At 26.2% G+C, this 72,089-nt stretch overlaps 1 protein-coding gene across 1 annotated transcript; it reads left to right on the forward strand.

The window, feature by feature from the left end:
* Positions 1–70,449: 70,449 nt before the first annotated feature.
* On the forward strand, positions 70,450–71,598 carry LOC129618882 (uncharacterized). Its single transcript, XM_055533908.1, has one exon. The coding sequence runs from the start codon at positions 70,450–70,452 to the stop codon at positions 71,596–71,598; it is 1,149 nt and encodes a 382-aa protein (XP_055389883.1).
* The last annotated feature ends 491 nt before the right edge of the window (positions 71,599–72,089 follow it).

Below are 72,089 nucleotides of genomic sequence, written 5' to 3' on the forward strand. Positions count from 1 at the left end.
TAATAATAATAAAATGACTGGTGATATGACAGATAGAGATGAAGACATGATAATGCTCGAAAATGTATAAAATTATTCGTTGAAAAGTGAAAAATGAATGAAAATATAGGTGGATAAAATGGCACTATAAAATATATGGGTAAGATAATAATAATATTGATAACCTCATGTATGAAAGTTAAAAAAAAAAAAATTTAATTGTATTGAACAACAATAAAAATTTGGAAAAAAAAATATTACGAAAGCACGAGTTACAATAGAAAAATATTTGACTGTCTAGACGGTATTGTTAAACGCGCGAACATTTTAGAAATTAAAATGGAGAAGAGTATTGAAAAATGTCATTTTTGTTATTTTTGTGTTTTAAAGAAAACTTTTATAAATTCACTGGTTTTTGATATTTTGATCTTTAAGACTCTTGTGTTTTTGGTTTGCTTAAAAAAATTTTCATGAACTATGTTCATTGAGTTGCACAATAAAATTAAAAACGTATTTAAATTTTTTTAAAATTAAAGAGAAAATTTCAAAATTTTAATATAAAATTTTTTTTTGTGTTTCTGATCTAATATTGTATTCTATTAAAATTTCAAATACAAATAGCTACCTAACCAAACTATTATTTACATATGTATATGTAGTTAATTTAACATAATAGAAAAGGATTTATTTGTTTTGTTGAATTTTCGGAAATAATCATACAAAGTTATTTCCGATTATTGCGTACATTTTTATGCAAATGAATAATCTTTGAAATATCTATTTTACATATGTACAGATAAACACGCTTAATAAGAACCCTATTTTAATATCACAACTCGCTTATAATCACAACATTTTTGAGAAGAAAAATCTTCTTTTACACATATTCCAACACGGTTAATAGAAAACTCGTTTAACAGAAACTCTCTTAAAATCACGTAATTTTCGACATCCAAATGTATAAAATTTCATTAAATTTCGCTCGCTCAAAATCACATAATCAAAATTTACCAAAAAAGAAAATACCAACAAAAATCCAGAGGAACAAATCTTAGTTTGTAAAACAAAAAGTTAAAATCTGCTTGCTTGCGGCATCTGTTGTTAATTTTATTGAATGTGAGCTCATATTTTTCTTAGAATATACCCGTTTAAGAGCTGTCAATTACGACTTATAGTAAGCAGTCATTGTTGTTCAGTTTTTCTACCTGTTTTCAACTATTTTAAAAACGTTTTCAACTATTTTCAAAGTAATTACATAAAAATATTTTGTAAGCTCGCTTAATTTCACATAATGTAAATTTATCCAAGCATCGTTTAATTTCCCAATTCGAGTAAAATCACGTATTCTTGAACATTTTTCTATGTGATATTAAAAGTGTTCGACTGTACCTATATCATGTATGTAAATGTAATTTTGTTAAAGGAAATTACTAAAGGAAGTCTTTAAAATCGAATTTTCTATTTATAAAATAATATTTTGTATTTAATATTTTTCAATGCCATATGATAGAATTTGAAATTCTAAATACAAAAAGAATTTGGCATCTCGAGAAATTAAAAGAACATAAAATTTTAAAGAAAACCGTCAATAACAGAAACAAAAATATTATAATTGCATAGATTTAAGTTTTCACTTATCCTAAAAGTATGCAATATTTTTAAAAGAAAAAAATTTTTAATTTGTAATATGAAAAAATAGGTCAAAAATAAAAAGTTGAAAATAACAAAGTTAGAAAAAAAGTATTTTTTTGAAATTTAAGAATTAAGTTTGAAAAAAAAAAATAAAATAAAATCAACTAATCAAATAATTAAAATTTAAAGAAAATTAAGGGAAAGATAGAATAAAATTGAAAAATATGTTAATGGAATTGATTTTGTGTTTCAATCTTTAGGCTTTTATTAATAAAGAAAAATTTTTAAATGAATGATTTAATTTATTTTAACAAAATTTAATCCACTTCATTTATCACAATATATTTAATTGGGAATCTATAATTACTGGAATTCTGTACTAATTATATTAAGTCAATTAACATCGAATAATATTAATGAAGATTATAATTACTTTATTAAAATGCTAGTCCTCGTACAAGGTTATTTACACATCTTCCCTCTTGAAATTTTGTAGGGGATCGACTCTGACTTCGACTGTACTTATGATTCTTTGCGTAACTCCCATTTGAATGATGACTACATTTTTTCGGCCCTCTTATAGTTACTTCAAATCTGGTCTTTGTATAATGCAAATTGGAAAAAATTACAAATCTTTAAATTTCTATTCAAAATATTTTGAACTTTATGATGGGGCATGATCCTTCTTCAGCTGAGCCAATCATTTGTAGCATTATTTCGACGATTTAACTATTTTTATGTTTTCGTGTTCGACGCTTAAATATTACATTTAAAAATGCACATATTACTCTGTAGAAAATTCAAAAACTTATGGAAAAGTACAATAATTTCAAATTTAATTCAAGAAAGAAAATAGTTGCGGACCAAATTAACTTGAAATACCTCTGGGATGACATTCAATTATGAATTTCATTAAGATTTAGGTTTTATTCCGAGTTGTTCCGCCGGTTTAACAAATCTTGTTCCGATTTATTTAATAATATTTTGTACATATCCACAGCTAGAGAATGAGTTTTCCTTACACAAACCTTAATTCATTTTTATTATTTCTGTTTCTCAACTTTTAAAGTTCTCACATGCAGCGTTTTATGTTGGATGAAAAGTTCATTTTTGTTGTTACAGTAATTTTATATTTTAGTTTTTAACACACTAAATTTAAAATTTTTCCCATAAATCATTTCTCTCAAGTTAAGTATTTCTTTCTTTACTAACTTTAAATTTCCACACTTTAATACTATCGCAAATGCTTTGTCAAACTTTATTTTGTATGTCCTTTTTAAAAAAGCTGCTTTCTCGATTATCGAAAGATTACATTTTATACTTAATACAATCGAAATATTTTTTTTTTATTTTAATTTTTTTGTTATACTGTTATAATATATATGTATGCATGTATAACATATATTATTGTATATGTACGCGTAATTTACTTGAATTTCTGGATAGGTCATCTAACTTAATAAAAGAAAAAAAAAAGGAAAAAACAAAAATACATGAATAACTGATAATATTTGTCAGGACATTAATCAAAGAGATGCATGCAGGCAGGCAAATTTTAATATAATAAAAAAGAAAAACAAAAAAACAAACTGTATCCTTGAATCCATGAATCCTTTAACTCTTTTTTTTTTGTTATTTTTTTTCTTGGTTTTCTTTGTCTCATCTTTACACAAGAATGATCTTTTTCATACTCTACAAAATAGAAATTTGTGGAAAAAAACTTTTCACATAATTGTTTGTCCTGAGTATATAAACATATCAGTATTAATCTTAACATACATTATTATATAGATATATAGAAGTGAATATACAAATATGAAATAAAGTTATATTTTGATATACGAATATTATTTTTGATATTTGCATTTTATACCAGAGTTTTAGTCACATGTGTGGGTATTTTTTGTGCAAATGATATGAAAAGATTTTTTTCAGTTAATATTTTTGTTTTGTTCGTCAAACTCTTTAGTTTTAATCAAATAAATGAGTATTATAATACAAAAGTTACGGTCAACATTCGAATGTAATGAATGAATTGTAAAGTGGCTTAGAAAATGCCTGTTTTCCTGTGGTAAGGCTTTTAGAATTTTATATTTTAAAAGAGGTTTCATGCGCATCAGCACAGTTTTCGATTGTAGCAGATTGATAATAGTTTTCGATTTGTAGCGTTCTTTTACGTTCATATATGTATGTAGATTAAATCAAACACGAAACTTAAAACAAAATTGCCTTTCTATCGCAATTTCCGTCTAAAAACTAAAACGATTTTACTGAAAATCTATGTTAACTTTATTAACAATTTTCATTTTAATTTGTACAAAACGCAACCTCAATTTTTTCTCCACATTCTTCCTTTATAATGTGAACTTAAATAAAATGATCGAATATTAAAAATATTACCTTTAAATTTTAAGTTTAAAGCAATTAAGAACAGTAATGTAACTGTTATACTTATTTTCTTATATTTATCTGAAATAACTACGAATTGTTATTTTGAGTATTTAAGAATATTTTTACAAAAACTTGAATATGTGAGTCAAATGGTCATCTAAATCGCCATTTTGAATTTTCAAACACAAGAACGAATCATTGTTGCAATGCAATAGTTTTAAGGTTACAAGTGCAAAATTTCAAAACGTCTCCACGTTTAGGTATTTTACGTTAAGGTACTAAAATTTTGCAGTTACACTTTGAGAATTTCATTTTGAAAAAGCCCTATTTTTAAATCATTGAAAGGTTATGTAGTTAATATCCAAATTTACTTTTGATTACGGAAGTTGGGTGTAACAAATTATAATATATGAATGGGCGTAATGTAATTTGATTTTTCAAAAATGAATTTTTTCTTGTATTTTTTTTTATATTTTCTTTTTCTTGTGGTTGTGATAAAAAGGACAATCAATTTATATTTTTTGATCTTCTTCTTTTATTTTTTTTTTGTTCTTGTTTTTTCTGCAATGGATGCTTTAAGTAGATTAGAAATTATAAGCCCACATTTCAAATGTTTGCCTTGTTTTTCAAATTTTTCTTATTCTGAAAAAAAAAAAAACAAATTTTCAGAATTCTAAAAATACTTTATAAATTTTATGACTTTGAATATATGCACACCATAGTCATAACTGTTATACATTAAGTAATAAGGTATAACATATGAAATGATTTCATTTTATACAAAAGAAATTTTTGAAAGAAAAAAAAAAACAAAGCTAGACCCTAGAACTGAAAATATTGAGATAAAAATTCACAAAATAATTGTATTCTCCGTTAATTTATTTAAGAAAAAAAAAAAAAAATTTAAGAGTATCCGCTCCGGATAGTTATGATTTGTTCCACTTTAGTTCAATTTTCAAATTAAATATTGAATAATGAATGAAGTGGTATAACAAAGCTATATGAGAACAGTGATTGAAACTAATTATTATGAATTTAAAAGGATTATAATGAAAAAGAAATCCTTTTGTACTTTTCTCATGAATATTAAGCAAAAAATTCTAGCTTTTTAGTTTTCTTTTTCTTCTAAGTAAAACAAAACTTTTGGTATTTTCAAAAAAATTTTAATTATATTTTAAGAATAAATTATGATAGCTGGGTTTGACCATTATGATTGTTTTTCATTTGAAAATTTTGCAAATTATTGTGCCAAAGAAAACATTTAAAATTTTGTTTTGAATTTGTATGTGAAGTTTGAACCCATTCTTTTCCAATATACCCATACCAAAGTCTAATACTAATACACACTGAAAGAAAATGGATTGATATTACCTATTATTGATATTACCTAATACACACTGAAAGAAAATGGATTGATATTACCTATTTTTTCCTTAAACTTATTCGGTAACTTTATAGTGAACCGACTTAGGTATTTTTTTATTACAAAACTTGTTTCAAATATTTATCTACCAAGTTTGTAACATATTTTAAACGATTTCTTTATGCAACGATTCGGAATCGCCTTCATCTGCCAAATTGATTTAAGACGAAAATATCTATCAAAAATTTCTAAATAACAGTAATATTTATCATTACATAAGGTCACATTGATATTTTTATCTCAGCTATATCGTGAATAATGAATTGAATCCAAAAAATTAGACTATTTGAGTTGAGTTAAAATTCTTTAACGGAATTGAGTTGAAAACATAATTATCTACTGAGCATAATTGAGTAGAATGCGTGTTGAATTTAGAACATATACAAGAAATAGTCCACAAAGTATTCTACAAAAACTTTTATAATGTGATTAGAGCTCCAACTACAAATTCAATACAACGAAATTAAATACAATGTGAATTGACTTACTTTAGATAGCAACATTTTATAATATTGAAATATTCAGCTCTGTGTTAAGTTACAGGCGTGTCCCAGAAAGTTGGCTATGGTCATATAAATTGAGTTCTGATTAAGTTTAGGCTTGTGAAAATATTGTGCCTCTCTTATTTGTGTACTTCCTTTGCTCACACACAATCATATTTTGGTAATTCAATAATATTATTTTTCATATAAGCTATATTGCTGCTTCCTTCCCCTAATGAAAGCTGATTCTAGTTAAATTAAATTAGGTATAATCTTTTAGTTAAATTAAAAAAAAATCTTAAGTAAGATATTTCCGTTTTTCGGACTTCACTATTATTAAATTTTAAATTTTTGTATGTGTTTTATGTTGTATTAAAACTTCTTGTACTAAAAACATACTTGAAATTCCAAAAATATCCACAATAATAGGATGCAATCTGCTTAAATATAATAATTGAATATTTTTTCTTATCCTTCAATTTTATTGACATTTTAATTGAATCCGAAAACGTAATTTAAATGAAAACAACGCACCCAAAGTCGATCATTCATTAAGGATTCAAATACATGAAAATTCGATTTTGCTGTTGTTGTTTTTTTTTACGGCTGAAATTCAACTCAGAATTTTGTGAATCTGAAAACTGAATATTTATGTTTGACTTTTATAAAGCAAATTAGTTTGTTAAAAGAGAGATAAAATAAAAAAATTTTAATTTATCATTTCAAGCCTTCTTAGACTATGGTAGAGGACTTGTTTTTTGTTTTTCATGTTCCTTTAAATTTTCATATTTTTCTGTTTTCCAGACCTTCAATTATAGTCTCGACTTAACAGGTGAAAACAATTTTTTTATACTTATAAATGAAAAATGAAAAATTTTCTTTTGTTTCTTCTGATGCCCTACTTCCTATTTTTATTATTCATAACAATTTGAAATTGAGAAAAAATACTATAAATTTTCTCTATATTTTTATGTTATTAAACTTGATACACTATTGTGGAGCTGGTTTTGGAAAGCATCTGTTTAATTAATTGTTTTTCCTTTAAGAAAATGTGCCTATACATAAATATATTTAAAGGGATCAATGATATCGAATACCGAGTACGGTATAAATTTTCCATTAAAGAATGTGTACTTGTATTGTTATGAGAAATATTTGTATAAAGTGTACGAATTTATTCAATTGATATTTTATTTATTAAGGATTTCAATTAAAAACGGAATTTTCTTTTAATTGTTACTTGAAAATTAATTGATCTTTTCGAATAAAAAATTCACAAAACCGCAATAATGTTGATTATAGTGTACCTTTTGGGGTGCTATAAGTAAAAAAGAAAATTAAGAAAAACATATTTGAAAATGTTCAATTAGCAGAATGGCATACAATTTTTAATAAATTTTTGGAAAAGATATCATTGAATTCGGGTATGCGGTATTTTAAAGGTCTTGGGCTTGAATGAATATGAAAACAACACAGTGTTTCTTTAAAATTTTCTTATAATTAAGTTTTTTTTTCAAATAAACATGTAATGTAATTAGACTCCTATTAACCTATTCAGACTCATATTGACGTATGCTATCAAAACAACAGCGGGCACTTCTAAAACAAAACACAAACTGAGAACAACAGAAATGAAAACGCTAAGGCAAATATGTGGCTAAACGTTGAGAGATAAAAAACGTAGCAACGATATTAGAAATACTTATTAGTCAAAATAGACGAAGATACTGGAGAGATCATGTGAATAGAATGGAAGAAGATCGATTGGCGAAGGTGACAATGAATGGCCAAATCAATTCGAAACGTCAACCAGGAAGAACTCCAAAAAGGTGGTACGAATGCTGGACGTCTTCATCGCAAAATTAATAACGAGGACAGTAATTGTTGAAAAAAACAGGCAATTACGAGTATTGCTAATTCAAGAAGAAGAAAAAGAAGATGTAATATAATCCAGTTACCGTTTTAATTGAGTTTCTGATAAAAATTATGGAACTTTCAATTTTAAATACAAAACGCAATAAGTAAGCTTTTCAAAATTTTTAATATCATGTTAATCAAGCGTGATAAATTCATGGAAAATTTTTATTTTTATTGAAATTGAATCGTATTTTAGGTGTTAGAATGTTTAACTTAACATGTGAAATGAGGAAAATTTCTGTCTTATTATAGTTACTGCTATATTAATTAAATTAATAGAAGAGCAGAGCTTTTCAACAGCAAAATTCAGTTAAAATAATAAAACAAGATCTTTATAATATTTAACAGTTTCATATCGTGTGCATTAATGTTAAAAATTCTAAAGATTTCGGACTATTAATATTTTTGTTCGATGAATCTAACCATCCTACAATTCTAATTTAAGTTGAAAACAGAAAGTTGTTTTTTCACGACGAAATGTCAAAATTCATATATAATACACATAATTAAATGGAACTGCCTTAAGGAATCCATTGAAATTACCGCCGCGAATTCAACCAACGAAGGTGAGATAGCCTAAATTCCTTCTAAATTTTAACATTAATTGATCTTTGTATGAAATTTTATGTAAAATATTGTACAGTTAACAGTGTGTTCTGAGTTAACAACAAAAATCGTTTGCTGTTGTCGCTTCTCGCTTTGGTTGTGTTTTTACAATTACGCCTTAATTTCGCAGGAACTGATTGAATTTAAATACGAGAGCTATATTATTAAAAGCGATAATTTATATCATTCAATTTAAGTGTAAAAACAAACTAAATTTCTAATAAAACAAGGCATTATATAACTAGGTTCACCTTTCAAAAAAATAAAATAAAGTGCCAATAGATATTTTTCCTTTAAAGGTATATTTTCAGCTTATAATATCTCAAAATAGCCTTTCTTTATCTAACAATACAATAGAAGAGGTAAAAACTTTTTATAATTAATTTATGAGTATCTACAATTCTTTAATCTGACATATTCCTAAGTATATTTCGTTACTACAATACTCATAAAATATAATACTTTTGTCGCGCTCGAAATATTTGATAAAAACTTCTTGAAACTAAGTACATTTAAATTTTAAAATAATTGTAATTAAGGTTGTCTTTAACATAAATTTTGTTTTTTAAATAGTTAGTCCTTAAAAATACTTTTTATTATTTCCAAAACATAAAATCATATTTTTAAGAAAACACTTTAATTATTTGAATGAGCGACCGTGTATGAAAAACCGTGTTTTATAAGTGTTAAACCTACAAAAATTTGTGTTGGCAAATAACATCACTTTTATTAGACAAACTTTCAAGGATATAATATGAATTGAAGTTATTATTGTTTGAACCCATTATTTTTATTACATAATATAGAATACAAACAAAATGGAATATTAGGGCTGGAAAAAACAAATATACATTGGAAATTAGAAAACCATTATATAATTTGTATGAATAGTGGTGATAATTTTTCTTTCCGTAATCGATTTTAAGCACGTGTTAACTCATTTTCATTTCCTTTTCAAATTCTAAATGACTTTAACTGAAGATCAAATAAAAGCGAGAATTCTATATATATACAAGACCATTTCTTCAAATTTAATACATACTTAATTTTTTATAGAAAAATATACATATACAACATAGTATATACATATAAAATGCCTAATAGACAAATATTTTGTCATACGCAAATTATTATTATTGCTTTATACATTTTGTTATGTTATAAGGATTTTAGATATAAAAATTAAAATAGACTGTCATTAAAAGACAAGTTAAACACTTATTCCTCTTAACAAAATACATGGTGACTCTTTCAATATAATGTGCAAATATTCTTTTAGATTTTGTAACTAGGCTTTGGAGAATAACGCAGAACTACAAAATAATAAAGGAATGAAATGTCTAGCTATGGCTAAATTAATCGTGGACGATTTTAGTTACTGAATTTTTAGAAAACTCTAACCACAACAACAGAATAACAAACGATAGAAATGCAAGCAATATGTAAATTTAATCAGCCAAAAGATAGTCATTGGTTTGAAAATCGTGTTAAATAATTATAAATTTAAGCTTCATTGATTTAGCTGTCGAATTTGTACCATAAATCAATGCTTTAATAATCATTTTATAATTGCTTGAATAACCGGATTATCTTTGTATGTCGAATTACTTGTTAACTTTTGAATGATTCGAACTTTTTTAAGAATTTCTTCAACAAAAACAAATCATTAAAATTATTATTTTTTTATTTCAATAGAAGAATCTCAATTTTAAAAATCGTTCTCAATATTTTTGTTAAAAATCATTCTATACACCAACACTTTTTCAACACATTTATGTAAATAAATTATACGATTTTTATATAACACCCAGTACCAAAAAAAAAACCGGTAATGATAATAATAAATTTATTATAAATATATAAAATAAAAAAGAAAAATAAAATCAAATAGGAAAAGAAGTCAAGCTGATTTTTATCCTTTGGGAAACGAAAAATTTGTTTGGCATTTCCGCCATCATAAGTCTTTAATTGCCTAACAGAGTGTGAGCATTTTTCACACAATATTCCACAAGAACACAACAACAAAAAAATTAATATAATATAAGTATAGAGATGGCATGCCTCACGCGAACATCATAATTCATAAATACGCGAAAAATAAAAATAAAAAAATGTTCACTTTATTGGTTAAATATTACACACTGAAAAAAAAAAGAATAGAAGAAGAAAACACAAAAACGGGTAAAGGGAATAAGGAAAAGGAAAGTGAAAGCACACTTTCTTTTACAGTTTTCATATTCAAACGAACCTGGTATGTTCGATGAAATTATAAACCTAGCATTTTGTTTATGACACTAAAAAGTCCAAAATAGACAGTATTGATAACTAATGAAACTTGAAATTGTTAATTTTCAATTTTTTTAATTGTAATTTATTACATTTACAACAATTAATTTATTTATCTAAAATTTCGAATACATATATAATATTGGATTAACAAAATTTTCATGGGTTAAACCAAAACCTATTAAAGAAAAAAGTTGCTTAAGCTCAGACTTTTGAAAGAAAATGAGCACTCTGCTCTCACAGAGCATTACAGTGGTGAGAAAAGAAAACTACTTAAAAATCACTTATAAAAAGCAAAAGCTATTCTGCAGAAATGATTTCGAATGCAAAAAATTGGAGAGAAAAAGCAGAAATGTGAAGTTCGAAAAATATGAAAAATATCAAAAGAAAACCTTCATATAGTGATGTGCTACTAAAAAGACTAAAATTAAACTAAGAAGAAGAAACAACAACTGTCAAACGATGGTTAACGGAAACACAGATGTTCAATAGATCACCAAGAGTATACCTGAAAAGCTCTATTTCGTTGAAGAAGATGCAAACAGTCTATAAGAAACCCTGGAACTGCTAAATATAACCGAAAGTACGTGATAGTCCTCAAACATAGAGGTGCAAAAGTCAATTACATTTGGAGTTGCTTTTCGTATAGCAATATTGGCCCAATTTTTTGTATTTAAAATACAAAGGCATATAAAAAATGCTATTCAAATATAATTAGGTTAAAAAAGTCGCCCTATGCTGAATGGAACAGAACAATACACAGACTTTATCGACAGGATAGGAGAAAATTAGCGGAAAAATTATTTCCTACAAACGAGGTTACATTTACAAGTTGACTTGCTTTCTCTCCCACTTGAACGCAATAGAAAATATATTTCGCCAAGGAGTTAGTAGCTGAAGAAAATCCAAAAAATGTCAGTGGATTGCGGTGTGCAGTTCAATCAGAATGGAACGCAATTCCTGTTGTGCAGGAGGTTTGTGATCTCAATGAAAAAGAGGTGTTCTACTGTAATTGTCCACAAGGGCTGCTGGACCAAGTATTGATATTTATTGTTAAAAAATATTTATAATTTTTTGTTTAGTTAAGGTAAAATATTTTTTAAAAGTTTTTGTTTACTGCTATTTTTTTGCACCATGAATTTTTGGATTTTGACAATTATGTTGAATTTTTATCAAACTACCGTTGTAATAGTGATATATTTTGAGTTCTTTTTTACTATTTGTTGTTTTGAAATGAGGTACTATAAAAACAAAAATTTATACTGCTACGTTAAATATGTATTTTTAGTTAAATTAAAATTTTCTTTAAAAAAGCCAATCAAAATATACATATGTAATATGTATATATTGTATAAAAAATTAACAAATGTTGCAAAATAATGTAAAAACAATAAGAGTAAATAAAGGAGGTTTGATGTAAGATACATATTTAAAAACTAAGAATAAAAATCATATGTATGACTAACGGGGTTCTTGCCTGATCTTACAATTTCCTTCAAGCATTCTTTGGCCTTCACTTGGAAGAAAATCTTTGGAATAACAAAGCGTTAGAGAGTTTCTAGTAGCCCAATCACCCTTCTTTCATTCTGTCCTTTGTTTACCGCGAACAGTATGTTGCCCAATTTCATATACGGTCTGCGATAACACAAAAAAAAACAATACGTTAGTTTGCTCATTCCACTTAATCAAACTGAGTTAAGCTGCTGAAAATAATTTAGAAAACCCAATGGAAGAAATGTAGGTGAAATTAAAAAATTGTATTATTATATACCCGGTTTTGTCCCGTACCTTTTCAAATCACCCTGTATAATTTAGAACATGAGTACGTATGCAATAATCTTAAGTGTTATAAATCTATTAATTAAATATTTATTTGTAAGTAATAGGTTTAGGAGAAGATGGAATTTGTCACAGCCAACCTACCAAGTAGTCTTTCGCATATAAGTGAAGAAGATTGTGGTGAAGAGGATAATACTCCAATTGTTAGTAAGTATTACTCTGAAAAGAAATTTAATTTTTAAGAAAATAAGTGGGCAAACGGGTTGACTAACATTTTGACGAAAATCGAGCTTTCCTCTTCCATTTTTTAGAAATAAAGAATTTTTTGTAACAATTGTCGTTTTTCCAAATTGTTGCCATTTAAATTTTTTTTTTTAACCATACAATTTTAAAGTTGCTGGTTTAAATAAGTACACACATATTTTTAAATGTGTGCAATATTATGTATATGTACATACACTTAATGTAGGTATACTTAAAACATAAATTGTATGGTTACCGGAAGCAGGTTTTTATCTAAATTTGTTTATACGGCGATAACAAAATAAAAGTTAAAATAAATCCTGCTTTCAATATTGGCTGCTTTTTTTTTGCTTTGTTTCTTTTGTAAGTAACTTGTGTCATTCCCTCTTTTTTTTTTTTTTTTTTTTTTTGATTTTCATAACATTGTTACTACCGCTTTCCCGTAAGCGCTTACCTCAATATCATACATACATATATTCAAAATAATAAATAAGAATAAAAAAAGTTAAAAAAAAAAAATGGAAAATCGTTTTTTATAGTGTAATTTCAAAATTTAGTTATTTCCGTGCCATGCACAGTTAAAAGGTGCTAAAAATCAAAGCCTAAGGTATACATTAAGCTTATTTTATAATATCGTTCAATTCTTGCGTTGCTTGTATGTTATTGGTGTAGATTGTTTGTTTTGTTTTATGTCTTAAGGTGGTACAAACATTACGATTGAAAGAAATCACATTCTTCTTACGTTTTTTTTAGTTATTCTTTACCATAGTCTATGTTACCCTATATATAGTGTATGTATATATATATTTATAGGAATGAACCATATTTTAATATTTTATATAATAGTTACTCCTTTTAATTTTTTTTATTTTGATTTGATTTTATTCTGTTGTCATTACCAGTTCCGTAATTTTATTTAAGTTATTTGGTTTGAATATTTAAGTCCTAAACCCCAGAAAAACTCAGGTGAGTGAAGAAATTTTAATTTTAAATATAACTTTAATCAAATATAACTACCGACATAAAGACTAGGCGAAACATTATCCTATCCTATTCTACAAATACTCTGCATTGAATACTTTTTGCATTCCATATTGTTCGTAAGCGTTCTTTTAACCAAATAGTTCAAATTTAAATTAGGAGTATTTATATAATTGCATATATCAAGGATTCTATTGGATCAATTAAAATTCTCATTTTTCGACTTGACGTATCTTCTATAATAACTTTTAGACTTCTTGTTCTTTAAATTATCAATCATTCCCGCCTATAATTATTTTGTTGCAAATCATATAATAGAATTTATAACTATGTTCTAAGAAGTAAATGATTCAAGTATAATCTATAATTATCTTGATCTATCTATAGTTGATTTTTAAAGTTGGTTAGCGCAATAATAAAGATCAGTAAATTCGACTGCAATGCTATACTTTTGTATTCTGATCTTATATAAAATTTAAAATGTATTTACTTCTCTATTGTATATAATGTAAATTATTAGCTGTACCTACATAGTCGTAGTATATAAGTAATATGAATAAATAAAATATAATCTGTGCAAGCGATTTACAATAATTTTTGAATGACTGTATTCCATATGATAAGGAAGGTATCATAATCGTACCGAATGCCACAGGTCCAAATATTGATTTTATAATGAAAATAGACTTCATCGTTTAAAAGAAACGTGATCAGGCAAGTGTCTGTTTCTGCATTTATATTTAATTTCGATCAGAGCGATTTTAACGAAATTTTGAACATATGTGTATAACACTTTCTTCTATACTAAATAATTAAATCTATATTTTCTATACTAAATAATTAAATAATGGTTCATCAATCTCGAAATTTAACAATAACTTTACATAAAATATTTTTATTCTTTCACGTTACTTTCCCCTTCGAAGACTTACATTTTTCATATTTTATCATTTTATATCGTATAAAATATAAATTTATTAGTGCACGTGGTATGTAATCCATACATGGTACGTATAAATATTAAGTAAGATACAATCCCTGTACCGTGCAAATCATTTTTATATGTTACACTTACAATTATTGTTCTTATGTACCTGTGTCGTGTTAAAAATATTAGTCGGAAGCTTTTACTTAAAATATATTATACCAAAGTATAAAAAAAAATTTCCACCAAAAATATTGCGTTATGGTAATTTTTATTGTTATAATGTCAACTTCGAAGACAAATATATATTTTATCGAAAATGACAATAAGCAAGTAAAAAACCGAAATGCTATTTAGATATCACGGCATTGCAATGAAAAATATAGCAAATATACAAAGTGTGTCGATTTCCAGCAGAAAATTGCATGGAATGTATTTTTCGCATGTTTTTTAAACACACTTAACACGTTCAACTGGCAAAACTATAAGAGATAGAAGAAAACTTTATATGGGTTAACCTTTGGATCTCATATGTAGTGCATCCAAAAAAAAAAAAACAAAAATTAATAACAAAACTTCACGACTCTATCTATAAAACTCTGGCTCCGATCAAATTAATGGTAAGACCGGAAATAAAGAGCAATCAATTGCCTGTAAAGCAAGTCGCCAATGGTACCCTATGTCACGTGATTTCGAAGTTAAAATTCCGTTTATTTATATGCAGAAAAAATCTGATACCTTTTTTAACAAGCTGCAGCTCGAAAATGAGTATATCTGTACCTCTCCCCACCAGTACAATTTTTTTTTGGAAATTGATCAAAGAATCATCCATGAAATTATGTTATTTGCCACCTTGTGCTAACTTACCTTGTATACCATTATACAAAATTTAAAAGTTTGTATTTAAATTCAAATATTTGCTTAACAAAATGCATTTAAACACACATATAGATATAAACAAACAATATTGAACAGCTTTGAGTCATCCGACTATGTATACCAATTGAATAGCTTTGAGTCATTATATGTATACCGTTTCTTTATACTAATACTGCTATATACGATCATTTAAATCGTATTGGATTTTTGAACAGAAACTTTCATTCTTTTATTTTTCGCTATGGTTTTGTATAACACTTTCCCTTCTTTCACGAAATTTAAGAATTATTTTATTGCATTGCTTAAGGGGCACTTGTTTATCGCATTTATTATATAATATGCATGTATATAGAAGATTTAAAATTATCATTTTAATGACTTTCGAACGATGTACATTTAAAATATAATTTGTGATTATGTGTTGCATAATTCAAAAAAGTATGGAATTTTACAAAATGTTTTTTCATGTCTTCAATTTAATGTCATATTGAAGCCGTGTTGATTTTTATTGTTTTAATTTGATAATAAACTAGTATGTTACACAATGAATTAATTCAATTTATCTGAAAACTAAGGGTACTAAAGGACCTTTGACTTATGATTACTTGAAAAACAATATCTGTGTGATACAGTAATGATTTAAGACTAATTTTAAAAAAGTCATCTAAAAGTTGATTTTTGCTATTACATTCGATTAATAATTAAAAAATTATGAGCACATTTTGTTAAAGATGGCGCTTGTAAAATATTTATGTTGAGAATCATCACTTAGAACAGCGCTACTTAACATTTGTAATTATTGAAAAAATAATGTGACGCCTATATGAATGACGCCACATTTTTGCATGTGGTGTAAATGTTCTGAATTATTAGAGTTTATTATAGTGACATTGAAAATTTTATCAAACGCCACTCTGATGGCATAATTACTTTAGAAAATAACTACATTTTTGGGTATGTAGTAATAAAAATTTCCATATTACTGTCTGGGCACTAAACCACTTAACACATTGTGTTGTTATAAATGTATAACTGATATACAAAATCAATAATTTTTAACTCCAATACAAACATTTCAAAATTTGAATCGGTTACAATTGTCACGTAGTAAGTTTGAGACTGATATGAATTTTAGTATAGGAATCAAATTTTTTGACGGAATGGGATTTTTCGGACGATGTTAACGCAAGTCTGAGTCTCAAACAAAACAGAAAAGGGTTTGACCCACCACAATTATAAATACATGAACCTTTAAGAACAGTTACCCAGATATTATTCAATTCCAACAACTCTTACTTTAAACATTTTGAAGATTTTTGCATTTTATAAATATCGCGTTTATTTGGGAGCTCCAATACTTAACCATATCTCGAAACAAAACCTTGAACACGAATAAAGATTAAAGACTATATGGTCGAGTCGTCAAATTTAATTGGAATGTATAATACATTTAAAATTTAGAAATATCTAGGTTGTTTAATGTATTAGAAAATATTTTGCTAAAAAACCAAAAGTCATACAGGAACGAGATATAAAAGGTTTTGAAATTTTTCGAGTTTTATGAGAGCTGAATTTTATATTTCAAGTTAAAGAAATTCGAGATAAAGAAAGAATAATTTTTATGAATAAAATTATGTTAATATTCAAGGAAGCTCATAAATGTTAGTTGAAGGCAGCTCAACTAACTGAGTTTAAGAAATGTCTAATTTGTATAGTTTAGAGATATGGAGACTTCACTGTACAAAAACGCAAAAAATACCCGTTTTTTTTATTTATTTAATTGTGATTATGAAAATTATCTTTTCTCCTTTTTCTTACATTAAAGAATGCTTTAACGAAAATTTTATAAGAGTCAATTATTTTTTAAGGTTTTCATGGAAATACTTTTAAAACTATTTTTTATTACAATACTCCGTAGTTCTTAAGGGAAATTTTCATACAATTTTTAAAAGAATTGAAATTAAAGTTCTTAAATGGTAACTATACAATATAAAACTATCCAGACCTATTGCATATGCAAACAATTTTCATTCATTATTTTCACTTCTTCTATAATGTTGTTAAGAAAATTTTTTTAATATTAGATACTCTTAAATTTTCACCCTCAATTCACAATAAAAATTATAAAAGAACAAACAATAGGGAAATCAAAAAAACAGAAAAAAAAATTAAATTTTCTTTTATTTTTTTTTTTGTTTTTGTATTTTCCGACCATTAATGTACAAAACATCACAGACTTTCTTTTAAAAATAAGCGACATTCTTTTTTAAGTGCGAATCGTTTCAATATAGGTTTTAGTGGTTTTCATTTTATCCTTAATATTATACACGACAACGTCATTGTATTATTATTTATGCTTATATGTAGAGTATGAATGGATCTTATATAAAACATAACTAGTATAAATGCAACAATAAAACAAAAACAAAAAAACATTTATTAAACAAAATATTTTAAGTCCCTTATACTCTATATACTTAGCATGTACACAATATAAAAGTAGAAGGTGCGATTGTGTGTGAATGGAAGGGGTGAGTGAATGAGTGGCTTTTTTTTTTGCTCAAGTACTGATAAAATTCAATAATATCGAGAAGGTGTTATATAAAGAGTATAAAAAGAAAATATTTTTAATTCAGGATATGAGAGAAAATAATGCCAACCAAACAGTTAACCAGCCAACCATCTATAACCACTTTTATGACCAAAAAAAGTTCATGGACTTTTCTCAACAATTCAATCATCGTCGTATATTGAAAAATAAAGAAAATGTCAAGTATAAAATAAAAGAAGAATACGAATGTATAACAAAAAGAAGCTAAATGAAGAGGAAATATAATGTTTATTCTTTATATATGTATATAATAGATATGTGCGGTATTATTTTCGGACCTTTTTGTTCTTGTTTATACATAATATATGTATGTATATGTGAAAATTATTTATCATCGTAGTAAATATTGGCGTCACAATATATCAAGGAATCTTATATGTACACACAATTTTCTTCATTCTTTTCTATTATACAAAATTTATGTAAGTATGTATACACATTATGTAAAAGGTTCAGAAATATTACAGTATTTCCATATTATATAAGTACTCGTATGCATGTGTATATTTAAAACGAATAGCTCTATATTTGAAATTAAAATATGTATGTGTGTGAATACATTGTATGGCATTAAAGGCGGGCGGCGACACTCTTTGTCATATCATTTTCATTTCATGTATAAATAATGACTATATAACGTTTACTAATACCATACATACATGATGTACCTATCGATGAGCAGAATATGTTTATACTCTTTGGTATTTTACTTAAGGAAAACAAAGAAAAGGTGGGGTCGGTCCCTCAATCAATATAAAAATAATAATGTTTATGTATTTGAAAATAATGTATACAAAAATTCTATTTTAACAACGGCGTTGGTTAACTTATAAATTTTATATATGTAGAAAACTTTTAGACCCCAAGTTCCTCAAATAATCTTATCACATCTATAATAGTTGTTGAATTTTACTAAATTATAATATAAAAAAACAGGAAGCAGTAAATACTGGTGAGGTTGAATGTCACGTCTTTCGACTATTAATTGAATTCAATAAATATTATAAATATTGAAATATTCTTTACATACAAGCATATGAGGATATTTAAAAGAAATAAAAACGACAATATATGTGAAGTTAATTGAATTGATAAAAAATTTTGATATATGTGAAGTAATTTATCAGTTTGTTTTCAAAAAAAAAAAATGGTGAGGATAGAAAAACAAACTATAATAAATTTGGAAAAAAACGATGATTTGTAGAAAAGCACATTTCCTAAGTAAATATTTTTTTTTCTTCTAAAAAATAATGTTTTTTGTATTTATGATTGCGGGTGCAACATACATTATTCTCTTAATATCATATTAATGTAAAATATTCTTTGCATACTTTTAGGGAGAAAGATCAAAATTAAAAATGGCTGTAAATAATATAATAAATAGTTAAAATTTAATCACGTTTTCTATAAAATAAGAAAACAGAAATTTGACAATGGTTACTTAATATACAGAGACGATAACTCATGAGATGTGTCAAGTAAGGAAAAAATTTCTTTTAATAAGTAATTTCTTACTGTATTAAATTATATGCTTCTAGAGGTTGCCAGTACCAGAAAAAAACCATTATGCTTCCACAGAAAAGCCTACTTTTCCCTGCCTTTGTAGAACTTAAAAAATGTTTTTGTTGTTAGGTCACAATAAATGGGTAAAAAGCTTTAAAAGAAATTTGTTTTAGCATTAGCTTTTCGTGCCCTCAAAATTTTCTTAAATAACAGTTAAAACAAAAATTTTCCACTTTTAGAAAGAAACATAGAATCCACTTATGTATAAAATTTCAGGTTTCTATCTTGGTTGATATGGCCGGTGCAGGCGGTTTCAATTAGCCCTAATTAGCATAAATGTTACGTTTTACTATCAATACCCCATAATCACCAGGCCCTTATTGAATTTTTATCTTAATGAATATAAAAGTTTTGTAAATAATCGAACGGACGGGTAGACGAATATATTCAAACGAATAATCACATTTTCTTTTAATTTTGTATAGGAAATATTCTAAAAGCAGTTGCTCACGATAGTATTTTTTTCTTTTTTACTTTTGTGCGGAAAATTTCATTCTACTACAAAACTACTTAGCCCAAAAGTGTTGAATTTGTTTTGGCCCAGCCGATGAAACGTTTAAGGGATCTACACTTGTTTCCCCCTTCGGTTTGTTTTTTTTTATACAACAAAATAATATTTTTTGTATATGTAGAATATTATTTTATAATACATATTGATAAAAGAAATTTTTTCAAGGATAACTTAAATAAAATTCATATTTTATTAAGATTTTTTTTAGTTTTCAATGTAATAAAAAATACTTAGGTTTTAGCTTCATTTTATGTTGAAAATTTCATAATGAATAAACTAATTATTTAATATTGCAACAAGGTTAAATGAGACTCTTATTGCATTTTAAAAAGTGCAATAATATGCCCACCTGTTGTTCTACTGACTATACCTTAAAATACCATCCACTTTATATTAAAAAAGGCCGAATTATTTTATGAATTCTTTCAAATTTTAGAATTGATTTTACATAGAAAATAATAAAATTTTGGAATAACTACCCATCAAGTGATGCTATTAACCGAATATGGGTGATAAATTAAGTAAGAATTTACCTATTTAACTTCGATATTTATTTTATTTTATTATTTTTATTACTTTCGATGACTTACATAACCTCATTGCATCACAGTTCGTCGAAAACAGCCTAATTTTTGACCAACTGAAAAATATATAATTATTAATAAATTCCCTTCTTCCTCAATTGAGACTATTGAAAGTTAAATTGGAAAGATGGAAAACTGTTGAATGAAAAAAGATTTGTTAATTCGAAAAATTTTAATATTTCTGAAAAAAAGCGTTCTGAAATGGTATCGTATTGATATAATCTCAAAATAAAATTCTGAAAAAGTTTTACAATATAAATAATTAAACTCAATTTAATTTCAAGTGAATTAGATCAAGCGGCTGCCCTTAAAAACTTTGAAAGAATTTCACTTTCAGGCTCAACATGAAAAGATATTCGTGATTGTATGAAAAGTTTTTCAGATTCTCGGCATAGCTCCCTTTTCGAAACATATTTTTAATACATATCTATATCTGCGGATGTCATTTAGCTCGTTGCAAAGATTTTGATTGTATGCGTAACATTAAATTCATACAAATAATCATAAAATTCTACATAAATTTTAAATAACAAATTATTTAATTTAAATCATGGAATATTTAAATATGCAAATTTTTATTCTTCACCAATGCAAAGCAACAAACATTATTATTATACATACACATAATATATTTGTATATTCTGATAAATTAATCAAAATTATACTGAGCTTTACTTATCAAATATTATCTTTAGATTTTGCATAATAATATTTTCTTTAAAATTTATTATAGCCCTCCATTTTTTTTTTTTTTTGAAAAAATAATTCTTATATCTAACAATGGCATAATTTTTATATTTATTTTATTATTGTTATTATTTTTATTATATATCAAAACATTTTATGTGTATTCAGTCACACTTCATTATAAAAGTTTACATTTCCCTTGTTCTCATTCCAAAATTTTCCCGAAAATTAACGTTGCCTTGCCAAGTACCATTAAATTCATCAGATTCTTTGAGTATTAATAGACAGTAAAATGCGTTTTTAATGTTGAAAATTTTATTGTTAACTGTGTATAAAAATAAGAATAAAATCCTTAACAACAAATTGAATTTATAAAAAAAAAAAAATTTAAAAATTATCATAGCAAATGATTAGAAAACATAAATAGAGGAAAACAGATAGGAAATTCTAAAATGAAACAAACGAACCAAAACTACAAGAAAAAAGTTGTTTTAGAACCCCACCACAAACAATGAATTCGATAATCACAAAAGTGTGCCAACAGTCATACTTCATCAACGAACATGACATCAAAACTGTATATATAAAAAAAAAAATTATATCGAGAATTCATCAAACGTAATAATATTGACATACATCATCCCGTACTACTGTTGCAACTGTTTCGGTTTGGTATAGTCATCGTTTATTTTCTTTGATTTCTTAATTCTGTTACATTTAGAATTGTAATCTTAGTTATGCCCACTTTCTATTATTATATGTTGGTGTACATAGTTGGAATTAGTATGAAAAATTTATATATGTAGCTATAGTTTCAATTTTTTCCCGTTTGGTTAAAATTATTTTGTGTAATTTACTGTCATGAAACAAGTGAGAGAAGCAATCATCGTTACAAGCAACAATTATTATTGGCATCAAGTCGAGCTTAGTAATTTTGAAATTTTATTCAAAATTTAAATTCTATGGGTTTAAATTTGCGTCTTGATGTTATGGGTTATAATGCAGAAGCTTGAACCCTTATTTCAAAAATGAAAGCATGCTAGTTTCGATAATTTGGCTAAATATTGTATGTAGTTGATTTATGCTTGTTTTTTTTTATAGTTTTATCAATTATATTCTGACAAATTCTGAACAATATACCCAATATAATTCCGACGTTATAAATATAAGACATCCCATCTATGGGAAATACTTGTGTTACTAAAATACATATTAAATAATTATTGAATAGATGTTGAAAATGTTTGACTTAACATAATTGCCTTGCTTTAGATCCATAGTCCGAATAAAAAAATAACATTTCATCAAAGATAAAAATTGGAACTTAGATAAATATTAGACTAATTCAAATATTAGAGAGAGAACAGTGCTACTAAATTTAATTTACTAAACAGAAAAATTTATTCCATACCAATACTTTTCAATTTAACAAAAAAAGTTAGAAAATCTGCATGAAAATTCTAAATGTATTTTTCCTAACACGAGTTATTATCGAGAAAATAGAAAAATAGAAAAACTATATCAGACAGAAATTATGAAAACTTGTCAAAAAATATCCTTGATGGGCGTAAAATATTATTCCTTCCTCATAAGTATAACAACAATGATAAGAAAGAAACAAAGAAAAAGTTATCCCCTCAAATTTCGCGTACATAATAAGAAAATCTAAGTTTACATACACGTCCTGTATTTCACATTATTATTATTATTGAAATGTAGAAATTTGTATTCTTGAATTAATGTTGCTAAATTACATTACTGAAAATCAAATCACAGTGAAAAAAATTACGTAAATAATAAATAAATAAATAAGGAATATGAAAAAAAGGAAGTAGTTGTGAAGACTTACATATAATTATTATATATGTAGTTGCTCGAAAAAATGTAGTTAACTTTAGTGTAAATTAAATAATTTTTTTGCCACCTTTGTTACTTTTATTTTAATTTACTAAATGAGTTTGCAAAACGGGCTTTTTTAATAAGTGCTATTTTATTAATAAACCCTGTACATATTTGAATAAAGAGGGTATATTACGGGGTAATTAAGCGCCTTAAAATATCCCATAATTTGGGAAAATGAACAAAATTTCGTATGGAACTAGGTATCAGATCTCTGCTATTTTCAAGATAAAATTTCTTATTGTTCAAAGTTTTCTGCTTTCTAAAAAAGTAGTAACATAAAACAAAATGCTTTGGAAAAGGGCTAAAATAGAGGTTCCCAAACTTTTTTTCTCTCGTAGACCCCTAGTTAGATTTAAATTTCTAGGAGTAGCAAGGTAAACCTATGTTGTGAGAAAATTGAATAAAAAACTTATTTAACTATTTTTTGTAGACCACTTTGGAAACCACTGGGCTAAGAAGAGTTTGAAAATAAAAAATTATCCTGTTTGACAATTAATGAGCAACATTAATATTTTAGAAAAATTTTAATTTATAAGTTATAGGATGTTCAAATGACTTTTATAGGTGACTGAAACCATTTAAACTTCAAGATTTTAGAAGTTTCATTAAAAAAATAAGCTCTTGTAATTGTCGCTCTTTTAATCTTTAGAGCTATAATTCGTAATTATTGTTAATCTGAGATTAAAATAGCCCTAATGTAAAGAAAATTGTGTTTTTAAGAATCGTCAATTTTATTGGATTTAAAACACCTTTAGGACGCTTTAGTTTGAAAAATATGAAATTGAAAATCGATTACCTAAGAAATATCTAATGGAAAATTTAGCATAATTTTCGTTGTACCAAGAATCGAAATTTTCTACTGCATGTATACTGCCCTTTCAAATGGAAACTTTATAATACTCTAACTTAATGGAAATTTTTTCAAGCAACTGTAGAACAGATGGATGACGTAATCAAAGGAACGAGTTAAAGGCAGAAAAATTAGAAGCCATCTACTACAATAGTAGATTGTATGTAGCAGTCAATGTAAACAAACAAATACTTAGTAATCATGTTGATTACAGTATAAAGCAATGTAGAGAACATTTCGTCGGCAATTTCTTCATGCCTCTGTAGCTCAGTTGGTAGAGCGTCCGCCTAGAAAGCGGTAGGTCACTGGTTCGAGTCCAGTTCGAGGAGAAAAATTTTTTAATTAATTTTTGTGCCTTTAGCTCGTTCCTTTGTTTACGTCATCCATCTGTTCTGCATTTGCATGAAGAGATTTCCATTAAGTTTAATTATTAGTGTAATAAGCACATTCTTATTAATTTTACAACTATGATGTTGTATTAGTAGAATTCATAATATTTATAATACTCCTTGTAACCATATGAATATTTTCAAAACCAAACCATGTACAGCTAAACTCGTCACTTTTTTCGGTTTCATTTTTATTTTTCTAAATTTGGTCTCATTGTATCGACAACGTATTACTAAAAAAAAAATAAATAAATATTATTTTAATGTATTTTTTATACGCATAAATTTTATAAAATTATATAAAAAATATGAAAATTATGTACTCACTTACGCGTTATTTATATATGCCAAAATTGTATTATATTAAGCGATCAACCCTACTTTTCAAATAAGACGCGTATACCATACATACACCAAATAAGAAACACAACAGCACAAAAACAACAACAAAAAAAAAAAGGCGAAGAGACAGGACAGGAGTAAAATTTAAATTTCGATTTATGTATATGAAAGAGGGTATTTAGACTGACTATATCCTCACATACATAATAATATATTAAGGAATCGGAACAGAAATATCAGAAAAAAATTCTGGTCACGTGTTTCTGTTATCCTTAAATGTATTTATTTTTATCCTTTATTCAACCAAAATATTACACAACATGTATATTAAAAAATAAAATAAACATATTTTTATAGGGTGTATACATGAATGTGTATGAATTTATGAAATGAATCGTATATGTTACAGTTATTTGTATATGCGTATTATGTGTGTATAATATTGTATGTGCAGAAGAAGTCCTCCGATATATTACATTAGCGATTTCTGTTACTTATACAATTTATTTATAATGCATGAAAGATGATATTCCGAAGAATGAAAATTTTCTTCTATTTTTCTAATATTTTTTTTTTTTTGTTAAATTTAAGGAGCGCTCCTTGTTAAATAATGATGCATTCAACAATATTCCAATAATAAGATCTTGTTTGTATTTATTATTTTTATATTATTTTTATAAGTTACATTTAAAAAGATTTTTGACATTTCTAGGGTAGGCCAATACAAATTAAAAAATCTATCAAAAAATTAGAGTATATAAAAGTTTTAGTATTAAATAATTATGGTTACCAAATAATTTAAGGGTTATGAGGGTTCATTAGCCCTGAGAATATACATGAAAATATTAAAATAATAGCAAAAAATGAGCGTCAATATTACAAAGGAAAAATATTTCTAATAATTGATAGATTTCTAAAATATCAGAACTCTGTCAGAGCTCTACAATTAGAAATTAAGGCATTAAAAAGTAACAGCTTTGGCAGAAACAATTATGAGAAATAATATGAAGGAGGATTTTTAATCGTTTTTATCTAGCTAGCACAGTAAAATTATCCTAGAAGGAAAAGAAAGCAACAAAATGGGTCATACATAAATGATTTAAAGTAAAAATAATTTGCAAACGCCTTTCACATAGCTCGGTTTCTCTAACTCTGCATTTTTATCTCTGCAGAACTAGGAGCCAAATCCTACAAATTTTGTTAATAATGATGATATTTTGATATGTGAAAAGCCAAAAATAAATGTCAAATTTATGTTCGACTGTAATTTGTAAAACAAAATTTGACATACAGATATTCTCAAGTTACGATTCATAGTTCGATTAAAAGAAATTCCGTAAAAAATGGTAAATTAGTCTAAATATCAATAGTTCTAAAAAATTTCTTTATAATCTAAAATAAGCATAATAGTGATAAATACATAAACCGAAATTACATATTATACTGGTACTGGTACTCGGGGAATTGTGCATAAGTCGCTTTTTTGTTGGCTCGTGCCTTAATATTTTAAAAAAATTTCAAAATGTGCTTATACACTAAAGAGGAACTCTTAGTCTGTGATTTTTTAAAGTAAAAGAATATTAGGTATTAAGTATAGATAAAAATTTTTCTAAATTTTCACATAAGTTTATTACGAAACATAAGTAAAAAATTTCATAAGCTCGCACAACCTATACTCTGCAATTTATAATAGAAAACCCGAAATCAATGTCATAATGCTATTTCCATAATTACAGCAGTTCTGTAAATCATATATAGAAATCGATAGAAAGTTATACAAATATAAAATGTTCTGTAATATTACAACATTCTTTTTTTTTCAAGAAAATTTTATTTAGTTCAATGACAATTAAATTTTCTTCTTAAATCTCTGCATTTTGCACAAAAAAAAAAGTGTACATAAATATTTTTCATAAAAAAATATTCACAATAATAATTTAATAACATTTACTGTACATTCGTCATGGTTTGGTTATATTTCATCTTAAAATAATTTTATTGGATTAGGTGCTGTAATTGATTGAAATTTCAGAATAAGAAAAAAACGGGGGAGAATAATATTTATTGAGTGAAATTGCAAAATGATTCACTACAAAATTTTTGCTTTAAAATTTTTTATTTGTGTGACTAAATTTAATTGAAATTTTTATTTTAAATATAAAACAATAATTTAAGGGAAAGGAAATAATATTTCAATAATATTTCGCCAGTTAGAATCAACAGAAATTGTTACTTTAAAAATTAATAACAAAAAATTTCTTATTCTCTAATACGAAATATTCTTAAATTTTACTGCTGCTTGAAAGCATCTTCAGTTACAATTTTCCAAATTTTATGATCACACGTACTATGGGCACAAAGTTGTGACAAGAATATGCCGTGGTATTGTAAATTTACACATAGGAATTAAATAAATTCTAATAAAATTTTTATGTTACATGGGCTCGTAGCAGAACTTGCTAGTATCAAATCAGCAGAGATCATTTCAAAGCGAATCGTTAGAGTACAGCTTTTTGGCAAATTTTCGATTTTTTATTACACAAATCAATTTTTCATTTAATAAATATTTTTTAAACCTTTTTCTCTTTTTTGAGTATTAAAATTTTTGGATTATTGAATAATAAAAATTTTATGTGAATTAGGGTTAAGTCCACAATAATATAAAGTTGTTAAATATTTAAGATTTGAATAGAGGTTTTATGTTATATAAAATCTGAAATAGAAATAATATTTGCCTTCCTATATGTATAGAGATGATATTGCGAATTTAATAAGTTCGTACTGACAATTAACCATTAATCAATGTCATATTGATTAATTAACCAAAACAATTGGGTTCTGAAACTTGAATTAACTGTGCTAATCCTAAAACTGAGTAAATTAAAATTAGAAAAATATTAATATTGTTGGAGCAAATTAATTCAGTTGCCGGGTTTACAAAGTCATTTTAGGAATATGAGTCAATTTTGGAATATGATGAGGTGAATTAAAAAAATTTGACGTGACCAATGGTGCAGTGGTTATTGCACTCGTCTTTTAACTGAAGGGTCTCGGGTTCAAAGCCAAGTCAGGTCACTATAAAAATTATATTCAATATTATATAGCTTCATGTATTACATATAAAAATAAAAAAATTAATATTAACTAATTGTCATATTTCAATAATATTCAATTACAAAAAAAAAAAAAAGGACTAGCATAAAAACAATAAATATATAATCCTTAAATATCTAATATTAAGAAAAAACTACGGAAGGTTCATACAATAATAACACACCAGCCCTGCGCTCCTCCAAGGAGCGAAGTAGAATAAAAAAAAAAAAATTTGGTTTAATCAAGTTGAAAAATGAAGTGTTTAACTTGATTATTTTCGCGCAAAATGCAACAAATCAAATTTGAGATAAATTTATTTTAATTGCTATAGAACTACTTAAAGATATGAATTTTTTTTTTATATTACAAGTAGCATTTTTTTTTTAATTACACCATTATTCGTGATACCACACTAAATTCGTTAAATACGCTTGTCGTTCACGCAACAACAACGCGATGAAAGTTATCTTTAAAATGTTGTGCATTCAAAAATTACAAATTAATTTTCAATATAGTTTTAAAGGCTCTACATACTTTCATTTGAAATTCACTCATAATTTAATGATGAATAATGAAAATAATTTTAATTGGGAATATTTTTGAATTTTCAAAGTCCTTTTACACTATATTGGTTTAAATTCCGAGATAGTGAGAATATTCATAAATAAATTTTAAAATAATATTAGTTATGCACACACAAAACCTATACTGTTTTTTAACAAGAGTAAAAAATATTCAATGTTTTATAAATTTTGAATTCGTTCTCTGTAAGCAAAATATTATGAAAACAGTCATTACAATTTAATAAGCCAAATATTTATAACATTGTTTCTTTAAGTGTAATAATTTATTTTAAATACTTTTATACTTACATACTATGCATATAGAGTTTTTTTGTGTGGGCTCATCTGAACAACATATTCATAATATTTATGTATCCTTTAGTAATTTTATTTAAATAACGAGTAGGTAGGTAAGGTGCACCTTTTTAACACTAAAATGAATATATGCAATTAAAATTATGACAGATAAATATTATAAACTAAAAACCTTTAAATTATTCTATGTGCAAGGCTTTATATTTACATGAACGGCTAATAGGAATCTGTATACATACACATTCATACTATTCGTACATAAAATTTTGTCTGGATGGATTTTAGAAATATTTCATATTGAACAAACTTATAAAAAACGACAAAAAATAAAATTTTATATTGTATTGATACGATCGCATTCTTTCTAAGCACAAAATAGTTATAATCCAAGTGCATATAGCCAATATATCGCATAAAAATATGTAATATCGTATAATATAATAAAAATGCTTATACATTTACATAATAAAGAGTCCGAGTAACATAGTGTTCGAATGAAATGAGCGCATATAACATAATAACATCTCAAGTTATATTATTGTCTCTTGTACCATAACACTACCGAAAAAGGGAAAATCTGGAAATAGGGAGGGAGAAAAGTTTATTGAGCTTAACTTATTTAAAAAAAAATAATAAAAAAGCACTGTTTCCCTTATTTTCTATACAAGCTCCCAACCCGTGCTCAATAAAAGCTCATATTTCGCAAGTTTCGTCGAAAATTGAGAAATTAAACTTGTTAAATAAAAAAATTTTCTGTTCTTTTTTTTCTGCAATTTCGTACACATTTTGGTTTTTTCAGGTTCTGTTTTCAAAGTTAATGAAAATCGAAGACGATAATATGTTCACAATAAAGAATAAGACGCCTTTTAAACTGAGTTCTGTAGAAACCTCCGAGAATTAAACCAAAATGAACTTGTTATATGAGAAATTTGAATACCGAATTGGATATGTAATGTAATTGCAACCAAATTCAAATTTTTGTCCAAACTCTTGCGTCACATTATCGGAAAGATAATGGACTTCATCACATTATCGGAAAGATTTTATGTAAACACTAACCACAAACTATTTCGTACGAAATAATAATAATTTTCGTCATGATAATAATTTTAGATTTTCTACACCATCAATACCACGTCACTTTAATCATTAGAATTCTTGAAATTCAACCAATTACAGGCACTTTAGGCTAATCGCAACTTAAAATATTTTTATTGCCCAATCAAACCAATTCATACAAACGATTCGTGTCTTATATGATAAAAATAATGCTGTCTAGTGAATACTTCACTGCTTACAACCATCAATACTTGGATAGAACTCGTGCATTATTTTCATATTGAATACGAAAAAAAAAAATTTTTCTTTTTAAATATTTTGAACTGTAAAATTATTCTTTACAAATATTGGAATTTTCTCATTTTTAGACTTCTCCATAGCACTATTTCAACTATTTCACTGTTCCTTTTTTGCTTTTATTTGGTTTTACAATATCAACAATTCAACACTATTACAGAGTGTTATGCCATTTTTGTTTTTTTTTTTTTTGCTCGTACGCTACAATTCCATTCCACAAATAATTTTCTGACGCAATTTAATTAATTTTTTAATTAAAGCAATTTATTTGTGCTTTTCTTTTTCCAATATAATATAAACATGTTTAATCTTCAATATATAAGTAATAAAATAGTATAAATATCGAGTTATATAACTATGATGTGAATCCTTTTTGATATGTCTGAATAAAAATTTATATAGCACACAAACATTATATGTACGCATATTAACATTGCATCAGAGACTGAATAATTGGTTACACATAAGTCTGGTATACAAAATAATATGAAATAGTGTTGAAGAAAACGAAAGATGCCGGAACAAAATATCAACCATCCATATATAAAAGGTGATGGGGTTTATCAGTTTATCAAGGAATAAGAGAATAGAAAAGGACAATGATATTATTGCGTATAAATGTTCAAATAAAAATAAGGTGGTTGATATGTTTATTACTTTAGGAAATTGGATAGAGGGTAAAAAAATGGATTACTCAAATTGTTTTTCGATTGTTGAGAGCGAAAAATGTTTTCTTACACATTTTAATTATATGAAATTTTAGTGCATAAAATAGGGCGCGAATTACATTGTTTGTGTGTATCTATGTTTCACCTGCAGAATGAATATGTATACTACGTTATTTTATATGCACGTGAAAATTAAAATTTTATATGCATTCTAAATGTTTTCATATTACTTTCACTATGTTTGTGGAAATGCGTAAACTGTTTTTGAATAATATTGCATTCAATAAGGCTTCTAAATTTATAAAACAAATTTTCAAAGAATTTCAAAAGTAATACATTCAAGTAGATTCATAGACACTTAGGTATTTACATATTTTTTTATATAAGTATGCGTATTATTGCATTATAGGTATTAGGTAGAAAACTGCAAAATATTCACCTATTTTGAATAATTTTATGCATGAACTGTATTAACGTACGAAATAAATACGTAGTTGCACACAAAGTGTAAAATTAAAATCAAACGTTCGTTAACGACCTGGTGGTTGCGGCGAATGTTCGATTATACCATTATTTCATAAACCTGCAGCACCAACCACGTCAACCAGCCCATTATTAACAACCAACAAGAATTTAATTTATAGCAAAGCATCAGTATATATAGGATTTCATAAGGGAGTCAAGTTTTAATTGGTATTCAACAATCGGCTTTCGGGAAAAAATTTTTAAAACCAAAAAAAACCGGTTTTTCGGAGGAGTTTTTCAAAGAATGGGAGTATACTCATTCGCTTCTTTTGATCAAACGCCAAATTTATTACAAAAATTTTTGAAATATAGTATGTTAGAGCCGTATTTATTTCAAACCAATTAGGAGTTTTTATAATCCCCTCAGCAATTTGAAATTAATTCAATTTAAAAAAAGAAAAAATGGTACAGATTTAAAATTCGCTAAGAAAATTAAATAAAAAATCGAAAATTTTATGACAACTCATGTTCGTTGTTTGATTGTGTAGAGAATGCGACGCCATCATTTTGTTGACGCATAAATTTTGGGCTTGCATGATAAATAAGAGGAATAATCATATACGAATAAGAGGAACTCATCATTAGTAAAAGATGACTTGAATGATATACCCTGTGTGCAATAAGTGTATTGTTTATATTTTTAAAATAAGCATTCTATATCACATATACTACGACCGTGATCTACGTAGAAGTATATGTAAGACTATTGCCCGTAGTTTGCACATACCTTCATACATTTTATGTTCATATAAATTAATTTTGCATTCTAATGTGAAAAAATAATCCGTCATTTGCAGCCCTTTTATACAATATTATCATATAACTTTTCTCTATATTTATTCCTGTTTTTCTTAAACGACACATATAGTGAAAGGGCTTAAACTTTACAGAGAAACTTTTTAATAGCATATATACCATATTATAGTACTGGGGCTGAATTTATTCAAAATATTGAAATTCTAAAGTTTATCAATATTTTTTTTTTTTTTGTTATTTTTGTAGGGATGTTAATGAATTTTATTCAGAATATAAAACGTATACCAATGAAGAAAATTACATACCTTTGCATACATAATATGCATGTATATATGAATAATATCAGCGTATGAATGCATATGTTCTACATCCGTACACACACAATAATTATTTGAGTTCAATTGTTAAATGTGAATGCATTATAATATTGTTTAATTGTTTTAAATTATATGGGTAAACCGATACTTGTGTAATTTTTATTGAATAAAATATGTGCATAATAATAAAATGTTCAAAGGCCCTTTTCAAAATACTTGACTATTACAACATTGTAAATTCTTTTGCATATTGTACATGCTCATACACATTCGAGTAGATTTATATTACGTACATCCATTTTATAAGGAAAGAAAACAATGTTATTAAGGATAAATTTCAGGATAATAAAATGAAAATATAATTTTATCCGCATTCAAAGTTTATTTTATTTTTATTTTCATATTTCAGAAATAGAGGACTCTTATGTGTTTGTGTTTATTTGTGAATGCACTTATGTAATTATTACATATATATATATATATATATACATTAAAATTAATTTTTTATTTTTGGAAATTATAAAAATTTATTAAAAAGTATTGGCCATTATCGTTTATATGAGGAAAATTAGCGTTACTTTATTGAACGCTTGTATTGTAATAATGAAAAAATAACGGGTAAATATCTGTCTGAAGGTCTCAAGTTAATATTATTTAAGAAAATGTTTTACCCACGTCTTTATATTAAGCTTAGTAAAGTTTTATGAATGATATTATGATTTTGCCGCATACGTATACGTTGTTATTGTAGATAACAAGGATTTTCAATAAATTATCAAAAAATAATTATTTTCTTGTACCCGTAAGTAACAACAACATTCAATTAGATTCTCAGTGTCAATGACGAGATTTCATATTTAATAAAATTTGATTTTTGTATTATTAATCGACCAATATCGGTATAATAAATTGTTCGAAAATTTAAGCTTCTTCTAAATAATTAATTTTATCAAAACCGAGCACACTAAACAATATATCTAGGGAAATTTTACCTTAATTATATTTCTTAATTGAATTTGTAGTCTAACTTTCAAAAATTTAAATTTTTTTTTCTTATTTTCATAATATTTTTTTATAAAATGCATAATTTTATGCCCCTTTTACCCCTAGAACTATTACTTTTGTTTACAGAAATTTTGTTATGAAGTTAATTTAGAAAATTGCTTTTTCTCGCTCAAAAATATTAACACTTTTCATAATAATATTCCTGTTAAAAATATAATAAAGAATTCAACAAGTTCTTATATTTATTATTGTTTTAATTTTGTTTAAAAAATTTTCCCATTAATAAAGATGGGAAAAGAAAATAATAAAATTCAAAACAAGAAGTTTATAAGTTTGTCATTATAATAAAATCGATTTATTCTTAATGCACGTTCAATTCATGTGAAAAATTATGCTTAAAAAAATACTTTGAGTGAATAAAAAACAAATAATTTTCCAGTAGAGTTTTCTTTTCTCTCATTTCCGTATGAACAACATAAATTTTAATCACCAAAAAATTTTCTTCTTTCATTTATTCTTGTTTTTTTCTCATTTATTTTTATTTTATTTTTTTTTTTGTTGAACAATATTTACTTCAGAGCACTTTGGATAATTACAAAAGTGTAAAAATTAATTTTAAATTACTAATTACATTAAAAACAAGAGTCAGCATCAGCAGTAACAGCATTATAGTGTAAAAGAAAAAGAAAAAATTGTAATTGAATTTTCCGTATCACAATCTCCGCCTTATACAACCCCAATTTTTTTACTTCACCCGAACTTTACCATTAAAACAGTAATCATTATTATGTGTACATCACATTATTATTCGTAGATGTTGGCATTTGGTAAAAAAAAACGAGAAGTTTAAAAAAAGAAAGGAAAAATTAATAAAAGAATAAAGTTAAAAAGATCGAGTTAGAGCCTTAGATATGTTAAACTAAAGTACAAAATTATATAGGATGGGTGTGTGGTAAATATTTCCCAATATAGTTTTGATATTAGACAACAACTTGAAATACTGGCGGTTGCTGATGAAATTATAATTATTTCGATTTATTTTCTTCCGGAAATTTGTTATTGAAAAGAAAGGACGTTAAAAAAAGTGCGATTTATTTCCTTATACTAGTCCAGGTACGACTCTTTATGAATTAAATGCACATTAATATTAGTCACGCGTTATTGAATGAACACATCAATAATATCAAAGTTTTCAACCAACATTAGCTAGGACACATTTCAATTATATATTTAGGAACGGACAAAAAGCAGTAATTCTTTTGAACGCTTAGTTTAAGTCAAATATTAAGAGAAGATATTGGCTTTAAAGAAGAGCGTTATGTAGTATGCTTGAGTTTTTTGCCTAATAATGAATGAAATTATGAATGTGGTCAGTCACTGATAGCTTGAGGAGTAACTGGACTTATTGTCAGTCATTGAAAGTAAATTACTTAGTTCTATAATCAATTAATAGCTCGAACTTTACTATGCTTATAATTTTTGAAACAAAACAAAAGACAAAGTGTGCAAAAGATACGATAATGTTGTTTCCTACATTTTAATTTAAATAAAAAAAAAAATTAAATTTATTTTGGCTTGAAATCACTTTATTATTTTTAGTATACACTGATGTAAAAAAAAAAGAGAGAGAAAATCCACACCTTTCACAATAATGATAATTTATTTACGGTGAGGTAAGGTAGATATTGTAGATGCAGTATAGAATATAAATCAACGAGAACGCCAAAGCTAGTACAGAACCGCATAGCAAAACAATAACATATCTATAATCTTGTTTTTTTTTTCAATTTTTTCTAGTATTTTATGTAATTGAATCCTGCAGGATTGAAAAAATAAACGTATTTCCATTTTTATCTTTTATTTTTTTTTTCCTTTCTTTTTTGTCTACTTATTTATATTCCAATTTTAATTGTTAAGGTTTCTGTTATTTTGTTTTTGTATATGAAAGGATGCGATATGGTGGTTGTTATAAATAATTTGTTGTCTTTGGTATTGGATTGGAATCTGTGCTCAGAATTCAATTAAAAACCTTAATTTGTAAAGTAAGTACACAACGACGATATTCAAGAAGAGTAAATTTTTCATATTTTTTTATTTTTTGTTTTTGTTATTTTTTTTTTAAAGAAATTTCTAATTTTAGATAAATTGTGAAAACACGTAAAATTGAATTGTCAATAATATTGTATATACTTTCGAAAGGATAAATCAAAGAGAATAAAACCAAGAATGAGTAAAAGGATGCTAGGGAAAAACAAGTAGAGATTTGTTTATTTTATCTGAAAATTAAAGTAATTTAAGATAGATGATAGATAGATTAAATAGAGGATGAGAAAAGAGAAGAGTTCGTAAAGAGAGTACAGAAAAGAGAAGAAAAGATTTAAGGCGACACCGATTTCAATGTTTAAGGAATAAATGGATTAACTTGAGACATTAAAATTCTCCAAGAATAAAAAGAGAAAATAAATTTAGATTACTTTACTCAGTTTTGTTATTGTTTTTGTTCTTTTTCAAATTCATTAATTTCTTTAAAAAAGTTTATTGATATTTTAGTATGTTGCAAATGCCATCACCACTTATGCGATGCCATCTATAATCAAGTGAGTACATTTTATGTATGTATATAGGAAGGTAAGTACTTTTATATAATTATTATCAGTTAATTAATAAAAGAAAATTTTCTGATTAAAGTGTAGAGAGATACGATGAAGAAATTTTTTTTAGTTAATTTTTCTTTTATTTGTTTTGAGAAAAACAAAGCAACTTTTATTGTAATTAAAAAGAATTTGTTTTTTTTTCTTATTATATAGGTGATGAAGGTGAGAAGGAATTCATCTACATCTATGGTTTTACGCAAGTCCAATGACCTATGAATTTATAATTGAATTTGAAATTTCTTTTTTTGTTTTGCAATACCTTAAAATTAAAATTAAGTTTTCATTGTAAAAATATTAATTTTCTAAAAAATTATGCTGGATATTTTTGTTTTAACGTAGAGAAATTATTTTTAAAATAAGAACTCCGTTCAAGGCCTTTAAATCTGAATTTTAGGTGTTTATTTACGATTGGAATTACAGAAACCATTTAGAATAAGTTTATGTACTTATACGCAAATAGATTCGGTTGTTCTAATTGAATTATGTTTTTTCTTTCGTATTTATAATTTATGCTTTCGTATTGTTTACTGAGGCGGAGTAAAGAAAAGTAGAATGAAAAAATAAAAATTGAGTCCACAGATGCAAACAAAAATCAATAAATGAACCAAAATTGCTGTTATCATTGCACAATCGAGATAATTAAGATAGTATCGAGATAATAACTGAAGATAGCGGAATACAACATATTAAAGGAAAAATTTTAATTTTTGATTAGGACAATGCGATGTCTACAAATTAAGTTTATTATAATAATAATATTGCCATTAATTGCCATGCATTATAAAAGTGATATATATTCGGATAACAAAGCAAACATTTTACTATATCTATATTTTTTAAAATAATAATGATAATGCTATTTGAACTTCGTGAATAAAAGAGGAATTACAATATATTTTGATTAAACCGTTTGTTTATAATGTAGCTTCAATGTTATCAAAATTATATTTTATTAAGTAAAAAAATATTGCATATTTCTAGGATAACAACAATCAGAGAAATGCAAGATACAGGTGGTATTGACGGCAAATTATCCGAGATGGAAAATCATTATATCTTTTTTTTACGAGAAGACACTTTTTGACCATTTTATGCGTTTATAAAGTTCCACAAAAATAAGGAGCCGAAAATTGAAATTTTTTTGCAACCTTGGGGGATGAACTTTCAAAGGGATGGCGAAGTGGGAAAAGTTAACTATTATAATTAAGATTTTTTGGCTCCTATAAATCACTGTCTAAGTGCATTAAGCTTGCTTTGCGAAGAGTATTAGAGAAAAAAGCTTTTAAAAATTGATAAAGGAAAAAAACGACTTATTTCAATGGCTACTTTGTCAATTATGGAGTAGGCAATGCAAATTTTTAATTTTCATGCCTTTGTGAGATTCAAAACTGTTGTTTCGATACAATAAGTATTGACAAAACATGATTTTGGGTCTGCATTTTGAGGGTACATAAATTTTAAAAGAAAATAACAATAATACGAATTGTAGAATTAATGAGCATATTTTCTTCAATTTTGTTGGAAATGTGTTAAAAAGGCGAAGCTACAGTTAACGAAATTTCGATTGAATGAGGACGCAATCAACGAAAACAGCATTAATAAGGAAGATAACCAATGCTTAGATTAAATCATGTGAACAGTAGAGGCATTTAATTTTAGCTTGGAAATATTTAATCGAAGCTCAAACGGAAATATTTTCCTTATAAAAGAATCTGCAAATTTTTTTAATTTTTGTGAAATAATTAATTCTCAATTTTGCTTTTTAGATCCAAAACCAATCAATATTTAAAAAATTGAAAAAAAAATAACCTTGAATTAAAATTTTTATTCTCTTGAAACTCATTGAAACTTCCAGCCTATTTTCTTTTTATTAAGAGAAAGAAATCAAGACTTTTTTTATTTGCAATGAAACTTTCAAGGAATATGTTGAAGAAGAACAATTTAAAAAAAAAAAAAAATATTTTTATGACTTTACGATATAATTTTCCTTTAAAAATATTTTTAAGATTTCGAAAAAGAAAAAGAAACCCATAATTTTCAAGAACACAACAAAAACAAAATCAAATCGAAATGGGAAAACAAAACCATTTTCATTAAAGTCATTAAGTGAAAATTTTCCTTAGAATTTTTATGTCTACATATAAATCTAAACCGGAATTGGTAGTTATACTATTGGTTAAAGTCCTTCACATTTCAATGATTTTCTATTATTACATACGCATGTACATAAGTGTACTATAATTGTATAGTAACAATATTTTCGTACTTAAAATGAAATATACGAGTATAATATCCAAGTAAGTATGTATGTAATTAAAATTGAAGATAATTATTGTTATTTAGGATAATAGTTGTCAAAAAGTTACAAAACCATATTAAAACAAAAAAAAATCTTGAAACTATAACATTAAATTTTGTTCGTACAATAGTAAAGGGAGTGAAAAACATTTTTATTTGATTAAGGGCCACAATACAAATTTTCTTTTACTGAAATTAAGTTACTCAATTTTTAATTTATTAAAAAGAGATTTAAAATGTTTTGCATTAATGAAAAATCTTGGGTACAAGTCAAAATAAGGAAATGTTGGATCTACTTAAGAGTAGGAAAAGTCTGTAAGAAAAACGATGAATCAACATTTAGGTAGAATCAGTTTTAATTCTATTCTAATTGTGTTACTTTCTTGGAAAATAAATCCTAAACATTAACTGTTTGAATGACATAGTACATGAAATAAGGATTAACTATATTTTTGATACAGTGCGTGGAATCAACTTTACCATCTTGCTACTGGAAAATAAAGCTCTGAAGTATGATCCTCTTATTATGAGTCCGAACTAAGTCAGACTCTGGCAGACTTTAACGGGCATATTGATTCGTAATAATCACAACATCTTCAGCAAAATTCTTATGAGAACGAGAAAGTAACTTCTTCGAGATGTCTTCCTTCATAAATTTAGGCTAGATTTTACTTGTTGTTTTACAATTTGGTAAACTGTTCGATTTAGTTTCCGCATTAGTAAGGTTACGAGTTTTGCATTGCAAAAAAATGTATCTAAGTATTTTAACACTGTTTTTTTTGTGTAATTTTTATTTTCAGAAAGTCACTATTGTTTCTGGGGATACAATACTAAACTGCCACTAAATTTTGTTAAAAACACAACAGAAAAAACTCCATAAATAACGGCCCGAGAATTTTTTCTTTCTATTTAAAAAAATATGGAGAAAATTTTATTATATTACGACATTTGATTCTAATTACACTGAAAATAAAATATAATGTGATAGTTTACAAATCAATGCATAAATATATACTTGTACGTATATGTCCTTAGCAATAACTAAATTATAGATAAAATTCGAACAAAATCTTTGACATTGTTAAATTCTGTACTAGCATTTATAATCAAAATGAAAACAAAGAAAAAATCATAAAAGATAGAAGGTTAATTGCCTTAAATCTGTCTCCTGAGTTTTGTATTTGAACGAAAACTAAAAATTCTACCCATATGCATTGCATATGTAGAAAAGAGATGAATATATTTGAAAAAAAAATTGAAAAAAATAAAAAACTAAAATTAAATTTATTTCAAATGTGTATAATGTATTTTGTTTACAAAATAGAAATTAAGTATAAAATTCGATAGAAAAAAAAACAAACATATCAAGGATTTTTAAGGACTTCATGACATAATAAATTTTCTTATCGATAAATTTGAAAATTTAGTGTAGAAATAAATAGTATGAGTTTCGATTTAATTTGAATATTTATAGTAAGAAGCCTCGACTTAGCGAGAGGGGAAGAGAGGAAGAGACGCCATTGATCGAATAACCAGTGTTTTCGTATTCTTTTTAGATATTAATATGCACTATATACTATGTAGAGATATTTTTGAATGTAATATGTTAGTGTATAAAATTAATAGTTCCCTTAAGTTTTCTGTAGTTTGTCTTTTCACATTCTATTAATCAATAGTGTCAATACTCTTACAAAAATATATTTACTAAATATATATATAAACTTACTTATTTACAATATATTTGTACATATTTTATACATAGGAGGAAGCAAAAAGAGAACTCTTTAAAAGGTACACTTATATATACATATATAATTTTTTTAGGAAACAATAGAGGAAAAGTTTTTCCTTTTATTTTATGACAAAAATAAACAATGAAAAATATATAGAGGGAGCAATTAATTTACCATCTAAAAACAGTTTGTATTTATATTTCCTTTGCTTCAGTATTTTGTGTTATCTATACTCATATATATTTTCTATTTTATTAACTGTACACTTATATAGTAAAAATATGTACAAATATAACTTTTAACTATATACATATATACATACTTAGGTATTGCTTTAAGTTTATCAACATTTTAATAGAATTTCAATATATTTATATGGGTAACTCAAGAATTTATAACAGACGTGTCAACCTACTTACATTTAAAAATTACGATATTCTATATTTTGTTAAAGAAGAACATCTCTAGTTACAAAATTTCAAGATGTGGACTGCAGTTTTAAATAGGATTTTGTAATTTTTCCGAAAAATTAATCTTAAACTTACTACTTTAAGTTTGAGATATGAGTATTGCAATTTGAAGAGAAACCAGGAGCAGTGTTCAAATGAGAATTACGAAATTCGACGAATTGCTCAAAGATTGTAATATTAAAAATTACGATATTCTATATTTTGTTAAAGAAGAACATCTCTAGTTACAAAATTTCAAGATGTGGACTGCAGTTTTAAATAGGATTTTGTAATTTTTCCGAAAAATTAATCTTAAACTTACTACTTTAAGTTTGAGATATGAGTATTGCAATTTGAAGAGAAACCAGGAGCAGTGTTCAAATGAGAATTACGAAATTCGACGAATTGCTCAAAGATTGTAATATTAAAATTTTTCTGAGTCACCGTTTGCACTGAATTATTTTAAACCAACTTTGGTTTTAATAAAGGTGTTCTAATCATTTGGTTCGGCGAAATCTTAGATAAAATAGACATGATAAAGCGAATAGCTTGCACTGTAAAAAATTTAATTCCTTTAATTTTGCTAAATTTTGATTTATTGGTAAAACTACGTCTGAATTTTGCTAAATTTGATTTGTCGGTAAAACTACGTCTGAATGAGCGATTGAAGGAAAACTACTAGCTGGTGGTTTTTGTATGTACATATTTGCAATCTTGGGTTTAATTTGCGAAATAATAAATGGTTATAAAATTCAACAAATATTTGTAATTTTCAATTCGCTCTAATCTAGATTGCGATTTCTGTATATTATAAGAGAAAAATTTTTTGAATTTCTAAATTTACCACCTCACCTCGTCAATCTACTCCGACAATCCCTTTAATAAATTTAATTTCTGGCTCTGACTAAGAAACTTCAATTTTTAGTAACTAAGTACATACATACGAAACTTTTTCATATTGGTAACACTAAACAATTTTGAAATATTATTTTTGTAAGATTACTTGTAAACGGAAAACAAAAGAACTTTTAAATGAATTTTATTGTTGCTGTTTCTTGTTCTTTTTTTATTTGGAGAAAAAGGAGGACATTTTAAACAACGATAATTTCCTCATTTTACAATAAAGCATTTATTATTCAACATTGAACGAGTTGAAAAAGTTAAATAATTTGATATACAGACAACACTACATGCATTAATATATATACATATATAGTAATTATTATAGTATATAATAGTAGTATATATAGTAATTACTTCGCGTTTATATATATATAGGATGTGAGTATGTATGAATATTTTAAAAGGAAACAATAAGGATATATTGATGTTAAAGGTATATAAAATATTTTCCTTTTCACATTAGCTATACACTTATTGCTCTTATACGAGTATGCTTCAAAATATTTACGGTTTTATAGAAAATTTATATAGTATGTATGTGTGTTTAATGAATTTGTGTGTATGTGTGTGTGTGAGTAGTGAAGATCTTTGTAAAATCGAAATTCACTATTCATATAGCTTCATATACCTTTATTTTATTTTATATTTGTAAATGAGTGAAATAACAGAAACATACAAGACAAAAGTAAAATAAGTTTACAAACTGTTATTCATTACCGGAAGAGCTTATACAAAAAATATACGTATGTATGCATGTACCATATAATATGAAAATAGAAGAAAAATAATAGCAGAAAAATATTATGAGAAAATTAAATGTGAAAAGAAAAAAAAAGGAGGCAAACAAAGTGAATTATTCAAGCGAAAACCACTTAGTTTTTCGTATGTTTTTTTTTTATATGACGTAATTAGGTTAGGCGTAAAGTAAAATTTGATATATTAGCAAATAATGATAATGATGATGATTTTCTGCTCTTTCTTTCCTTATTGTTTGTTTGTTTGTTTGTCTATTCGGTTAAAATATATTAGAAACGGATGCTAATAGAATGAAAATGTAAATTGAGATTCTTCTCATGTGGGAGTATGGTGCACATTATTTTATGTGTTGTAGAGTTTTTTGGTAAATGTTGGGATTAAAATATATTCTATAATATTGTATAAGATTTGTATAACAATATGTAAATACAGAAATATATTAGGAATGCTGCAATATTACAATAAATTCAAAAATATAACAATAATAATAATAAGAATAGGGTATTGTGTTCATTTTGTATGCGAATTACAGATAAAGAGTCAATATTTAAATTTTTTTTTTCCTTATTTGAGGCTATAACAGATTAAATTTATTCATAAATGTGTATAGCTAGGTATAATATGTAAAACAGATTTTGAAACTGAAACTTTTATTTATATTGAATATGAAGTTCAAGTTAATTCAAATTGAATTGAAGTTCAAGGGCTCTTCTCCTATTTATTAACACTAGAAAATAAATATGTTTTTTTTCATAATATTTTAAGAATAATAAAAAGAACTTAAAGTATTATATTATTATAATATATCACTTCCACTTCATTAAGGTTTAGATTTTAGTATAGGTATTCATTTTTTTTTAATTAAATATCTATAACAAAAGTTTGTATTTTGTATATTTAACAAAGTAATATACAAGTCCCAAGTTTTATTAATTAGGTAAACCAAAAATTTCTAAGTGAAATGAAATTTCAAATAATTGCTTTAGAAAAAAAATAAAATAAGTACTAGCTCGATTAAGTCTAACACCCAATTTCTCATAAATTTGGGTAGGACATCATCATTCAAGGATTCAACAAATTTCGTGATCGTGTTTTACCACAAATCAAAACGAGATCTTAGGGGTATATTCATTCTAACTTAAAATAATCTGATCTAGTCAGCAGATAATTTGTATACGGACGCAATGAATATTGTCTAGTTTAGTGAAATTATTGCAGAAAATTATGAAACCTCCCTTATTGTATGCAATCTTGCCATCACGTTACCTCCCATTTGTATGCGGTCGGTTTGCCCTCGAATCTTGAATCTTGAATAAATTGATGAAATTTTTTTAAAAATTATTCCTTTGAATATTCCCTTTTTAAAAGAAATGTTTGGGCCGTAGAACTAAAACGTCTTAGGGCTTGTAAAGTAAAATCTTGAAAGAGTATAACTTTTATCAAATTCAAATTTATTTACAATCAATTATTTTCTATTAATAAAACAATGGCGATTAATATTTAACATAATATAAATTGTAATGGTTATGAACTTTTGTTATGTGGAACTGATTATAATTTTGTATTAAATACCAAATTAATTTATTAGCTTGCCTAAATATAAACTGTATGAAATAAATTATTTATATTATTTCCTAAAATAGGAGCATTTCGAGCATAGAATTAATTTAGCTGGTTGGGAATGCTTTACTTACATTACTCTTATTGGTTGGTATATTCTCCTTCCGAGTATTAAAAGCTCAGTTTTCCCAATACAGATCAAGCCTCAATCAGATATTACTAGTGATTGCTATAAAGCATGATACAAGTAATATGTTACAAATGCTTTATACAAATGCATGATACAAGTATACAACTACGTATGAAATGGTTCTGGTCCTCTTCTATAAAGTAATAAATAATGCAGAGTTGGGAAAATTGAATAAAAACATAGCAAAAAATTGCATTGTTCTCAAAACCAGCGTATAGTTTGATACTATGCAAAGAGTTTGTTTAATTTCGTTTATTTGATTAAAATAGCAAATGGTATGAAAATAAATGGGTGGAAACGATTTCTGATTTACTCAAGAAAAACTCAATTTTTCCCGGGAGAATGAAAAGTCTACCAACTTTTGTTAGAACACTTATTTTCCTGAAACAGAGGCCAGCCTAAAAATATTAACATAATTCAGAATAAACAAAATCCATGCAATAAAGGGATCAATAATAACATTTGATATTTCTAGTACCTTGTACTTTTTTATATTAAATAAATTATTTTCGAAATTGATAAAAAATAGTTGGAGCCTCACATAATTTCTCTGCATAAAATTATTGTAGAATTTCCAGTTACATTTTTCGTTCTTCATATACATAATGTATATCTCCTTGACCCCATAACACCTTGTAAACCTTACATTTTCAATTAATTATTAAGCGTAATATCATCTAGCTTTAGATATTTTGTCTGTTCAATTTTTACATGTTAAGTATCTACTTCATTTAAGTAATTTGAACCTTAGGTCATTAACATTAACAATATCTGCGAGATATTCTAGATGATTACAATGCAGTCAATTTTTTTTATTTCATCAAAATTCTGTTATTATTATCATTAGCTTATATCTTTTCATTATTGTTGTTGCAATATTTAATTAAAATTGCTAGTTTATTTTTAATTTTTAACTTTAAATATCCAATTCATCTTCATAAATCTGATAAATTCAATAATCAGGCGCTATTCAATTATTATATTTCATAAATGGGACGCTCATATTATTTTTATTTAAATAATGATGAAAAAAATACAAAGAAATAAAGTGGCCAATGCAGTAAATAAAAATCAAACAAAAAAAAAAGAGATAAATGAAATTTTTTTTAACTAATTTTTATCTTTATGATGCAAAATAATAATCTTTTATCGTTACATTTCATACACCAACCAATGTATCTAAATATATGCATACACGTATGGACAAAATGTTGAAATAGGGAAAGTGAGTAAATGAAAACTATATAGATGGGATATTAATGAAGGTCTTCAATTACGCAATTTTAGCTGCAATTTTTCTTTCAAAAGATTTGAAAGAAAAATTGCAGCTATTTTTTAAAATATTTGAAATGTTTTTCTAACCTTAATCCCATTTAAATGATTGAGCATTAAAAATATAAAACATCACCATATCAATGACGAAAATTGCTTGACATTTCCGATCTGGTTTAACCGAACTTTAGTACTCGTAGCATAAATCTTAATTCAGTTGAGTATAGCCGGACAAATGAATTTTTTTATTATTATATGAAAGAGAACCAAATCTACTAATTTAACTCATGCACTTTCAAATATTATTCGACACAGAAAACGTAAAGTAAACTTTTCATGAAAGTGCAATACAAGTGTATAAGTTGCACTGCAATTTCAAGTATATACTTCCGTTAGCGAAAATATTTCGTCCCTCGTTTCTACTAAAAAATTTTCCATAGACGATTTTGCAAACATATAAGATCGAAAAATGCAAACAAATCTAATAGTTTTCAAGTTAAAATTCTAATGGAAAAATATGAATAGGTAAAAAGAAAAACAAACCGCAATAACGAAAAACAAACTATCAACCCTATGAACTATAAGTCATTGTTAATATAAGCATCAAGGATAACAAGAGCAATACATAGCATTGGATATGTTTTTTTTTTTATTTGTTAGTTTGAAATTAAAAACGATTTACAATATAAACTAAAATGTAACAAGATCTCATTATAAGATAAATTGCAACAGGTCACAATATTTTAATAAATTTTCTCCACATAGCAGCATACTATAAATGTATATAGTACCATATGTACAGCTACGCGACAGTAAAATAGAATATATAACAATACAACAGTCTTACCTACATAATAATTTGTAAATGGAGTAAAACGGAGTTTGTTTATCGATAAATTTGTTTGCTCAAAATTATTAAAAAAGAGAAAATGCAATGAAATTTCAAAATACTCAAGACCTTGTGATTCAAAAATGCTGAAATCTAAGTACTGATCTCTTGACAGATATAATTTTGTTAACAACTCCTTTAATATTAGTGTGGCTGTCACTTTGACACGATTTTTTAATACCTCCAAAAACATTTTTTGCAGGCTTGCTATTCACATAACAAATTAGCAAAATTGCTGTAAAATCTACTGCACTCTTAACAAAAATGTATCACTAGATTCAGAAATTACCATATATGTATGTAACTTCTACACTAACAGTAGTATAGAAGTACTTAAAACTAAATATAACATAGAATCAAAATATAAAATATATTTTTTTCGTAAAGTGTTGCATTTCATATAGAATTCCAGTATTTATCAAGTAGCAGCCAATCAAATTATATTTTAATGACAGTGCGGCTGAAAAACATGTTATTTAAGTATACACAATATTCACAATATAAAAATAAATAATGTTTCTCCTATGGGAAACAATGCTATATTATATTGCCCTCCAGGGATGAGGTGTTTAATTTTGTTCATATTTTATTTTCAATATAACTAAAAAAAAAACAAACTGTGTGGAAACCGTGTTACATGAATTTAGATTTTTCCTCTTTGATTTTATTTTATTTTTCTTTTCTATTTTTATTGCTTTTTCCATTTATATAGAAGTGCAATGTTCTATACACATAAATACTACACTATAATGATGGAACATTGAATAATACGGTGTAATGTATAAGGCACGCACTATGGGTTAATGCGTATACATTGTGTTGAAAGAATTTGAAAATTGAATATTTTTTCTGTGTGTTGGTACAACAAAAAATAAAAGAACTACCATGTTATAATAAATATGATGACATTAAAGGTGCGTGCTGTTTAAATCTTATTTATATTGCATTATTTGTATATGTACGTGTGCAAGTACATTATGATTACTCGTACACAATATATTTACATATTTTGGTGTCATAGAACAATTCAAGATCGGATGACTCTATTTGACGTTTGCTTCCTCATTATTGTATTATAATTTCAAATTAATTTTCTATATAATTTTTAGGTTGAACACAGAAAAACCTTAGATAAACTTATTGGAATGGAACAGAATGATTTTTAATATTATCTATAGGAATACGAGTATATGGAATAGATATACGAAATCACTAGAATATAATATTAATATGTACATGGTGTCCTATTTTGGGGATTCTAAAAAAATAGCAGAATTTGAACTTTGGGTTTTGAATGATACAAGCAGTTACAAAAGAACATAGTTAATAATAAGACTTGGAAGATTTTTAATCAGATATTAAAAATCTTACATTAAATTAAAAATCAGATATTTTAAATTTACAAATTCGAAATTCTTTGGGATTTAACTCGCAGCATTTCGGACAAATTTCCCAAAAGACCATTTAATATAAATTTATATTCCTATTATCAAAAGACTCATCCGAAGTCCGGGTCTTTGAGCTTTGTGTACCGCCAATTGACCGATTCCCTTACTTGCTAAAAATTTAACTTTTTTTTTTAACAATAATTTATTGGTTGCGAAATCTGACACTGAGCTCGAACATTGAAAAGTTAAAAAACTTGTTCTATATTAACAATTTGTGAAGCCGAATGTTTTGCAAAAATAAAGTTATATTTGTAAAAATTTATCTAAAATCTAATAAGCATTCTAGTACATTTCCGTTCAAACATTCTAGTAAAAATTTTACTTAAACTTAGATGAACGAATTTTTCCAGCCAAGCATATTCAAATCAAAATTCTTTTAAAATAAAGCATGGAAACACTTTGTATTTATAAAGTAATAGCTATTAAGATATTATTGGTTTATTTAAAACTTTTAAATTTTATCCCAGTGGCTATGATTATAATTTTCACCGGTACACCTATGAAATGTGGAAAAATTTTACAAACTATACTTTCCTTTTGTTTTATTTTCTCATTTTGCGCCACAATAACGAAATTACGTTAATTCCTTCACATGAATATTGTAAGCGTTTCTACGCGTATACATAATATATTGTATACCATGCGTCACTTGATGATAACGACATGATGGTGTCATCATTTTAATCTATTTTGACTTTGTATGGTTGAAATATTGGTTTTGTAAGTGAAACCATAGCATCCGTACGCAATAAATGTTGTCGCTGTTATATACAAAATAATGAATGTATTTATTGTAGGAAATGATGACAGAAATTAAAAAACCATTTGACTTTTGGGAGTTTTTCTTTTAGCGATTTCATGTTTCCTCTTCTTTTTAATCCTATATAGTAGCTACTTACATACATACGAGTACATTTATAAAAATTTTTAAAGAATTTTATATAAGCTTCATCGTGTCTATTTTGTTTCATCATTAAAAATAAAATTTATTATATAAAATCATTATTTAGAATTAAGATGAAATTCTTTTAAGTTGTATCAGATTTAATCCCATAGGTCACAAATGTTTGAAGTTGAAAATGATTTAATTATACATATTGCAGTGGTTAATTATAAAGTAATTTCTTCTTCCGTTTTTAAAATTTAAAAATGCGTTTGAATGGTAAAATGAAATTTAACTATAAAAGTTAGGGAATTGTTTTAAATTAAAGGGTCCAAATGTCAGAGAGTTTGCAATTTATTTAATTCCGCAATTAAAATTGTACTTTTAATAAAAATTAGCCTAGGTCACGTTGGATTTAGATTTTTGTAGAAAAAATTATTTAATTGTATTTTTAAAGAGGTTTGGGAAGAATTACTTTAAGAGTACGGTGGGGTCAAGTGTAATTTATAGAATCAACATTTAGCGAAATATATGCAACACTGCAAAAGTAAGAAAATGCGAAAACTGAGAGAAACACTGAGTTTTTATAGACACTCTTTTTATAAAACAAAGCATACTTTTATTATAATTTCCATTTCTTGTAATGGAAGCTAATAGGTTAATAGAAAACAAGTATAATTAAAATATTGAATCAAAAATGATGGAACAAATAATTCTATTCAATTTTAAATCACTTTTGGAAAAAATCTATGACCGGCGAAAGTTTTTCAAATCAACATTGAAAACGACCTGAAATTGTACATCTAAAATGATTATTGATAAATTTAATATATAACATTCAATATTTCCCTTTTAACATGTTTTATATGAAATACTTTGACACTTTTAATTGGAACTTCTCTTTAGTCAAATTCGGCAATAGCCTTTATTCATTCCGAAATATTTCTGCACGACATAATATTCTGCCTTCTACAGCACAATTTTTATACTCTGTTGCTTGATCTGTTTTGCCCTGCTAAAATCAATAGATTTTGAGGTGCGTTGGCAATAAAATGATCAAACATAGCAATAAAAATTCATTCGACTTAATAGATTTCCCACCTAATGTCAACGTTTATTTCAAGTTTACTTAACTTTAAATTTTCATCATATTTTAAAAACTAAATTAAATTTTTTTTCTGTATGGGTTCTATGTATGTACATAAATAAAAATTAAGTACAAAATAATTAACATTTCATTAAAAAATTAAAATAAAATTATTGCAAAAATTTCAAATATTTTCATAGAATACTGGAGTCATCGGCACCACATAAGTGATATGTTTTCATTGCAAGGCAATACTAACTATTTCTATGGAATTTATGTTTATCATATTAATAAAATTTGCTCCCAATGCATATTATTAAAATAACAATGAGAAATTATTATAAAAGCGGTTATTATAATTTGGATCATTGAACTGTGATATTTGAAATCATTAATATGTAAATCATGCAATATTTTCGCTCGTAAAATTAATATTAAAATAAAAAAAGTAAGAAAAACTAAATTCTACACATACGAGTATACTATATTACCGACGGCATTGCATACAATAAGCTAGGTTATATGATGGCACCAAATTTTACTTATGGAATTTTCGGCGGCGGTAAATGCGGTTTCTCTATGGCAGGGAAGCGCAAATAAATTACTTTTAGGGAGATATCTGTCTGTCTTTATGTGAAGATCAGTATCCCAAGCTCAGCTGAACCCATTTTGTTTAAATTTAATATTTAAATTCGGGTTGTTAAAATATTGAATCTATAAGCAATTTTGGAAAGAACACGGCTCGGAAACCACGGAACTAGGGGAAAATTTTATATTTTTTTGTAATGTCTAAGATACTAATTGAGAGAATTTCTTGAAATTTAATATTTAGGTTTTGTTTTGTACTTGAAGTAACTGACAAACTTTCCAAGGAATTCAGATAGCACAAAGCGATCTGTTTTTTAAAAGCCTACTACCGTCATTTAAAATTAAAATCAGTCTTTAAGAAGCGTTTTCATAATCTTGTGCAATATTTTTGCTAAACTAGACGGTGTAGATTGCAGTTGATTATGTGCTGATCACATCAGAATGCTTTTAAAATAAATTTATGCATTTAAGAAAATTTCCATATAAAAAATTATTTTCAAATACAAAATTAAAACATCTTTTATAATGAAAAATTAATTGTGATATCTTCTTTGTAATAAGATGAAAGTAACTTCGATTTCGATTTTTAAATTACTAAAGACACTGTACGCGTAAGTGGATTATTATGTTGAAGTAATACCGCGGCAATGAGAACTTCAATCGAATTCTTCTTGAAATTTTTGTGATATTAAAAAAGAATTTTAGTGACTTTTCTTGAAATAAAATAAATTAGAAGTTAGAATCATTAGCTTTGAGTTGAGGTTTTCCATCCAAACCGAACATATGAAGCGAGTCTATTAGACATTTTATATTTTATGGGGTCTTTTTATATTTGTATGCATTGAGCGAAGGCTAAGCTTTTCTTTATGTTTCTAACACCCATTCTCGTAAACAAACAAAATCTATTTAGTAGAAAGAGGGCGAGAGAAGCACAAAATAAATGCTATGCATACGCTGAACACATATACGTATAAATATGTAGGTCCATTTTTAATAATTCAGCAAATTAAAATTTGAATAATATGGCAAATTAATTAAAAATTAAAATAGAAAAGAAAAGTTAAGTACACAAAGAAAATAATGTTAAAAATTTTTTTTTTAAAAAATAATTTACTTACAAATACAACACAGCCATATTTATTTTTAATTTCGAAAAATACAAAAATAATTATATTTTATACAACACAAGTGCATACAAACAATATATTAGTTAAAAAAAATATAATTTATATTAAAAGCATTAATATAGAGAAAATCAAAATTCTGTAATTCGAATGCCGCAATTACAATGACCGAGTATACAAATAGGCAACAGAAACTAAATAAATCAAAGGAAATTCAAGAATTGAAAGAAGTGCTTTATTTAAATGAGGAATATTTACTAGTAGACAGTAGAAGGGGGAAAAAACGATCTCTAAATGTTAGAACTTTAGTTAGATTTTTTTTTTAGAAATTTTACAGATTTTTTATAGATTCACTGAAAGAAATTTTATAATTTTAGCCTCCTACAAATTCAGTAATTAAATCTTTTAAAAAAATCAAAACAAATATAAAATCTGCAATAACAAAAATTAGTACAACTAAGAATAAAGGCAGGAATGGTGAATTGGTTTTTACAAAGTCCGAAGATGAAAAAAATTCAAATTACAATTCAAATATTTTCTGTTCTTACCAATTTACAAAAAACACCGAAAAAAGAATGATAATAATAGATGGCAGTAATGTTGCGTTCGGGTATGTACCTTATTTTACTTATTTTGTATAAATTAGGACTAGTACATGTTTTCATGCATTAAAGCGCTTAAGGTTACTTGCAATTTCTATGCCATATAAGTATGAAATTTATTTGAGTAAATTATTATTAAACTCAAACGTCAAATACTGAAAAAGAGCTATAATAAATGCATAATCATTTTTATTTTGTGATTTGTGAAGCTCTAAAAAGCCAAAAATGGTTCAGTAATAAAGCGCTGCAACCGATTAAGTTAATTAAAATCGATTTGGTTAATTGAACGCTTCAATGTTAATTCAATGTTAATAGCTAAGTACTTACTTATATTATAATTTTACATTGTTTAAGACATGGTAATTCAAGCTTGTTTTCTACAAGAGGAATTGAAATTGTTATTGGTTTTTTTGAAAGTAAAGGTCATGAAGTGAAAGCTGTAGTACCACAATATCGTTGTAATTATAATAAATCAACAGATGTTGAAAAACTAAAAGAGCTGAACCAATGTGGCAAATTAATATTTACTCCGGGTAAAAATCTTCCTGATTTAAGAGCGGTTAGTTATGATGATAGGTAAAATTAGCAAATATTTTCAAATATATTTTTAATATTTAAAATATTATTCAAGCATAATGCAAATATAATTGATTATAATTTTCAATTTTCTTTCCAATTGTTTTAGAATTATTTTACAATTAGCTTTAGTTACTGATGCAGCAGTTGTATCAAATGACAATTATAGAGATTTAATTAATGAAAATCCAGGTTTTAAGAAATTAATTGAAAATAGAATAATAACATATACTTGGTGTAATGATATTTTTATTCTCACCAAAGATCCATATGGAAGAAGAGGACCATTACTGGATCAAATTTTATACCGACAAAATGTGAACTGAAAAGAAATTGAATTTCGGTAAAATACCATATTATATTTTTTATATTTTTTAATTTGTTATACATATTAATATTTTATTTTGATTTTATTTAATTAATAAAATAAAATTTAAAAATTTTAGTATTTCGTTGTATCAATATAAATGAGTTAATACAAAAAATTAAATGTTATTGGATTATAAGTTAGAAAGGAATAAGTCAAGAAACATTAGTTTGGGAAAATATGCGGTTAAGCGACTCATTTAAATTAATTATTTTGGTGTAATACAATTAAATTCAATGTACTGCTATGTACCCAAAGGCTATCATTTATATAAGGCGTAAAAGAGTGGCGTAAATTGTAAAGTTTGTAAGTTGTTTTTACGCCTTATGTTTTGAGAGGCGTAATTTACATAAAGCGTATGTTGTGTGCGGGAATCAATGTACAATTAATAATTCCTGCACTCAATGCCATATTGAATTGCATAGGCTGGTCAAATTTTCTAAGTCTGTATAAATTGACTCTTAACCAATGATTTTTAACACAACACACAATTTCTTCTCATGGTGTCAGAACATGAAGATAACGAAGTATTTTATTAAAAAAGTTTTTTGATTTTACCCTCAATCGTGAACAAATTTTCAAACTACTGCGAAAAGATTGTATGAAATTGAATATTTTTAAAACAAAATTATGCGAGTCTAAGTAGACTACATTTGGTTGACTTTATTTTGCTTATTTTCGTAATCACATTAATTATCCTTATAATTAATTAAAAATGTTGTGTTTTTTTCTTGTAACCGCAATATTCAATTAAATCTTAGAAATTCTGTTCACCATATTCTTAATTAAATTCAAAAATATAGAATTGATGAAACATTCAATAATATTGCCGTGTGGCCGTGTTTATAATTTTAATTGTTTTCTTCATATTTTCTGGCAAAAACATTGAGAAAAAAACTTACTGTTGCGAACTTTATTAGAAGAAGTATTTCCAAATTTTTACTGAATATTAAAATTGTTCAATTGGAAAAACTCGAATTGAAAATAAATTCAAATTAATTTCAATTATTCAACCTTACGTTTCAAATTCGAGTAGTGGCTTTAATTAGCTAAATGAAATGACAATAATTACTACAGGAAAAGCTTGAATTTTACATTTAAGAAAACATTGAATTTTATGAATTATCTTTTAAAAACTATTCCTCTTTCAATCCTTCAACTTCAATCTCTTTTAAAAAGTTTAACTAAAAGGCCTTTAAAGTTTTCAAATTAATTGAAACTTTTCCTTATTAATTTTCATTTACATATACACCTAAACTATTATCGTGGAAATAGAAAACTAAGTATGAGCTGTAAAACTCAAAAAGTTGAAGGATATTATTAAAAATATTAATAACTTGCATAAAGGAATGCAATTTTTGTAGTTTAATTCAATATCAAAATTTCTGCTTTTTTTATTTTTATTAATTTATTAATTATCGATAATCGAATTTAGAAATAGCATTGCAGTAAAAAGGGAAAGAAAATATTTTCAAATAAATTTCTGAATAGCTCTTCAAATATCCCTTTTTATAGCTTAAATTTTTGTATCTCTTCAGAGATATATACTGCTGTAGATTCAAACAGTCCTTTTTCATAAAAACCACGATTTATTTTTCATTTTCAGTTTTGGTTTTTTAGTTCAATTCTCCAATGGCGGAAATTTTATTATAGGTAGTAAAACATTTTTCTTTTTTATATTGAATCAACTTTACAAAATTGCTTTACCCCATTTTGGCTCTTATTTATTTTATGATGAGAATTATAAATTTAAAATTGACGGATCCTATTCTATATATGTAAAAGTAAATTCAATATAATATTTACTTACCTATATGTTACTTATGTGTTTTACCTAGTTTTATTAACTGAAACTATATAAAAACTTTCCTTTTGAATAAAAATACATTGGCCCCCAACGCCATAATGCTTAATATGAATTCCATAATCCTTTGCAAAAATGTGTTAAATTTAAAAAATATTATTAAAGAGGTACTGTTCTGTTGCCACATAAAATAATTGCAGTGTTTCAGAAGGAGTGGGTGGGTAAAAATCACAGATATGAACTCTTTAACAAACTGCTGTTTATTATTCAATTGATTTAGATTTATTATAGAGACCTTTGGTTACGAACATTTTAATATTAGTTTAACTTTGAACTATATGAAAATATTTTTGTTGAAATATTAATGAATGAAAAAATGAATGAATAAGTCAAAAAAAAAAAAAAATAACACATTAACCTGTTAAGTCTAAAAAGGATTTGTTTTTTTTTCTTTTCCCCTTTTGAAAGTTTTAATATAAAATATGAAATTCAAAGAATTTAATAATTGACTCTGAGGTGGTATAAATGTGTGTGATAGCTTTATTTAAAACACTTTGTAATAAAATATAGCAAATTCTTTTAATACAAAATGCATCCATAATTTAAACAAAAATATTCATTTTCCCCTATGGTTTAGGATTTTTTAAAATTTAACTTTATTATATTATGTAAAAATGTAAATATTTGTAAAACTTTATGTGTAATACCATGTATAACAGAATTTATCATGAAGGTATGTAAAATGTTAATGCTTAGTACACATATTGTGTAACACAAAAATAAATTGGAATGCAATTCTCTCTTATTCATTTAATGTTATGCTTTATTTTTTTTAGTTTTGATAATAAGTTAAAAGGAACTTTACAAAGAGAGAAAGAGAGAGAGAAAGAGAAGAGTTAAAATATTGCTTAAAGGTTTTACCGATAATTATCATAATAACCTGTTAAAAATACTTGATGGTACCGGCATGCTATAAGAATAATAATTTTTTTCGCTTTAAACTGTTTTGATGAATTCTGTGTAGAAAACACTAGCATAACGCATCAATATAATAAATCACGGGAAGGGAGATTTTTTGATTCAACACTTTCAATATAAAAATTTAGATCTCATACCAGGAAAATTGTAATATAAAATAATGTTAAATAATGTGTAAGATTTTTTTTTTGATCCTATTAATCGAATAGCTATAGATAATAGAAAAAACTGTTTACTACTCAAATTTTTATCACTATTCTACCATTAAAGTATACCAGTAAAGTCTGAAATTTTTGAGAAATTCAGACCAAGAACTTACTGTACAATATCAAATGGAGGGCTTTGGAAATATGAAAGCGTTATAATGCGGCAAACACACATAAAGACAAAAGTAGCAAATTAATTAATTTGTTATTATTGAATGCATAATGAAAAATTAATTTCGCGGTCAGGGGACTCATTAAAGACCCCTAAACCGCGATATTCGAATCTTTATTCGAAGCCTAAGCCGCGAAATACTACTTCTATTGTAATTAAATTACGATATACCATTTTACAACTTTATATGTATAATCGTGGCCACCGAATTTGTATTTACAAAATACATATAAGTACGAGTATATGGTTCCAATGCAATTAAAAATTTTAAAAAATTTGTAATTTATCGCTGCTTTTCTTTGAACTTTAAAATCAAAAGTTAAGAAACCTACCATTTATAGCAGCAGCTTTCAATTGGATATTTTTACTGGAAAATTAATATTTTATTTGCTACTAAATTAAGTACTAGAATTATTTAGAACAACATGATACCTTCAGTACATTGATCCTATGCTATACGGTAAAGTAAAATAAGAAAAGATTTCGGTATAACAAAAGCAAGTAGTCTATATATGCAGCTGTTGTTGTTGATTTTCTAAGCAAAATAATTAACTACAAGCATTAGGTATAACAATTTTGTTTAAATATCGTTCAGCATATTCGAATATTTACAAAATTTTTTACACAAACATATATAATATTTAAAAATACCTAATTAATTTAATTCATAATGCATTTCGTATGCACAATATTTTGTAAAAGCACGTAAAAATTTTCAAAATAAAAGAAATTTTTAAATGCAATTGTTGTATTCATTCCGCACAAACATAATTTCCCATTACTACATAGCGTATAAAGTAAATAACTCAATAGAGAATTTTAAATTACTTCAATTTTATGGTACTATTCTATAAGCACTGAAATATTCACATATGCAATCCATATACATAAAAATCTATAGAAAAAAAATTTAATTAAAATTGTCCCATTGTCCTAATTTGATGCAAAAATAAATTCATTTTATATATGAAATAAAAAAACAAAACAAGTACATTTTCAATTATTCTCAAGCAACAACAAGGAGTTGAGCAAATATTAAATGAGAAAAATTTTAAATTTTGACCCACTTGAACGACCAAAAGCTTTCTGTTTCACCTACGTTACAAAATCAAATTTTTTTATTTTCAATTTTTTTCTTTCTGTGTATTTTGAGAATATAACGAAGGTTAGATATGGTAAGAGAAGCCACCTACTTAACTTTACGTGTTTCTATTTTTTTTGTCATGAAACTAAAATGCTATATTGAATTTTTAAAATTTTAAGGTGAATTTCATAATTTTATGGTTTTTAAGAGTAATAAAAATGGAAAAAAAAAATTTTTTAACTTATTTTGCATTCATGAGAGTATTCTTTATATACCATTTATAATTGCAGAGAGGATTCAGTTTTCTGATTTGTATAAAATGTGGAAATGAAATTTTTTGCAACAAAGATTAAAATGGTGATTTTTGATATACAGGTATCAGAATTGTCAAATTAAAATGTGCTATGAAAATTTAATATAAGAATGTCAAAAATTATTTGGTACAATTTCAAAATGCCTGGCATAATTTTCGGCCTTGCATAATTTTTTTCTTTTGAGAAAAGTGACCTTAAACTTTATAATATTGTAATTTAATAATGTGTATAGAATACTTGGTTTTAATATGAATATATGCATAGCTATCTCATAGCTATACAATTACTTTCCATTCTATAGAAAGGTACATAATTTTTTCAAACAAAATGTCTGTCGTGGCCTTTACATTACAAGGACTGGTTTAAAAAGTATCGCAAATCAAAATACCAGGAAGATTACATAAATTTCGACCTATGCTGCTTAAAACTCTGCACAATGGTATGGAAAATACATAATGCAAAAATTCAAAATATAGCTAAAAATTTTGCACAAAACAAATATTTTAATTCTGGTGTTGCATAAAATATTATGAAGTTTTGATAATAATAATCACCATCGCATATTTCATATCTCGAATTAAATAGTTATACCTAATTTGGAAGTCCAAATCGCAACTCTATGTCCCACGTCCTGATATTCGCTCAACTTATATGGGCTTATGAACATAGATCAAACCTATCACAATATTTTTGTTGCTTTTACTTCTTCAAAATATCCAAACAAATATGTACTTACTTAATATTAATCCATATTAATATTAATCAGAAATGATCTGACATAAAATTTCAAAATCATTTTATATTCAGTTTTTAGAAATCATTCCATATTTCTGTTCATTGAATTTTTAATAATTTTTTTTATAGATTTAAAAAAAAAAACACAAATTTTATTTAGGTAATGTTATTTCCTTCCTTTTTTCTTCTATATTATTCAAATAATTTCCTATGTAAGTATTTTGTCAAGTTTAAAATATTTATGACATATGACATGTTATGCTTGAAAAATTTTCTATGAAAATTTTTTTCGAATTTAAAAAAAAATTGTCCAAAATTTTTTAATATGCCTAGACATTTTGTTGTCTCTGCATGTTAAGATGTCATTTTACCATACACTAAGTTAAATAATTTCACTGTTTGTATATCCTTCTTAAAAAAAATGCTGTAGGACAACATATATATTGTGTAAGACAAACTATGTGCATTAAGAAATCAACTATTAAAATGACATTTTAAGACAAATTCAGAGCAAATCAAAAAAGTTACTTAAGATTACGAAATATTAAAACTTTATTTAGGCCGTCAAAACGTTTAATAATGTACGTATGCTCATATATGTTCATAATGTACACATACTTCTAACTGAGATTTGAAACAAAAAAACTTTGATTATTCCGCAAAATAAACTGCTAAAAATTCTATTTTTCTTACAGTTACAATAAGTCATCATAATCACTTGAAGATGAATTAACAAAAATTACATTAAAAAGGTTGGCGTTGAAAATTCACCGTTACCATCCATTATTTTTTTTCTTTTCCAAATTTATAGCTTTGGCACAATTACAAAGTTGTTAGAGTTTGATATTTTAGCATTTATTGTGATCTCAACAAAAAAAAATAGTTTTAAAATTCATAGAAAAGAAATGTTGTTTGCTGTTTACCGAGTTAGCCACAACCTGATAAAATTAGTAAAATTTCGGAAACCAAAAGCTTCATCAAAATTTTTATAGAACCAGACAAGCAACCCTACCCATGTATGTTGCCGTAGTCAAAATATAATTAAATTTTTAAAATGATAAGCGTTTAATATGCTGCGGTTCTTTTTAATTTTCACTGTATCCTGAAGGTATGCAATAATTTTGACTTAAGTTTAATATGTGAATTTACGATAAGAAGCAATAAAATAAATTTCTGTATGTAAAACACTTTTTTGTGTTAACACACTTGCCACACTTAGGGAAAATAAACCACTTAAAATAATTATGACTGCAATGATTAAAATTTGACTATTTAATAATTATCGCTATTAACTAATTTTCCTTTTTCCTGAAATTTTGTCCAGATATAAATGAACACATTGATGATGAAATCATTAAATTTAAGGTCTTGCACAAAATTGTTCTACTTTTCCAAAAAGAAAAAAAACTTATTGAGAAAGAAAGTAAATTGAACTTTCCGTATACCCATAAGAAATTTCCCAAAAATTATTTCCTACATATTCAGTAAAGTTTAGACTGCTCTACCCGTGTACTTCTAAGTTTGTTCTTTCCCTTTTTTTTATCAGGGCAATGTCATATGTTTTACTACTTTCTTACTTAATTTTCTTCCTCATAAAGAGTAATATTTTCGAAAAAATCAACGTTTAAATAAAAATTTACTATAAAAAATGTAACATAAAAAAGGTGAAGAGCAAAAGCGGAGGCTTTGGTTAAAGAATTAAAAAAAAATGTGAAAAATTATTTATATTAAAATAGAAAAGGTAGAAAATATTATGTTTACTTTGTACAAAATAACAATAATAATAATAACAGGCAATATGGGGTGTGGAAAAGTAAAAACAAGAAAAAAATGAGAAAAAATTTAAATGAAGAAAAAGGAAAACCCAGGAGTAAAAAACCATCAAAGTTAAAAACATTTTAATATTCAAAGTATAAGCTTTTTTTTCTCAAAAATGTGTAGGTATATAAAGTTCGAAATGTATGCAAAAGTATATTATTTATATAGGTACGTATAGAATATGTGCCAGAAACATTATAGATATTTTACTTTATAATGCAGGTTAATACCCTTTTTTCACCATCAATTCATTCTTTTCCAACAAAATGAATTCATTTTCCATAAAAGGATATGATTATAATGTCGATACTTTGTGTGTGTGTGTGTGTTTTTTTTTTTTATGAAATTTTTTTTAAGTAAAACCAGAATTTAAATTTTCATTTAAAAAATTCAAATGAATATCTTATGTATGCAAGCATATGATCTGAATGATCGTATAATATAAAGATTGTGTAAGGAAATAAAATTTGAATGTAGAGAAAAAAAATGTATTGGTTGGTAACCTTTTAAACGCTTGCGGTAAATATTGAATTTTTTAACCATTACGTTATACGAGTATGAAAAATTTATTTTGTACTCGTACATTGAACAAACGGATACTTTTCTAAAAAAAAAAGAAATTATTGTAATGTTATCAAATTGTTTGAATTCGAATTTGAGTAAAAATAATAAAAATTGAAAGAAGAAAACATTGTTATGAATAAAACTAAAAATCAATGTATTGTAAGGTTTTGATTTTATTATACGATATTAAATAGAATTTATGTAGTTTCTATTGAACTCTCTGCTTCTGAATTGTTATCACAATTTTATTTTGAATAGATACCTATAATATACTAAATTTAGCATGTTGGATTTTGTGGTTACAATATTATTAATTACGAGTATTTGGTTTATAATCAAATTTCGTTCTTTAATTCACTTTATGTGAAATAAAATGGGTAAAACTGGAAATTGATGTTCTACAATCTGTGACATAATCAAAAAGTTATTTACTAAAAAGCAATTTCGAAAGTGAAATTGAACTATTCAAGAAATCAAAAAATTAAAAAAAATATTTTATTGAATTTGTGGAGAAGAATGGAAGATATTGAAAGGCTCAAGGTTTTAAAAATTTTTTTAACTCCAAGTTTATCATTTCTTAATTCATTGTCGAAATCATTCTTAAGCGTGGAGTTAGAAATGTAACAGTATTTAGGCACTGATTCCCATACATATTCGTGTTTTCATTCGTTATTTTTAAATATTAAAAATTGCAGCTATACTCCATTAAAACAAATTTCTGGGAACAAGTATTCTCATTATTCTCATTATTATTCTTTTAAAATACTTTTGTAAATAAGCCATTACCCAGTTTTTTTTTAATCAACATAAAATAGCAATTTGCAGAAATTTTTCAAAGTCGTAAAAAATTTAGAATACCGATTGCAATAATTTGTGTTGGAATTTTTCGTAAATATTTTGGAATAATAAACAAACTTATTTTTAAATGCAAAAAAATGAGAAATACAAGAGGACCCTCAAATTAACTCGAATTGAGAACTTTGGCATAACCATATTTTATGACGTAATATGATTAGGCTCTCTTTTGACTACACAAATTCTGTGTGTTCCGTTGAATATAATCTTTCCTTAGTTTACCATCACTCTTGTCCTACACTACTTTTTATATTCTATATTAGAACGATATTATCTGTGATTCAATAGAACTAAGATCCTCACTATTAGGTATTTATTTAAAAGAAAAGATTTTGAAATTAAGCAAAATAGAATAATTTTAAAGTTCATAAATAATTTTTAAGTAAAGTTTTTTTTAAACTCTACTTAAAAAGTGTTTTCATTGCTTTTAAAACCAAATGGCAGCACTTTAGAAAAATCAATATGTAACTGTAACATAAAAAAAATCTAAGAATTCACAATTATGCTTACCTATTAGCTATATTTTACCTGTTTCCATTTTCATTTTTCTCGTTACCACAAACATGCAAATACAATTGTATTATTCTTCTCACATCCCATCATTGTTATTGTTATAACATTATATAAAGAAAAAAGATAATCAAATGGCATTGAAAACCTATAGTATATGAAATATGGCATTAACCAAATAACCTGAGAGGAAAATAATAAGAAAAACAAAACAAAAAAAAAACATGATAAAAAAATGATAATAACGGAATATAAAACATAAGAAAAATGCGAGAAAATTTATCACATTGCATACCATTAGCATCATCAATGATACGTAAGCGACATCATTATTTTCCTGACATACGATATTAGAGTGTCAAAGTTATCATTTTACCTTTTATCCCCAAACATAAATAGATTACATGATTTCTTTTTTGTTCTTTTTTTTCGATTTTTATATTTTCTTTAATATTATTCACATATGTATGTAATAGTATAGGAGAAAAGAAAAATGTTTCTTAAGGAAATAATGACTTAGAGAAGTGAGAGAAAAAAGAAAAATAAAAAGAAAGAAACAAATATGGTGAGAACAGTTACCTGCACGAAAGCGTCAACTTTTCCAAAAAATAGAACAGAACAACGGACTGTGAGAGTAGGCATGTGCGACTGGAATCGGAATAATTTGTATTGAATAATTTGTATCGGAATAATTTGTAGAATTCAAATAATGTGAATACACCTACACTATTTGTAAAGTAATGAGTTTGGTTCATTAAGAACCAAATTCTGTTATTTTCCGTACAGTATTCTGAAAGATATATTATTATAATTCAAGGCCAATTCACATTTCTAATTTTGTTAGCAGTTACTGAAATCTAACCACAGCTAATCTGACTTTAACTGCAAAAGACAAAAATGTTTTGAATTAAATTTCTTGAGTTTAAGTTTTAATTTCAAGTTTTAGTTAAAATATTAGTTACAACTTTCACATTTAAGGCTACGATTCTGTAGCCCTTATAGTTCATGATGGTGTTCGACACATAATATCATATAGGACAAGTTTTAATTCAACTCGAGTTAAAAGGCTTTTTTACGAATACATTTCTTGGGAAAAAAAATTTAAATTAAGGTATTTATTCCGAAATTAAATTTAATACTTTTACTAATAAAATTTTTAAATTTTGCATATGGAAACAATACCTATCTTATTTTATGCAATGCAGTTGTTGACAAATGACTTCAAACGAAATAGGAGTACACAAATTGGACCTGAAAAACAAAATCTTAAAAAAAATCTACTATACGTTTTAAATATTCTCGAATGTTATAATTAACAGAGTTACCAAATTATATTAAAATAAAGTTGATTAAAGCGACTGATTATGGTAATAATGATTATAATTGCGTTTAATATTATTTTATTAATTTGGCTAATGTATCATACTATATAATATCTAGATGTAATTTAAATATCTAAAGTTGATGTAGTAAAGCAAATAGTAGACCACCACAAATTTAATGACACGCAGAGTTTAAAGCAGTTAAACGACATCTACGTATACTTTAGAAAACAAATATCAAATAAAATATAAAATTTATATTATAAGAATAAAATATTTAAATTTCTTTCAATTAAATACAAAAAATTTCTTGACTCTTCGTAAAACTCTCATGCATAACTGAAATTCTCATAACATGTTGTAAATTTGCCAAATATTTTCAGAGCTCTTATAAGTATAATTTGTAATTACATTGTTTTTTCATTTAAATATTGAAATAAAAACTGATTTCAAATAGTTTTATCACCGTATTCACCACAACGTTATTATTGTCTTCATCAGTTACGCCACAGCCTTAACCATTCATATGCCAATACAAGTAAGAGAAGATTAGAGAAAAGAGAGAAAATTTTAAAATATATAGAGTATAATAGATTAGAGTAGAGAAAATTATTGAAAAATATTTTAAAATTTCCAATAACATCAATATGTTAGAATATTTGCATGCACACAGCAAGTCATCTTTGTTACAAATTAAGATAATTTTTACAGTTCAAGTTACAGAGAATACAAATTGTGATGTCCAACTTTGTAACATTCGTTATAGAAAATGCGTGGTCTATAAACTTAGCTATATTTAGAAACATAAAATAAAGTCTATTTTAATAAGTGCTTTTTTAATTAAAGAACTATACCAATTTTGAACTGTGAAATAGGAACTGTGGAAAGTTTAATTGCAGAATATTTAAAGCCAAATATCTATACCATTTCCCTTAATGTATAGCTAAATTAAATGTAAAATTTTTCACAATATTCTCTAATTATGAGATTCTCAAATTATTGATGAAAAACAAATATATTTTTATTATGAGAAATTATTGAACACATTTTGTAAATTTTGGAAAATTTTTCAAACATGCTGCAGCTTAATATCAGTAATAGTTTAATGGCATAAATTTGCTATATTTAATTTAGCAGTTATTTTATTAAATTACATTTTGTTTTGCAACAATTGGAATACATTATATGCTAATACGCCTATAAGTATGTTATTAATTCGAATTATAATACAAACCTAAATGACAATGCTTCTTATCGAAGATAATTCGAAACACATTAGTATGAAAGGAGCTCTTAATGTTGTTGATCGTACGAGAATTATAAAAATATCAAATCGAATATTACTGAAGGATACCTTACGGAATGTTGAAGGATACCTTACGCAATATTTGTTATACGTGTACATACCTATGTTTGTATGTATGTGTTTCAAATGGAGGACTGACGTCAATTGATGTTCTTAAATATTTTTCACTTTTTATTCGGTTTTTATAGTTAAAAAAAAAAATAACAATATCAAAATATTTTTTTTATTGTAAAAATGACCATGAAATGAAAATATCTTTAGGACAAACCGAAAAAAATAACTTTAACATTTTTCCATTAGGATAATGATACGTTTTTTTTCTCTCTCTCTTAAAATTATAAGAATGAGAGGTTGCGCGTGATTTCGACCGTGGATTCCCATGTATAAATCATTTCTTTCTAAATTTTTATAATGTTTGTAAAAATTCTAAAAATATATTTTTATTGCTATTTACGTGGGATTTTTCAATTTTAGACCTTGAATTCTTATATAACAATAATAATATTATAAAAGGGCTATTTTTATTCAAGGTATAAAAAAATTTCTTAAAAAAAAAAGAATTATTTTATTGTTTATGATTTTATTATTCGCGTTTTGTTTTAAATGACAACAAGAATAGAAGAAAAACTTTTTGAATGATTGTGAAAAGGTTATGAAACGCGTAAAAAAATTAAACGTAAATTTTAACTTAAATTTTTTTAAAAGAGGAGGTTTAACAAAATTGAAAAGGAAGAAATTTTTAATGTTAAATTATGTCAAGATGGTAAAGGTGATGCGAAATCAGGACTTAATCCACCATGCCTTGAACACACCCATAATGTATAGCCCAATGTATATCAAGTAATTGGATTACAATTTTTCCATTTTGGGTTCTGTGCCTTAATCCGAAAAGAATTATAAAAAATGTGCAAAATTTGAAGGTCAAATTCGACAGTCAAAAGTAGGACATTACTAATATTGATGATTTTGTAAAACTTTTAAAAAAATGAAAATGAGAATGCAGCGAGCTTGCCGAGTATTTTTTTAGGGTATGTGTCCATTTTGATAAGTATTCACTAGAAAAATTTTTCATAACATAAAACTTTATTGTTTATTTCATTATCTCACAAATACCTGTACCCCTTTAGAAGAATACTATTTTAGAATTTAATTTAGTAATTACGATACTATCGTGACTATAAATTAGTATGAATACAGTGGTAGTTGATATGTACTTGTATTTTACATATAGTTTTTATATAATGGCACACCTATCGATCTGAAACACATGGTGTGAACACGAATGAGGTTTATTTAAAATTTAGGCAATCAAACTTAACTTTTTTTATTAAATACTTGAAAAAATCTTATTGAGTTTTTCGTACAATTACCAAAAATTGTATCATTTAAAAGGTCCAGCTCTATTATTCAATTATAGTATTAGATTTTAGAATATTGTGAGATTGTTAAAAGATTTTCTAGATAGTAGAAATTCTATCATTAAATTCAATTTAAATAATGCCACTGTATAAGTAATTATTCTTAATAGTCATTAATTTTTTTTTTGAAACTTCAAGATTTTAATCAAACAAATTTATTTTTTTTTCTCTAAACAAATAAATTACACGTTTTATGAATTTTGGGAAAATCTTTAGCATCGTACTTATTACTTATAAATTTTATTAAATTTTTACTCTATAATTTTCTTGTAACATAATATTTTGTAAATCTTCTCTAAAATTTTTGAATATTTTTCAGATTTTTGTCTTAAGGACGACAAAAGGCAAATAGCATTATAGTATAGTATAGTGTTATTATACAAGTATATTGTTATTGAATATTTTATTGAAAAGGTGAAATTACTGTCTGATATTTTAATGATATAGAGGGAGAGAACATATTTTTAGGGAAAAATCAAAGTATAAAATAAAAATTTTTTTTGGGGGAATTTTGTTTCAATATAGGTATAACAGTAGTCTTTACAGATGGGTGTGTAATGACTATAATAGAAAATAAAATTTTGTTATCAGATTTTAGACAAAAAAAAAAAAGAAGAAATAGTGTATCTAGAATTCAATATCACAATGTAATTCAGTACAACGACAGAAAAAGTATGTATGAATGGATGGATGGATGCTATAATGAAATTTTGTATTTTCATTCTATAATATAAAAGGTTTCTTTTGTAACATTTTCAATACAAAAATATTGTACACTGCACAGCCTTTAATTATCTGTCCAGGACTACTTTTTGTTTTTTTGTCTTTGTAAAAGAAAAATGAGTATTTTAGTGATTTTTTTCTTTTCTTTTTTATTACTTTTATTGCGTACATAAGGTATGATTTGCACTTGTACACATTCTATAACTTTGAAACCATTCACTTTAAGAGAATGCGATTTTTCTATAGTACAAGGATTTTTATATCATTGTGTTTGTTGACTTATGTTTACACGGTGTACCAAAAATTATAGCTATGTTAGCAAAAAATATTTGGAAAATAATTTAATACATTTGCTTAAAGGAAACTGGAATGGAATTTCCAATAGTAAAAGTACTTATTTTTAAAGAAATTATTTCTCGATTCAGGTACTGCGTAATTGATTTTAATTAAAGAAATTTCCAGATGCAAGTGTGATTAAAATGTATTTATTAAATAATTTGTCCTAAAAAATTATATAACTAATTAAACGTCATTACACCAGACTTAGCAGATTTTACGGAGATTTGCAAAAGCTTTCCAAAATTCGAATGTAGGAATAAGCCCTTACGTACACCTGTACGCTTCCCACGTACCTTTATATTTTATATATGAACATTGGAGTCCAGAAAATTAACTGTCTAAGTTATTGTGTTTATTGTTAACTATGTTCTAAGGTTCAGATTTTATCTAAAATATATTTACTTCTTTTCGATTTTGTTAAAGATTTGATTTGCAAAATTTTTACAATCACAAATAACGTAATAAGATTGTACTAAAAATAGTAAAAATTTGCTATTTTTTCCTTCTAAACCTAAATTTATTAATCCTTATAGTTTTCAATAAAATGTTTGTCGCATTAATTTCTTCATTTAAATTACTAAACTTTCTTAAGACTATAGGTACAAAATTCGATTTTTAGAAATTAACCAATATCTAGTTCTAAGCCTTACTTAGAACTAGAAAAATAAAGGAATGAATAAAAATTTAAACCTTTAACATTAATAATTTCCAATCGCATGCAATATTTGATATTAAAATTGTTATGTTTTAGTAATAGGGCAAAGTAAATAAACCCTTTCATATTTCTTTCTAAAAAGACATACCCATATTTTCAGTTTCAACTTCCTATTGAATAAAAATAACCAAAATTTTCCTTCTTTCTCTATCTCTTTCTACCTTTTATATTGAATTAACTTAAAAATTATTTTCAATACCTTTTAATTAAATCCTTTTTTAACATTTTCTATTTTTTATATTTTTTGTCGCTGAATCAAAAATACAAAGGCTATTCAGCTTTCAATTACAACATCCCACCAACGAAAAAATATAAAAAAGTAACAAAAAAAAATTTGTAATAGACGACATTTTTTACTTTCAAGAATCGCTCGAATCAAACTAACTAGTAAGCCAATTTCTCTTTGTAAAATGCAAGTAAAATTCAAAAAAAAAAATATCAAATTGTACAGTTAAAACGTGGTAAACTGGAAAATTTTATTTACTTTTTTTTTATTCTTTTGTTTTTTGTATTATTAAAAATGAAAAATGATGAAAAGTATGTCGCTATCATCACCACCATTTCATTCCATTTAATTCCATAATAATAATGTTACGTCATGTCATAATAGTAGCATAGCAGCGCAATGATTTTTAGTCGTCATAGGGTGAAATCAAAAACTTAATAAAACTGCAATGTTATAAAAGTGCTATTGTTAATGTAGTCAAAAGTTGAACATGATATTTGGTAGATGAAAACATTATGATAAATTTAATTATAGTGGTCCTTTTAGAAGTGTTCTGATTTACTTTGATGTGCAGTAATTTAAGTAAAAAAGTACTTAAAGAGGGCTTATATTTTAAAAATGAAATTCGATCAATTCGATTTTAACTCTTTTTTAGCAAAATTAACATGCTATTTAGAGAATATTTTAAATAATGTTCGGAAAATAAGAGTTCAATCACGACTACATTACTTTAGGCAAAGAGATTAGTTAGATTGAAATTTCAGAGGCAGTAGTTTGTTTTTATTTAATGTGAGAGTAAAAAAATGAGTATGATTTCTTTGTATTTGTTAATGCAACGCAAGTGCCATAAAAGTAGCAATCTGTCAAAGCACTACATGGAATTGCCAGCATTACACAAGGAATTGCTAGCAAATTATAGTCAGTACAGTTATCGTCAAGCTTATACGTTATTTTTTATTATTTTGAACTTTTGTATTCACCCATGTACCCTTCTGTAAAAAATTTTCCTTTATTCATACGATTTCTTATTTTACCGTTAAAAAAATTAAAAATATGAAAGTCAAAAATATTTTTGTGTTTATGACAAACTGAATTCAATAGAATTCCAAAATCCAGACACAAAATTTAATGCTGCTGTTCGATTTTTCTTTGTTTTTTTTTTTATAAGCTTTTATTTTTGAATTTTTCTTGTTTTAATTCTTGATGGTTTTTTGTTTCATCTTCATCAACTTTTCGGGCATTAAATTTTTACATATGGAATGTAGTATGAAGAATGTTTTCTTTTGATAAAATTTCTATTTTCTTTTGCGTATCACAAATAGAAAATTTCCAGTTAATGGGTAAAATCTGCTAGAAATAGGCTTAGAAATATTATTCAAACTCAACACAATAAGGTTTTTTAGTATTGTTTCTTTTTATTAAATCTGTAAGACGATATCGTAAAATAAAAATTGAAAAAGGATTTTGATAAGAACAAAGAAATGAAAATTAAGCATTGGATATTGTTGGTAATAGTGAAAAAATCAAATTTTATTTCTCACCTATAATTTACGAGAAAAATTTTGTGAATTCTTGAAGAACCTTAAAACACTTGCTCCAAAGAATTCCTTGTGTAATTTTGAAAAGGCGCTAAGGTAAAATAGACATTTCTTTAGATCGAAATGGGTATTTACGTTGAAATGAAAGAGAAGAGAGAGAGAGTGGGATTGAGAAACAAACAGATGATCATAGGAATTTATATTTAGTTGATGAAAGAATTACTTTAAGACTTTAAAAAATTATTTTGTTCATTTGATGCATAATCCAATTTCTCCAGACGCAGATATTGCGATATTATTAAAAGAAATATTTGTAAAATACAAGATGTTCAATAATTTATCAAAGGATGTGTTAAAATTTGATATTTATTGTTTAAGAATTTTTTAATTAATATGCTTCTTAAATTCAAATACCAAAAAATAAACATACAGCGAATTACCATACAAATCTCTTTCGATGGGATTCCACCTTGCCGTGGTGAAGGAGCTTAAGTAGGGTCAATGATCTTGAGAGCGATGTCGGCGGGTACTACAATTCTGTGGTATCTGGAAGGTGCAACCATGCCGATAAGGTCGAAAGTGAGACCAGAAAAACCAAGAGAATCTCACGGGCTTGAAGTAACGGCGCAAGCCAATCTTCAGCAAGTCCCATGGGCATGAAGTAACAGCGTAAGCTAATCTTCAACAAGTCCCACCCCCCCCCAATCCAATGGTGTTATACGACCCGTGCCTAGTGGACTAGTTGGTAGCCGGGGGGTATACTGGCTACCGCGAACGGAGTCTCTCTGATACCGGGTCGCCTCAGAGAGTAACGATGACCTTATCCTGGTAAGTCGGCTCTGGCAGGATGGACTGTTTTTCCGGACACACTCGTGGGATCAAAATGGAAGATTCGATTAAAAAAATTTTAAAAAAACAAGAGCCAATTGGCACCTCGTCAGAAGACGAGATACTAGCTTCCAGTCAGGAAGCAGGTGTATCGATTGGTGGTGATGAAACCAGTAAGGTAGCAAAACCACCAAAACAATCTACACAAAAAGCTAAAGGAACCAGCCATAGTTCCAAAAGCAGAAAATCAAAAGGACCCGCCTTCGTACTCAAGAAGAGATATTCGAAGGCCATCTTCATTTTAGGCAAGATTGCCCAGAATGAAGCAGAAGGTAAAACTTCTGAAAAAGACGCGGAGGACAAAGTCAAATACCAGAAGGTAATTGACGAGTACAATGCGTATAAGAGCACGAAGCCTCAGGAGACCACAAAAAGAGTAAGGTCTCAAGATGAAGACAGAAATGCTCAAGAGAGCAAAAGGTCGAAGGTCGTCAAGCCAGGGACAACCAGACCTTCAACATCAAGTGGAAATCATGCACAGGGGAGAACAATGAGCGAGGTGGTCCGTGATCATCTCCAGTTTGGGGTGGTGGACAGAAAGTCTACCAACCTGAAGTTGTCCTCCGAATTATGGTGCAAGGTCGAAGCAAAATTATCGGAGATGGTAGTTGAACATCTCCTAACGACCGATGGCAACGAAGTCCTGAGCTTCGATTCATCTGAGGTAGTCAGGGGCTACAGGGTGATCAAATGCGAGGACCGGCTTTCCGGGGATTTTCTTAGTTCGTGTGTTGCTAAGATTAGCGATACATGGGATGGGTCCAAGATTGAGCTCATCCCAGCTAAGGAAATTCCTAGGAGACCCCGGGCTCGTATTTGGATCCCTAAGATGAATATTGCGGGGGACAAGTTGCTAAAGGTCCTAAAGATTGCCAATCCTGAGGTGCCGATGGATGATTGGCAAATTATCAAGAAGGAGGAACCTCAGAAAAACAGTGAGTCCTTCCTACTTCTCATTAATGAGGAGAGTCTACAGCCGTTGGACAGGAGGGACAACAGACTGCGGTTTGGCATACGGCATGCCAAGCTCAAAATATTTCGAAATGCGGACCCAGAAGGGGACGCCATAGAAGAACCGAGCCAGCTCCTTGAACAGATGGAGGTGGCTGATAAGAGCAAGAGCGATGAGGGTAATCCAGGTTAATCTCAAGCATTCGAGATTAGCCTCGGATAACCTATTGATCTTCCTAGAAGAGGAAGACATCGACATCGCTCTAATTCAGGAGCCTTGGGTGAACGGTAACAGGATAAAGGGACTGGGCACCCAGAAATACAACCTATTCTACAGGATTGTAGATCCAGCTGAAGGTAAGATCAGAACTTGTGTCTTAACTAAAAAACATATAAAAGCCTTTCTTTGCTCTAATTTCAGTACCGCAGACATTACGGTGGTGAGGATTGAAGGAAACGGCGGGAACCTATTAATGAGCTCAGTCTACATGGCTCATGATAGGCCTGCTCCACCTCCGGAAGTTCAAAACCTAGCAGAGGTTGGCGCAGCCGAAGGAGCAAGTCTGCTTATGGGTTGCGACGCCAATGCCAGACATACCCTCTGGGGCAGCACAGAGATCAACGAACGAGGTGAGTCTTTATTTAATTTTGTCTTAGATAGTAATCTAAAGATAGCAAATAGAG

The sequence above is a fragment of the Condylostylus longicornis genome, unplaced genomic scaffold, assembly GCF_029603195.1.
Source record: "Condylostylus longicornis isolate FDR11 unplaced genomic scaffold, ASM2960319v2 ptg000010l, whole genome shotgun sequence".
NCBI classification, from domain to species: domain Eukaryota; kingdom Metazoa; phylum Arthropoda; class Insecta; order Diptera; family Dolichopodidae; genus Condylostylus; species Condylostylus longicornis.

Excerpts from the sequence above, each read along its gene's own strand:
- LOC129618882 (XM_055533908.1), top strand. The coding sequence starts at position 70,450 with ATGGAAGATTCGATTAAAAAAATTTTAAAAAAACAAGAGCCAATTGGC.